Raw genomic sequence first — 72,089 nt, forward strand, 5'->3', positions numbered from 1 at the left:
AGAAAACAACCAGTGATTATCCCTTAACCACTTGCAACAGCTGACAGTAATTTATATGTAATTCATAAAGAGAAATTTAATTTAAAAATCATGATTCACTACAGAATTATCTTTTATCTTGGTACCATTATCTGAATGATACCAAGTCACAGGTAAAAGTAGCTCTTTAAATTCCTACCTTCCCTTTGGTATTGGTCAACCATTAAACAGGTAATGTCACTGGGTAACCATTAGACAGGTGTAAGTACTGTGTAATCATTAATCAGATAACAGCACTGTTTAGACAGTAGAGGAGGGTGTGCCTTTGGTTATCCATTAGCCAGGAAGCTGATTGACTGTTCCACAAAGGGTGCAGGAGCAGCAGAACCTGCTTAATCAGAAAAGTGATAAGCAATGAGTTCCAAACAGCAATGTGTGAAACTGAATGATGGCAACTTCATCCCTGCGCTGGGCTTTGGCACCTACAAACCAGAAGAGGTAAGAACAATGGTGCTGTGGTGAATGGGTCAAAAGAAAATGAACTGAGGGTGGGTGGAGGAGATGAAGCCATCAAGTCACTCACTTGCTATGTGACTCAGCGGGACTCAACTGGTTCTGTTTCTCTAGACTACTGTAAAGGATAGAAGATAGTTTGACTTTGCTCTGTATCAAGGTCTAATTACATCATCACTTTCCAATAATTTCAATAACTGGTCTTGGCTTGCTAGAAGAATCAGTTACCAGTCCACAATACCATCAGCTTCCTTGATTCTATGCTAATGGCAGAGGAGAAAAGAGAGGTTCTTCTGTTTAGCTATGTATTTCAGGTATTTTCCCCCTATTAAATAATACAAGACTTAGAAAAATCAGCATGTTGAATGTTTGTATAAATGTCTTAGGACTATCACAGTTCTATGTAGAGAAGCTGTCAGTAAACTTCACAGTAAATGCTGCACTTGAGTTAAGTAAAGCCTCCACTTACAACTCTCAATTGTGGGGACTGAGGGGACACTGCAATGTGATGCTGGTGTAAATGGTAATGGTGACATGCTAGCTGGTCTTTACTACTGTACCTTAGGAGTGGAACACCATTGTCCAGAAGGTTCTCTGAAGTGAGGTGACCAAATAGGGCAATTTGCAAACCTTGAAGGAATTTCATATTTTAAAATCTTCCTTAAAGTCTCACAATTTTAAAATAAGTGAATTATTCCTTTAACTTTGAATTTGTAAATTTTTTCTCTAAGATTTACAAAGATATTTGTGGAGTAACAATGGCCAAACTGCCCTGAATGCAATTTACCTTCTTGTAAATATCCAAAGATCAAGAGTGAAGAAATATGGTGAGACTTGGATACTTTATAGGATAAAGTGGCATGCAAAAGGGAAAGCAGCAGCACTAGAGAGCTGGTCCAGTGGTTACGAGCATTTATTGCTCTTGCAGGGACCAGGGTTTGATTCCCAGCAGTCCCATGGTGGTTTATAACCATCAATAATTCCAATTCTAGTAATCCAACATGGGACTCCACGGACACTGCCTGCACATGATACGCAGACTTACATGAGAGCAAAACATTCGTACATGAAATTAATCCAAAATATTGTTTAGAAAAAGAAAAACAAGACAAGTGTCGAGAAGTCTCAGCCTGAGTAGGCCTGCAGCAAGGCAACCTGGGCAGGTTTCTGGGCTCAGTGCTGAGAATCACCATTTCACTTTTCATTGAGAAAGGAAATTCTTTTTTCTCTTCCTCTCTCGCTTTCTCTCCCTTCATCTATTCCTTCCTTCCTTTCTTTTTTATTTGTTTTGAGATAGGGTGGCTTGGAATTTGCTATGTAGAGCAGGCAGACTTTGAACTCAAAGAGATCTGCTTTCCTCTGCTTCTGGAACAGTGGTATTAATGGTAGGGCATCATATCCCACTCTGAAGTTTTTAATATAATTGGGAATCCTCTATTTTTTAACATATGAATTTTCATATATTGTTATACTTTGATGCAGAAAATAACTCAGTATTTCCTAGGAGTCTTTGCTAGAGAGAGATGCATAATTCAAAAGCAAATTTGTATTTCTTCTCTGTTTTGATCAAAGCACCCTTCTCCTGTTGTTGTAGCTGTGACCCCACTACATAAATTAAATTATAACAAGACTATTCCTATATACTCAGACCTGTAAACTTTTCCAGAATACTGGCTGAATGTGAGGTCTATTTCAGGTGCTCTGATGCAACTGATGGGCCATTGCTGTGTGGGTAAAGGTCATGGATATGAACTTCTGGTGATTGATTACCCAGTAAACACCCAGTGAAAATAACTTGACACTTACTGCCCCAAATGCTCACCTGAGATCTCATAACCTGCAATATAGGAAAAGGATGACTCTCCTGAAATCACACTTGTGTATTTGATCTCCACAATTTCTGCTGTAGGTTCTGCTGGTTTACAGGTGACAAGATTAAGCACTAAAGCTGTATGAGAATGACCTGGAAATCTATAATTCCTTCAACTTCAAGAAACTGATAATCAGATCCATTTATGCCACTTTCTTCTGTGTCTTTAACTACTTCCCTTTGTTATTTCTCCAGGTTACTGAAAATAAGCCACTGGAGGCTACCCATTTAGCTCTAGAGGCTGGGTTCCGCCATATTGATACTGCTTATGTGTACCAAACTGAAAATCATGTAGGGCAGGCTATTCGAAGCAAGATTGCAGCTGGCCTTGTGAAAAGAGAAGACATATTCCTCACTACAAAGGTATTGTGTGTATGGTGCTTAGGTGTACAGATTAGTTGAAATGTAATATAAGCAAGCAAACACTCACTTAATTGGATCATTAGGTGGTAAAATATACATTCAGGTTCAACCCTTAGTTGCATATAATTCATAGATGAGTTCCAGCACGAAAAGCCAAAATGATTATGACTTCCTACTGTCTACAAATGCATAGTTCAAAGTTCTTTATTTTTCTAAGCCTCGATTATATTGTATCATGGGCAGTGAGTTCAGGTAAACTATGAAATTGTAGCTTCTATATCTCCTAGATAGCTTTCTAATCTGTTATATTCCAAAAACTAATTTTTACCTTTAAGTATCATATAGCAGTAAAAAGCAACCTTCATATTAAAGATCGGTTAAAGTGAATGTACTTGTGTCCATCACAGATTAGAATATTCACATGGTGTTCAATGATGTAAGCTTCCAATTCTTCTTTAATTGAAGAAATGATTGAATAATTAGAATAATAATTAGTTTCTGATCTCTTTACAATATAATCCAGGGGCTGAATATTATTACTAGTTGATGAGAGTTTTATCTTTTGAGAAAATTTCTTTCAGTTTTAAAAGATTGAAAGCATTTTATAATGATGTTCATGTGTATGCCACATTAATGGAAGCCACAAATGAAATAAAGACAATTTTATTTATTAGTACTTTCTAAATAGTACAAAATGTGCCAGTACTATGTAACGTAAAGCCTCCATATGTGAATGATTTACTAATCCAGGATTTTTTCCATTCTTTCATGTAAGTAGCTTTGGTGCACTTTCCATAGGCCAGAGCTGGTTCGCTCTAACTTGGAGAAATCATTGAAAAACCTGCAGCTGGATTATGCTGACCTCTATATTATACATTATCCAATGCAAATGAAGGTAATCAATTTAATGACCAGACTTAATCAACTTTGACAAGGGTGGGGCTATTATTTTCCACAATGATCAAGATAAGTTTATATTATATTTTCCTGTAAACTCAATTGCTATGTTCTGTATTCTATACAAAGTAATTATACACAAAATAGTAAAATGGGAAGGCCAAGTAATTGCTAGAATTTTAGATTTAAAACTAATCTTGCATTAGTACATATTTGGATTTAATTCAGCTTTTCTTTGTGGCATTGAGGCAGCTCAAGTTTCTGGGTTATTACCTCCTTATAGCATCTTTGAGTTTACTATCATCAAAATTAGTCTCGAATATACCCCTAATTTACCATCCTTAGTGGATATAGTTGCCTTTTGCCCAAATAAACTCAGATAGAAAAAGACAACTGATTGGCATAGGTCATGACTCAATTTCATTATTGCTGGAGATCAAGTTTGTATGACTACTGAGTTTCTCAGTGATAGAAAAATATCACAGCAGAAAGTTACTGGTCCATCTGGTACAAAGTTGAGAAGTCCTCTGAGCTGGGAGTGAGGATTATACAAATGCCAGAAAAAGAGACTCAGAGGCAAAGGTTAGAAATTGGGAGGACTGTTTAGTCAGCACTGTAGCAGTCCCAAGTTTAATTCTCTTAGGTTTTATATACTTTATAGTATTGTGGGATACAATGTCATAAGCCGACAAATACAATGGCTGGTGTAATTTGATATCTGTTCTCATCTGGAGGCCTCCCTATTCCTCCATGCTCCTTCCTCCAAGATTAACAGAACATTCAGCCCCTAGCCTTGGATATCAAATGTATGTCCTCTTATCGTTCCATGTGTCAGCAGTCAAGGAAATCTGCAAGTAGACCTTGGCCTGACTTGACTCTGCCTGACAGGAAGAATTTCACAGATGCAGGCAAAATGGCTCCCAACACAGAAGTATCAATAAGACATGACAAAATAATAAATATCAGCTAGGAAGCCAAAGGTAGATCTGTGAGAACCCTGAATAATAATAATTAATAATAATAATAGATATGTAAAATTACATGATATATACAAGAGACTAGCTCAAGTACCCAAGAGTACTGCTTAAAATTTCACATGAAAATTGCTCTGTAAATATAAATACATAGCATGATGCTCCACTTAATGAATATTTAGTGTTCCAATTCTAGCTATTCCTATGAGACACTGTATTTACTCAGACCATCATGCAGACTATTTCTATTACAGCCAGGGGAAGATCTGTTTCCAGAAGATGAGCATGGAAAAACGTTATTTGACACAGTGGATATATGTGCCACATGGGAGGTGAGCAGTTGGAAGAGGGACAACAGAGGAGGTAAGGAAGGGAGCCTCTGGGGTACAGAAGGACATGGGAATGTGCCTCTGGGTGTAGGCATTCTTTATGTTTACAGAGTGTGTCATTGGAGTTCCTATGATATGACAGAGGGAAATGGAGTGAGTATTCAGGACAACAGGAATGACTGGATTCTGCTGTGATACCCACTGTGAACATCACTGCTTCTTAGCAAGGACCCAGGGATACTGTGTGGTTGTCACTTTCTTCCTCTGTTATCTTCAGTCTTTTGGTTTTGTCATGTTCAGCGTCAGGGATCATTCAGACAGTGTCTCCCTAGGATAACTTTTTCAATGTTAGTGTGAAGATGATCAAGTTCAGGGTCTTTCACACTGTGGCAAGGGCTCTGCCAATGAGCTATATGTGCAGAGTGGACACTGATCATTTAATGGCTCCATCTTGCATTTATTTTGATATAAATATGACTCTTTGCAACTCCTTCATTCCTAGGCCATGGAGAAGTGTAAGGATGCAGGATTGGTCAAGTCCATTGGTGTGTCCAACTTTAATAGCAGGCAGCTGGAGAAAATTCTGAATAAGCCTGGGCTCAAATACAAGCCTGTTTGCAACCAGGTGAGATCACTCATGTGCCTCTTTACCTCACATCCATTTCCTTATTTCTGTTTTGATGCCTCCAGTCTGGTTGCCCCTTCTTTAATTCCTCTTATTTTCATGGAAAGAAGATTATAAAATAAGTGACACTGTATCAAAACATTCTTAGAGATTCTAAAATAAAATATTGGATTATTAAAATGTGGAGATTTAAAGTATTCCTGGAAGCAGATGTCAGTAGGTGTATTTAAAGATCAAAGTAGACGTATCCTTAAGTTGGAAAACATATCTCCATATATATATGTATATATATATATATATATATATACACTATATATAGTACATATATATATATTGTATTTTTCATTACTTTTTTGTGGGACCCACATGAAGACCAAGCTTCATATCCATTATGTATCTGCAGGGGACCTAGTTCCAGGCCTTGTATGCTCTTTGGTTGATGGTTCAGTCTCTGGTAGGCACCAAGAGTCCAGCTTAGGTGCCATTTTTGGTCATTCTGTAGAGTCCCTATCCCTTCAGTGTCCCTCAATACTTCATTCAACTCTTTGACAAGACTTCGAAGATCTGTCTAATGTTTGGCTGAGGTTTTCTGCATCTGTTTTGGTTAGCTGCTTGGTGACCTCATTATGTAACATCTTAACACTTCGGGGAAGTAGTATGAGGAACATAGGAAACACTGAACACTGTTTTTAAAACTGCATCCAATATAAAAACAAAATACAAAATTTAAACCAATGAATAGTTGAATGTCATGGAGAATGTTCCTATAACACTTGTTTGAATTCTTAATTGATAATCTAAATGGCCTGAGAAACAAAAGTGTCTTTGTCTGTCACCAACTGTGGCAAAGTTACATGCATGTTCCTTTTTATCCATGGTGAAGTAGCTTCTTCATCCAGACAAGAATCAATTGTTCTTATACATACATGTGCTTTACATAAAGTATCAGTCTAATGTTAACAGATGGATTATGGTTGCTTTTAAGCCTAGGACCAGCAGGGTTTAGTGCAGAATTCTATCAGACATTCAAAGAAGACCTAACACCAATACTCTTCAAACTATTCCACAAAATAGAAACAGAAGGAACACTACCCAATTCATTCTATGAAGCCACAATTACACTTATACCTAAACCATACAAGGACCCAAAAAAGGAAAAGAATTTCAGACCAATTTCTCTTACGAATATCAATGCAAAAATACTCAATAAAATTCTTGCTAACCAAATCCAAGAATACATCAAAACAATCATCCATCATGATCAAGTAGGCTTTATTCCAGGGATGCAGGAATTGCTCAATATAGGGAAATCCATCAACATAATCCACTATATAAACAAACTCAAAAAAAAAAAAAAAAAACACATGATCATCTCACTAGATGCTGAGAAAGCATTTGACAAAATTCAACATCCCTTCATGGTAAAAGTTTTAGAAAGATCAGGAATTCAAGGCCCATACCTAAACATAATAAAAGCAATATGAAGCAAGCCAGTAGCCAACATCAAACTAAATGGAGAGAAACTTGAAGCACTCTAGCTAAAATCAGGGACTAGACAAGGCTGCCCACTCTCTCCCTACCTATTAAATGTAGTACTCAAAGTCCTAGTCAGAGCAATTAGACAACAAAAGGAGGTCAAACGGATACAAATTGGAAAGGAAGAAGTCAAAATATCACTATTTGCAGATGATATGATAGTATACTTAAATGACCCCAAAAATTCCACCAGAGAACTTGTAAACCTGCTAAACAACTTCAGCAAAGTGGCAGGACATAAAATTAATTAAAAAAAATCAGTAGCCTTCTACATAAAGGATAAACAGGCTGAGAAAGAAATAAGGAAATGACACTCTTCACAATAGTCACAAATACTATAAAATACCTTGGTGTGACTCTAACTAAGCAAGTGAAAGATTTGTATGATAACAACTCCAAGTCTCTCAAGAAAGAAATCAAAGAAGATCTCAGAAGATGGAAAGATCTGATATGGTCATGGATTGGCAGGATTAATATAGTAAAAATGGAATCTTGCCAAAAGCAACCTACAAATTCAATGCAATCCCCATCAAAATTCCAAGTCAATTCTTCATAGAGTTAGAAAGAGCAATTTGCAAGTTCATTTGGAATAACAAAAAACCCAAGTTAGTAAAAACTATTCTCAACAATAAAAGAACTTCTGGGGGAATCACCATCCTTGATATCAAGCTATATTAAAGAGCAATAGTGATAAATACTGTATGGTATTGGTACAGAGACAAAGAGGAAGATCAATGGAATAGAATTGAAGACCCAGAAATAAACCCAAACACCTATGTTCACTTGATATTTGACAAAGGAGCTAAAACCATACAGTGGAAAAAAGACAGCATTTTTAACAAATGGTGCTGGTTCAACTGGTGGTAAGCATGTAGAAAAACACAAATCGACCAATTCATATCTCCTTGTTCAAAGCTCAAGTCCTAGTGATTTAAGGACCTCCTCATAAAGCCAGATGGACTGAAACTTATAGAGGAGAAAGTGGAGAAAAGCCTCAAACACATGGGTACAGGGGAAATTTTCCTGAACAGAACACCAATGGCTTATGCTCTAAGTTCAAGAATAGATAAATGAGATCTCATAAAATTGCAAAGCTTCGTAAGGCAAAGGACACTGTCAATAGGACAAAATGGCAACCAACAGATTGGGAAAAGATCATTTCCAATCCTACATTCTATAGAGAGCTAATATCCAAAGGGCTTGAGTTCCAACAAAGAACTCAAGAAGTTAGACTCCAGAGAACCAAATAACCCTATATAAAATGGGGTACAGGGCTAAACAAAGAATTTTCAACTGAGGAATATCGAATAGCCAAGAAGCACCTAAAGAAATGTTCAACATCCTTAGTCATCATGAAAATGCAAATCAAAACAACCCTAAGATTCTGACTCACACCAGTAAGAATGGCTAAGATCAAAAACTTAGGTGACAGCAGAAGCTGGTGAGGATGTGGAGAAAGAAGAACACTCCTCAATTGCTAGTGGGATTGCAAACTAGTACAACCACTCCAGAAATCAGTCTGGTGGTTCCTCAGAAAATTTTCATTACTTTTTAATTAAGTAAAATGAGAATAAATTTATTTTTGTAATATATATCAAATATACATTTTATATTTATTATGTATGTTATTTTAATTATAGTTATAATAATATAAAATATTTAATTCTAATTATAAAAATAAGACATGCACTATATAAGATATATAATGATGTAGTAAATAAAAATTAAATGTAAAACATAGAAATATAAGTATTTTCCTTAATTTTTAAAGTAACATTTGTGTGTATGTGCTCATGATTGTATGTATGTATGTGTGTGTGTGTGTGTGTGTGTGTACATATGTTATGGTGCATATGTGGAAAACAGAAGATAATATGTGTGTCTCATGGAGCAAACTCAGTTCTAGCTTAGCAGCAAAGATCTTAAGCTACTGCACAATGTCCCTGACCCTATTATTGCAATATTCTTATGAACTTGTTCAAAGCAGGTTCTTTGATTTTTCTCACCTTCAGAGAGCTTAGAAAGATCCCCCAAGAATGAAGATGTTCTCAGACGTTGTTAGATTTGTGGTTAGAGACGTTGCAATAGTTCTCTTACATAATCTGAATCTCCTATATTTAAATTTCTCAATTTCTGGAGACATCTTCAAGCCAACACTAGACTTTCTGTTTGTAATTTGCAAAACAGAATTAATCTCCAAGGTGTGGTTCATAGAACTGGATTATCACAGGAAAATTATTTTGTGTCATATTAGTAATATAGACAAGAAATTAAGTTTTAAAGACACAGATTACACTATATTGATAATCTAAATAGGTTACATTTCCTTTTTCAGGTACTTGTCTTTAATGTTTCTCTGTTACATTAACATTAGCATCTCATATAATCATATATCTTTGCCCATCTACAGGTGGAATGCCATCTCTACTTGAACCAGAGGAAGCTGTTGAACTACTGCAAGTCAAAGGACATTGTTCTAGTTGCCTACTGTGCTCTTGGATCTCAACGACCTAAGCGATGGTAAGCAAGGCAATAGGGAGTTTACTTCAAACACCAGTGCTGGTGCAGTCTTTCCGGTACTATCAACTCAGTTTCCAGAAGCTCAGTCTGAACTGGCTTAGAGAGAGGGCAGAATTTGCATTTTTAGGAGACTTCAACGATTGAAATGTTGCTGGTCCAAGGACTCCTTTGAAGACCCCTAGTTTTGAGTAGGTACCCTATGAGTTCAGAAGCCTCCTAAAGATTCCCAACCTTTGAAGCTAAATATTTCTGCCTTTTCTTCCAGGGTAGACCCAAGCTCTCCAGTTCTCTTGAATGATCCAGTTCTTTGTGACATAGCAAAAAAGCACAAGCGAAGTCCAGCTCAGATTGCCCTTCGCTATCATCTCCAACGTGGAATTGTGGTTCTTGCCCAAAGTTACAAAGAGAATGAGATAAAAGAGAACATACAGGTGACCAGAGAGGCTGCAGACATTGGCCTCCTACATGCTATCTCACTATCTTGCCTCTATTTCTCTGAAATCTCTCAGGGCATTTTTTTTTTGAGTCAATCTCTTAGCATTGCTTAACCATGTGAGACTTCATTTGCATTCAGAAGTGCTCTGTACTAAACACAAATGTCAAGTTAACTTGATAGAATTAGTTTTAGAGAGAGCACAGAGATTTAGGATTCAGCATGAAGTCAGCCATGCACTTGTGAACAGCTCCTTTGCAAGGATCTCTTTATTGCCTGCTGAAATGAGAGTGTAAGTTTGGATAGATATTTTGATATGACACTCTTTGATGCTTTATTTTGTACTTGACCTGCATAGTCACATATTTTGTTTGATTTTGTTTATTCATTTTTAAGTTTATGTGTATAAATGTTTTGGCTGAATATATGTACATGTACCATACACATTCCTGGTACCTACAGAGGCCAGAAAAATGGTATCATATGCCCCAGAACTGGAGGTGTGGATGGTGGTGAGCGGCCCTATGGATACTAGGGATCAAACTTGCCCAAAAAGAGCAGCTAGTGCTCTAAGTTACCAAGCCATCTCTCCAGGCCTGTGCTCACACATTTTAATATGGTTGTATTTCTTTCTTTTGAGTTACTTCCCTAGCTAAGTGCATATGATTTTCTTGAAGACTTACCTATGCAGATGATCTTTTATTTTCAACTACAAGAACTATGTTGTACTATTACCTAAAGTAGTTGCAAAGTGAACAAGTTCCAACATAGAGCTTTAATATAAAGAGTCTTATTTAGTTCATTTGTCTATGATCTTAAATTCTTTTTTAGTTTGGCCTGAATACAGAGGCATATCTCTAGCTGGAATTCACTCAGATATGTTCATGAAACTGTTGTATATCTTTGCAAGATGATGAGGTCCATCTACCTCAGGATTCAGTTTGTCTCTTAACTGATGTTCTTTAACTTCAAATAATTTTCATTCAGTAGCCAAATGGCATAGGCTTCACCTCTCCACATGTTCTCCTTCAAGTCACTGAGTAGATATTTGCAAAGATTTTAAACTTAGGCAAATAATTATTATTATATCATTTTCTCCTACTAGTTTGTAGAGGTTAATGCAAGCTATAAAGCATTAAGAGCTGGGAGATAGCTCAGTGCTAAAACACTTGCCTAGCAACCATGGGACTGATTCTCCAGAACTTTCATAAGATTCCAAGTGGGTGTGGTGCTCTCCTCTATCTCCAGCCTTGTAGGCAGACAGGGGATCCCCAGAATAATCCAGCTAGTGAAAATAGCCATATTGGTGAGCTCTGATCTGATGGAGAGACCCTCCCCTAGGTAATGAAGTACAATTGCTAAGAGGATGAAGCCTGATATAAACCTCAGGTTTGCACACATACACACACACACACACACACACACACACACACACACACACACACACACACACATATGCAAACAATAATAAACATATACATTCATACATATGTCCATTCATTCACTCAATATATATATTCATGAGCTAAAGCTCTTCTTTTTATTGTGATTATTCCTTTACTTTGTGGTTAAATATCATGTTCTTTCTTCATTAAGAATAGAATGCTATATGCCTTTTTTTGTTGTTTACAAATGTGTTCCAAACTCTTCTTTAATGGAAGTACAATTTATGAAGTCATGTAAAGTAAAAATTCAAAAAACACTTAAATAATTTTCTAAGTGTCTATGTGGTGTTGCCTGCAAGAATACTTATATCCATGGATTTTCTCTGTCTTATTTATACTCACCCTTTCTCAAATTATGTTGGAATATCAGTCTTGCTGAACAAAGTGACAATCATTTTGATCTACCTTCTTGTATTTAAAAATAGGACAAATTACTTCAACAGTATGGATGTTTAAACAAGACCTAGATAAGAACAGTACCAAAAGTCACTCCTACATGTGGGCAGAGCTCTCATGAAGGGGCATCCTTAGAGAGCTGCAGGCAATTAAAGTTTTCTAAGAGTCTAAGAGCAAAAGAATGTCTTGCTTAAGATAAGCTCCTTAATTGCTCATTCAGTACCAACTAGTTAGACATTGAATCACATATATACAAGCAACACTAAGTGTTGCAGCCCACCAGCGGCTCACATGTCTGGGTTTCTAACCTGGGAGGCATCCTGGAATCTGGAAGAGAAGAGGGAGCTAGGCAGCGCCAGAGAGACGGAACCAAGACAACCATCTGATCAAGGTTCAATTTTACTATTCCAGACACTGGGTTATGAAGCAGGGGAAGGGGCCCATTCCCGCCAAATCATCCTGGGAGTCCAGTTGCAGGTGACCACGTGTTTGGCTCCGAAACAGCTAGGCAGCAGGCAGCAGCAGTGGGAGTGGCAGAACAATAGGATGGCAGGCTCCACCCCCATGCTCTCTTCCTGCCAACAGTGAAACCTGAGCAGCTAGGTTTCAGGCTGGGGGGGGGGGGGGGGAGAGAAGGTTACAACTAAGTAGATTCAGCAGGCTGTGTTTGTGAGTGTGAGTATTGGTGTGTGTGTGTGTAGTGATAATTGAACAAAAGAGAACATGAATATGAGAGAGATCTAGAGAGGACGAGAAAGGGGGTGGCAAAATGACATAATTATATTTTAAATTAAGAATAAAAATATGATTCTCTGAGCAGATAATTCATACTGATGTATATATGATTTCCATAATTTACTATTGTTTACCTTGATTATATCTTTCAGTGTTTAGATAGACCTTTCAGTCTTTAGGTATGCACTAAATTTGTCCATCAGTTGAGAAAACCTGATGTTTTGAATTAGTGAGAAATTTAATATTTAACTATTGTTGGAGTTTTCAATTTTAGGTGGCTTTCTAAATATATTTTAAATAACTTTTATACTGTTTTTCTATTAGGGAATTTGTGGGTATTGTTAAGTTTATTGATAGAAAAGTGGTTCTATTTATCATCTCTTAATAATTTATTCTCAGTTCTTTTGATGTTTTTTTAAATCTAAAGAAAAGTTGACTCACTGATTTTTACTAGATGGATCAGTTGTTAGACTGTTCACATTTTAAGCTCTTTCCCCTCCCTTCTTCCCTCCTTTCTTCCCTCTTTTTCTCTCTCTCTACCTTCATCCTTCTCCCTTCCCCCTTCCATTTTCCTTCCCTCTCTTCCTACCTTCCTCTGTTCTATTTACATATCCCTATTTTTAGAGAAAAAAATACTAAAGTATATTTTATTTTTATGGAAAGTATCCTCTACAAGTCAAATCCTTTGTTCTTTGGAATTGATAAAATTAATACTTTCCTAATTCTTGGATTAAATTGTGTTGTAAAGAAAATTGTTACTATTTTGACAGTTCATTATGTGGGATATAGAAAGCTACTTATATTCACATAAATATTTGAATTATATGGTTGGAAATTTATTTTGGCTTGCTTGGAAACAATCTCTATGGTCTTTGAATAAAATCAAACTTGTATCTGCTGCAGGTCATTTTATCTATATTGTTCTGCTTCAACATATATGAAAAATTATTTCCTTGAACTTTTATCTGACATCCATTGACCACTTGAGTATCTTTATATCTTCCATATTTTTAGACCTTTTGTATATTAAAAATTGCCTTTCAGAATAAAATGTGATTCACTTGGGTTTTAAGATTTGCAAGTGTGCAGTGTCCTAAAGTGTTTCTATTTTTTCAATAGGTATTTGAATTTGAGCTGCCTTCAGAGGATATGAAAATCCTAGATAGCCTGGACAGAAATTTAAGATATGCACCTGCTCCATTGTAAGTCACTCTGAAAAATAGGCTACAATTTATTTTAATTTATGTCTTTTCCTTTTCATGAATGCTAGTTCTGAAACAAAAAACTTCCTTAGTTTCTTGAAAGCTGCCATTAGGACAGTTATTTTAACAATTGCTTTTCCCATTTCTGAATTACAAATATGTTAATACTGAAGATAAAGTTTATGAAGAAAGAGATATAAAACCTAGGGAAAAATATTTAGTTGGAAAAAACCTCTCTCATTGATTAAGTTGATAGTCACTAAATGTGTTTCTTGGCAGGTTTAGGCACATCTTTTCCCACTGAGGCCATGGTTATATAATCTGATAGTTCTTACTTATTTCAAATAAAGACAAACATGGGATATGTAATCACTTTTTACTCATGGAGATTTTAATTCAAAAGAGAAATGAGTATAATAATGTTTAAAAGTGGTAAATAGTTTGCAAAGATGAGTATGTCCGGTATCATTGCTAAAAGAGTTTTTTTAATTAATAAAACAAAATATGATGAGATACAACACAAGTCAGAGAGTGGCAAGTCAGAGAGTGGCAAGCACTCGGGAATTCTGGCCACCTATTAAATAGTTTAGTAAGTAATTATTTTTGTCAATTTATGTTTTGTAATGGTGATAAAGCATAAAGATCTGCAAATTATATGATAGCCTTGCTCTTTTGACATTGATATCTATCTTATCAATGGCATTCTTTATCTGAATGTAACAGAATGTGTTGTATTTAACAGGTAGTGGATAAAAACAAATGAGTTAGTTAAATGAAAAGAGATTAGTACCTAAAAGCTGCATTATCCACTTATCTTGTAATGATTAATGTTCAGACTCACACTGAACAGGATATTCCCTTTATGTTTTTCCTGACTGACTGAAATGTGACCCAATCTTGCCTTCTGTGCTTTGGCAGACTGACTGTAGAAGCCAAACGAAAGGAGTATTTTGTGAATGTCTAGCTCTCTAGATCATTCTGATCTTGGCAAGGAAAATAATATGAAAAATTCAGTTATAATATTCTTAAAAGATTTCCTTCATAGTCAAGTTTATGAAAATAAAAATAGCATATTCCACAATTGGGCAAGAAAATGAAGTGGTCAAGTCTAATGATAACATCATAGATTTCTGCTTTTGTTAGCATAGAAATAAATCCAAGAATTAATGTTTTACATTTTTCTTTTCTTTTTTAGTGGAGAGGGTCACCCAGAATACCCCTTTTCTGATGAATTTTAGTGTAGAGACCTGTGTCATGACTTCTACACACAGCTCAAAGTCTCTTTATAAGGATTGTGGTGTGTGTGACATACCAGATGATGCAGATTCAACATGTGTCACTTCTGCTCACTCTGAGCTGCCTGAAAACCCTCCTTCAGCCAGAGCTGTGTCCACCAGTCCGGAACATAAGTCACTACATTTTCATCATTCTTTGACATTGTTGTAATACTTGTTATAAAGGTCTTTCAGGATTGTCAGTGTTCCTTGTGTTGTTTGTTTCCTTTTCAATGATTGAGACCAAAAAGTAACTTCTGTGGAACTCTGGGGAGAGAGTTTAGGAAATGATAACCTAAGGGGAATTAGTGGGGGGGAGACTCTTGGCTCTAGGGAGGTTGCAGTTATAGCAGGTATTTATGAGAGGGATCATCTGGCCTGTGACACATTGCATGTAGTCCATGGTTCTTAGTATGGAAGGTGAAGAGTTCTTGACTGACCAGTAGTGCCTGGCTTCCCTTACAGCATCTGCATAACAGAGTTCTGGATTGGGGAGTGAGACATTACTGAAACAGTATGGGCCAAAGAGGTGACAGGAGGGTTGAACAAGGCCCTGATCTTTGGGTATAGTGATATGTCGTTAAATTGAGTGGCCTGTCCTTCAAGAGAAATCGGAAGGAGGGTGGGGGTGATTCCTCAGCCTCCTCACCAACAGAGGAAGAGGAGGAGCAGAGGGAAATCAGTACCTGCAGCGATGAGGGCACTGCCCAAGAAAGGAAGACTGCTGCCACCCCTGACAGCCAGGAGCCCCAGGCCAAAGGTAGTGCTGCCTCTAAGGAAGGAGACACAGAAGAAGAGGCAGGGCCCCGGGCTGCAGAGCCATCCACTCCCTCGGGCCCAGAGCCACACCTGCCAGTGCTGAGCAAAATGAGTAGCTGGGTAGGGCAGGTGGGTGATCTCTAAACTGCAAAACTGTGCTGTCCTTGTGAGGTCACTGCCTGCACCTTGTGCCCTGGCTGCCTTCCTATGCCCAGAAAGGAAGGGGCTTGTTGCCCCCTCCCAGCCACGCTCCCTTTTCGCCCTCCTGTGGTCTCACTCTTAAGGCCATTTGGTCTCACTCTTAAGGCCAGTTGAAGATGGTCCCTTACGGTTTCTCAAGTTAGGTTAGTGATGTGAAATGCTCATGTCCCTACCTCCTTCTGGAACCCCATCCCTGGAGAAGGCAATTGCTGGGTTTCCAATTCTTTTCCAAGTTCGTTTTGTTTATCCTGCTTCACAACCCCCTGAGCCAGAAGTGGAGGCTTATACTCCCAAACCCTGAGTGTCCAGCCTTTTCCCTGTTGGATTCTTAGTCTCTTGTGCTGTGCCTAGTGGCACCCCAGGCTGGGGAGGACATTGCCCCTGTCTGGGTTTTTATAAATGTCTTACTCAAGCTCAAACCTCCAGCTGGTGAAATCAACCATGTCTCTGACCTGATTAGCAAGTGTTAGGCTTCAGGCAGGAGGGAGGTCTGTAATGTGAAACAACTTCTTGCTGTTCATTTTTTCCTCTCCCATTGTTGTAAATAACTTTAAATGCCCTAACCCCAGATTTGTACCTTTTTTTTTTCTAACTGCTAAAACCATTCTTCTACCCGAATTGACTGTAACATTTGGAACGAGTAAATGTCCCTTTTTAAAGGGACGTCGCTTTAGCAGAGTAAGAGTAGTTCAGTTTTCCCTGGTTCCCATGAACTATCTAGTCTCAGGTTCTAGGCTTCGTTAACCACCCAGGTTAATGGACGCTGTTTGTCTTCGTATGAGGTTGCTATCCCCTTCAGCTCATTCGGTCCTTCCCCTAACTCTTCTATAGGAGTCCCTGACCTCAGCCCAATGGTTGGCTATGAGTATCTACATCTGTTTCAGTATAGGTAGGAAAGGGTGGGGCAAGGGAAGGGGGCAGAATCAAGTATGGGAGGAGACAAGAGAGAAGCCCAGAGGGCTAGGAGAATGAATGGAAATATGCAACTTCAAGGGGGTGGGGGTGAACCTCTCAAAAGTCCCAGAGAACTGGGGTATGAAAGGCTTCCAGGACTCAATGGGTATGACCTTAGCTGAAATGCCCAAATGTAGAAACAAAATGTCTATCCAGTAAACAGACAGGGCTCTCAGTGGAGTAATGGGGTCACCAAGCTAGCTTCAAAATTTTTGACCCATAATTCTTCCTGACTAAAAGAAATACTGAGATAAAAATAGAGCAAAGATTAAAGGAAAGGCCATCCAGTGACACCTTCACCTTGGGATCCATCCCCTTGGTGGACACCAAACCCTGACATTATTACTGATGCCCAGCCTAGCATAGCTGTCTGTTCCAATTTTTATCCCCTTGATCTTTTGTTGTTTTTTTGCTTTAGCTAGAGCTTCACAGACTGTATTGAGTAGACAGGGAGTAGGTAGCCTTGTCTTGTCCCTGATTTTAGTGGGATTGCTCTACATTTCCATTCAATTTGATGTTGGCTATTAGCTTGCTGTTTTGGCTTTTCTTCTGTTTAAGTATGTGCCTTGTATCTTTGATCTCTCCAAGACTTTTAACCTGATAAGGTGTTAGATTTCACCATCTAATGAGATGATTGTATGATATTTTTTATCTGTATTTTTTGTTTGTTTGTTTGTTTGTTTGTTTGTTTATATAGTGGATTACGTTGATAGATTTAGAACCATCACTACTTGAAGACTACATGATCAAGGGTAAATCATTTTGATGTGATGTTTTTTTTTTAATTTTAATATTTTTTATTACATATTTTCCTCAATTACATTTCCAATGCTATCCCAAAAGTCCCCCATAGCGCCCCCCACTTCCCTACCCACCCATTCCCATTCTTTTGGCCCTGGCATTCCCCTATATTGAGGCATATAAAGTTTGCAAGTCCAATGGGCCTCTCTTTCCATTGATGGCCAACTAAGCCATCTTTCGATACATATGCAGCTAGAGACAAGAGCTCCAGGGTACTGGTTAGTTCATCATGTTGTTCCAACTATAGGGTTGCAGATCCCTTTAGCTCCTTGGGTACTTTCTCTAGCTTCTCCATTGGGAGCTCTGTGATACATCCAATAGCTGACTGTGAGCATCCACGCCTGTGTTTGCTAGGCCCCTGCATAGTCTCACAAGAGACAGCTATATTTGGGTCCTTTCAGCAAAATCTTGCTACTGTATGCAATGGTGTCCGCGTTTAGAAGCTGATTATGGGATGGATCCGTGGATACTGCAGTCTCTAGATGGTCCATCCTTTCATCACAGCTCCAAACTTTTCTCTGTAACTCCTTCCATGGGTGTTTTGTTCCCAATTCTAAGAAGAGGCACAGTGTCCACATTTTGGTCTTCATTCTTCTTGAGTTTCATGCGTTTAGCAAATTGTATCTTATATCTTGGGTATCCTAAGTTTTGGGGTAATATGCACTTATCAGTTAATACATATTGTGTGAGTTCCTTTGTGATTGTGTTACCTCACTCAAGATGATGCCCTCCAGGTCCATCCATTTGGCTAGGAATTTCAAAATTCATTCTTTTTAATAGCTGAGTAGTACTCCATTGTGTAAATGTACCATAATTTCTGTATCCATTCCTCTGTTGAGGGACATCTGGGTTCTTTCCAGCTTCTGGCTATTATAAATAGGGCTGCTATGAACATAGTGGAGCATGTGTCCTTCTTACCGGTTGGGACATATTCTGGATATATGCCCAGGAGAGGTATTGCTGGATCCTCCGGTAGTACTATGTCCAATTTTCTGAAGAACCACCAGACTGATTTACAGACTGGTTGTAAAAGCTTGCAATCCCACCAACAATGGAGGAGTGTTGCTCTTTCTCTATTCAAGAATTTTTCCCCTGTGTGCTTATCTTCAAGGCTTTTCCCCACTTTCTCCTCTATAAGTTTCAGTGTCTCTGGTTTTATGTGAAGTTCCTTGATCTACTTAGATTTGACCTTAGTACAAAGAGATAGGGATGGATCGATTAGCATTCTTCTACATGATAACAACCAGTTGTGCCAGCACTATTTGTTGAAAATACTGTCTTTCTTCCACTGGATGGTTTTAGCTCCCTTGTCGAAGATCAAGTGACCATAGGTGTGTGGGTTCATTTCTGGGTCTTCAATTCTATTCCATTGGTCTATTTGTCTGTCACTATACCAGTACCACGCAGTTTTTATCACAATTGCTCTGTAGTAAAGCTTTAGGTCTGGCATGGTGATTCCACCAGAGGTTCTTTTATCCTTGAGAAGAGTTTTTGCTATCCTAGGTTTTTTGTTATTCCAGATGAATTTGCAGATTGCACTTTCTAATTTGTTGAAGAATTGATTTGGAATTTTGATGGGGATTGCATTGAATCTGTAGATTGCTTTTGACAAGATAGCCATTTTTACAATGTTGATCCTGCCAATCCATGAGCATGGGAGATCTTTCCATCTTCTGAGATCTTCTATAATTTCTTTCTTCAGGGACTTGAAGTTTTTATTATACAGATCTTTCACTTCCTTAGTTAGAGTCATGCCAAGATATTTAATATTATTTGTGACTATTGAGAAGGGTGTTGTTTCCCTAATTTCTTTCTCAGCCTGTTTATTCTTTGTGTAGAGAAAGGCCATTGATTTGTTTGAGTTAATTTTATATCCAGCTACTTCACCGAAGCTGTTTATCAGGTTTAGGAGTTCTTTGGTGGAATTTTTAGGGTCACTTATATATACTATCATATCATCTGCAAAAAGTGATATTTTGACTTCATCTTTTCCAATTTGTATCCCTTTGATCTCCTTTTGTTGTCGAATTGCTCTGGCTAGGACTTCAAGTACAATGTTGAATAGGTATGGAGAAAGTGGACAGCCTTGTCTAGTCCCTGATTTTAGAGGGAATGCTTCAAGCTTCTCACCATTTACTTTGATGTTGGCTACTGGTTTGCTGTAGATTGCTTTTATCATGTTTAGGTATGGGCCTTGAATTCCTGATCTTTCCAAGACTTTTATCATGAAAGGGTGTTAGATCTTGTCAAATGCTTTTTCTGCATCTAAAGAGATGACCATGTGGTTTTTGTCTTTGAGTTTGTTTATATACTGGATTACGTTGATGGATTTCCGTATATTGAACCATCCCTGCATCCCTGGGATGAAACCTACTTGGTCAGGATGGATGATTGTTTTGATGTGTTCTTGGATTCGGTTAGCAAGAACTTTATTGAGGATTTTTGCATCAATATTCATAAGGGATATTGGTCTGAAGTTTTCTATCTTTGTTGGGTCTTTTTGTGGTTTAGGTATCAGAGTAATTGTGGCTTCATAGAATGAGTTGGGTAGAGTACCTTCTGTTTCTATTTTGTGCAATAGTTTGTGAAGAACTGGGATTAGATCTTCTTTGAAGGTCTGATAGAACTCTGCACTAAACCCATCTGGTCCTGGGCTTTTTTTGGTTGGGAGACTATTAATGACTGCTTCTATTTCTTTGGGGGATATAGGGCTGTTTAGATCATTAACCTGATCTTGATTCAACTTTGGTACCTGGTATCTGTCTAGGAACTTCTCCATTTCATCCAGGTTCTCCAGTTTTATTGAGTATAGCCTTTGGTAGAAGGTTCTGATGGTGTTTTGGATGTTTTCAGGATCTGTTGTTATGTCTCCTTTTTCATTTCTGATTTTGTTAATTAGGATGCTTTCCCTGTGCCCTCTAGTGAGTCTGGCGAAGGATTTATCTATCTTGTTGATTTTCTCAAAGAACGAGCTCCTTGATTGGTTGATTCTTTGAATAGTTCTTCTTGTTTCCACTTGGTTGATTTCGCCCCTGAGTTTGATTATTTCCTGCCGTCTACTCCTCTTGGGTGAGTTTGCTTCCTTTTGTTCTAGTGCTTTTAGGTGTGTTGTCAAGTTGCTAATGTGTGCTCTCTCTAGTTTCTTTTTGGAGGCACTCAGAGCTCTGAGTTTTCCTCTTAGAAATGCTTTCATTGCGTCCCATACGTTTGGGTATGTTGTGGCTTCATTTTCATTGAACTCTAAAAAGTCCTTAATTTCTTTCTTTATTCCTTCCTTGACCAAGGTATCATTGAGAAGAGTGTTGTTCAGTTTCCACGTGAATGTTGGCTTTCTATTATTTATTTTGTTATTGAAGATCAGCCTTAGTCCATGGTGATCTGATAGGATGCATGGGACAATTTCAATATTATTGTATCTGTTGAGGCCTGTTTTGTGACCAGTTATGTGGTCAATTTTGGAGAAGGTACCATGAGGTGCTGAGAAGAAGGTATATCCTTTTGTTTTAGGATAGAATGTTCTGTAGATATCTGCCAGATCCATTTGATTCATAACTTCTGTTAGTTTCACTGTGTCCCTGTTTAGTTTCTGTTTCCATGATCTGTCCATTGGTGAAAGTGGTGTGTTGAAGTCTCCCACTATTATTGTATGAGGTGCAATGTGTGCTTTGAGATTTACTAAAGTTTCTTTAATGAATGTGGCTGCCTTTGTATTTGGAGCATAGATATTCAGGATTGATAGTTCCTCTTGGAGGATTTTACCTTTGATGAGTATGAAGTGCCCCTCCCTGTCTTTTTTGATGACTTTGGGTTGGAAGTCAATCTTATCAGATATTAGAATGGCTACTCCAGCTTGTTTCTTCATACCATTTGCTTGGAAAATTGTTTTCCAGCCTTTCATTCTGAGGTAGTGTCTATCTTTTTCTCTGAGATGAGTTTCTTGTAAGCAGCAAAATGTTGGGTCTTGTTTGTGTAGCCAGTTTGTTAGTCTATGTCTTTTTATCGGGGAGTTGAGTCCATTGATATTAAGAGATATTAAGGAAAAGTATTTGTTGTTTCCTGTTATTTTTGTTGTTAAAGTTGGCATTCTGTTCTTGAGGCTGTCTTCTTTTAGGTTTGTTGAGGGATTACCTTCTTGTTGTTTCTAGGGCGTGGTTCCTCTCCTTGTATTGGTTTTTTCCTGTTATTATCCTTTGAAGGGCTGGATTCGTGGAGAGATAATGTGTGAATTTGGTTTTGTCATGGAATACTTTGGTTTCTCCATCTATGTTAATTGAGAGTTTGGCTGGGTATAGTAGCCTGGGCTGGAATTTGTGTTCTTTTAGTGTCTGTATAACATCTGTCCAGGATCTTCTGGCTTTCATAGTCTCTGGTGAAAAATCTGGTGTAATTCTGATAGACTTGCCTTTATATGTTACTTGGCCTTTTTCTCTTACTGCTTTTAGTATTCTATCTTTATTTAGTGCATTTGTTGTTCTGATTATTATGTGTTGGGAGGTATTTCTTTTCTGGTCCAGTCTATTTGGAGTTCTGTAGGCTTCTTGTATGTTCATGGGCATCTCTTTCTTTAGGTTTGGGAAGTTTTCTTCTATAATTTTGTTGAAGTGTTTGCTGGTCCTTTGAGTTGAAAATCTTCATTCTCATCCACTCCTATTATCTGTAGGTTTGGTCTTCTCATTGTGTCCTGTATTTCTTGGATGTTTTGAGTTAGGATCTTTTTGCGTTTTACATTTTCCTTGATTGTTGTGCCGATGTTCTCTATGGAATCTTCTGCACCTGAGATTCTCTCTTCCATCTCTTGTATTCTGTTGCTGATGCTCGTATCTATGGTTCCAGATTTCTTTCTTAGGGTTTCTATCTCCAGTGTTGCCTCATTTTGGGTTTTCTTTATTGTGTCTACTTCCCTTTTTAGGTCTAGTATGGTTTTGTTCATTTCCATCATCTGTTTGGATGTGTTTTCCTGTTTTTCTTTAAGGACTTCTACCTGTTTGATTGTGTTATCCTGTTTTTCTTTAAGGACTTCTACCTGTTTGATTGTGTTATCCTGTTTTTCTTTAAGGACTTGTAACTCTTTAGCCATGTTCTCCTGTAATTCTTTAAGTGAGTTATTAAAGTCCTTCTTGATGTCCTCTACCATCATCATGAGATATGCTTTTAGATCCGTGTCTAGCTTTTCCGGTGTGTTGGGGTGCCTTGGACTGGGCGAAGTGGGAGTGCTGTGTTCTGATGTTGGTGAGTGGTCTTGGTTTCTGTTAGTAAGATTATTACGTTTACCTTTCGCCATCTGGTAATCTCTGGGGTTAGTTGTTATTGTTGTCACTGTTTAAAGATTGGAGCAGACTCTGTGTTCCACTCACCCGGTCTCAAAATCCTGTGGCGGGTGTCGTGGGTAGCTGGCGGGTGTCAGCCGACCCTGTGGTCTAGCTACCCTGGTGCTGGTCCGGCCGGAAGAGGCCTGTGGCCCTACTCAGGCCGGTTTTCTGCTTCCCTAACTAATGCAGTCTCAGGTCCCGAGCGCAATTGGATTGGAGCAGAAGCTGTGTTCCACTCACCAGAAGTCTTAAGATCCTGTGGCGGGTGTTGTGGGTAGCTGGCGAGTGTCAGCCGACCCTGCGCCCTAGCTACCCCGGTGCTTTTCTGACCAGAAGAGGCTTGTGATGATGTGATGTTTTTAATGAGATGTTAGATTTGGTTTGCAAAAATTTTATTGAATACTGTTGTGTCAATGTTTCTAAAGGAAACTGGTCTGAAGTTTTCTTTCTTTCTTTCTTTCTTTCTTGAGTCTTCCTCCCTCCACTAGAAGTCCTACCTGGCTACTGGAACTGTCCTTTTCACTCTTTGCATTTCCCGCTGCTTGAAGTCTCAGCTAGGGTCACCCCTATAAACTAGAGGGAGGCTTCTCAGTCACAGATCTCCAGCTAGCCCCATAAATGCCCCCCATCAATTTCCATTTTTAATCCCAGCCCCCTGTCCACACCTGATCCCCATTTATCATTTCTATATAGGAGTGCTATTTGATTTTTGTGAGTTAATTTTGTATCCAGCTACTTTGCAGAAAGTGTTTATCAGGTGTAGGAATTCCCTGATAGATGTTTAGGGTCACTTATGTATGCTGTTTTATCATCTTCAAATAATAATACTCTGATTTCTTTCTCTTCCATTTGTAGCCTTTGGTTTTCTTCAGTTGTCATACTGCTCTAGTTCAAACTTCAAATATTATAGTGAATAGAGAGAGTGGACAGCCTTGTCTTATTACTGCTTTTACTGGAAATGCTTTGAATTTTTCTCCATTTAACTTGATGTTGGCTATATCTTGCTGTTAATTCCCTTCATTATGCTTAGATATGTCCCTTGAATTCCTTGTATCCCTTGTATCCCTAATCTCTTCAGGACCTTTATCGTGAAGGAAGGTTGGATTTTGTCAAAGGATGTGGGAAGCCACATGTGCCATTGCAGAGTGGCGCAGGCTACTGCTGGCCACCATGCATAAGTTTGGGCAAACGACCAATGCTTACTTATGCAGTAAAGTTTTTCGCCAAAACACTGCCTGGCCCGGGCATGATAATGAGGCTCTGCAAAGTACTAAGAGAGTTAACCAATCAGATGTGAGACATGCAAATGAGGTATGATAATGAGGTACTGTGAGGTACTGAGAGAGAGTAGCCAATCAGATGAGGAACATGCAAATGAGGCATAGTGCATAATCAATCCGGGTGTGAGACATGCCTCTCCTAGACCTATATAAGCAGCACCAGTTCTGGGCTCGGGGTCTCTTCGCCTCTACAATCAAACTCTCCCAATAAATGTGTGCAGAAGGATCCTGTTGCAGCGTAGTTCTTGCTGGTCGAGTAGGATGCGTGCAAGAAAAGGCGTTTTCTGCATCTATTGGGATAATTAAATATTTTTTTTCAGTTTGTATTGTGGATTACATATGTCGATATTTGCATGTTGAAGCATCACCACATCTCTGGGAAAAAAAGCCACTTTGATTGTGGTGGATGATCTTTCTGATGTGTTCTTGGATTCCATTGCAAGTATTTTATGGAGTAGTTTTGCATCTATGTTCATAAGAGAAATTGTTCATAAAGGCAGTTCCTTTTCTTTGTTGGGTCTTTATGAGGTTTTGGTATTAACTATACAATAGCTTCATAAAATGAATTGGATAATGTTCCTTTGCAGTCTATTCCATGCAATAATTGGAGGAGTAGTGGCATTAACTCTTTATTGACTGTCTGCTAGAATATTGCACTAAAACCTTCAGAACCTGAACATGTTGGTGACTTTTATTAACTGCTTCTAATTCACGAGGGGGTATAGGCTTCTTTAAATTACTTATTTGATCTTGATTTAAGTTTGGTAAGTGGTACATATCAAGGAAATTATCCATTTCTTTTACATTTTCCAATTTAGTGGAGTACAGGTTTTTAAAGTATGCCCTTATGTTTTCTGGACTTCCTTGGTTTCTGTTGTTATGTACCCTTTTTTGTTTCTGCTTTTGTTGATTTGCATTTTCTTACTCTACCTTTCAGTAAATTTGGATTAAGATTAGTTTGTTTTGTTTGTTTGTTTGTTTGTTTTAATTTTTTTTTAATTAGGTAGTTTCCTCAATTACATTTCCAATGCTATCCCAAAAGCCCCCATACATATGCAGCTAGAGTCAAGAGCTCCAGGGTACTGGTTAGTTCATAATGTTGTTGCACCTACAGGGTTGCAGATCCCTTTAGCTCCTTGGATACTTTCTCTAGCTCCTCCATTGGGGGCCTTGTGATCCATCCAATAGCTGACTGTGAGCATCCACTTATATGTTTGCTAGGTCCCGGCCTAGTCTCACAAGAGACAGCTATATCAGGGTCCTTTCTGCAAACGCTTGCTAGTGTATACAATGGTGTCATCGTTTGGAGGATAATTATGGGATGGATCCCTGGATATGGCAGTCTCTAGATGGTCCATCCTTTTGTCTCAGCTCCAAACTTTGTCTCTGTAACTCCTTCCATGGGTGTTTTGTTCCCAATTCTATGAAGCGGCAAAGTGTCCACACTTTGGTCTTCCTTCTTCTTGAGTTTCATGTGTTTTGCAAATTGTATCTTGGATATTCTAAGTTTCTGGGCTAATATCCACTTATCAGTGAGTACATATCATTTGAGTTCTTTTGTGATTGGGTTAACTCACTCAGGATGATGCCCGCCAGGTCCAACCATTTGTCTAGGAATTTCATAAATTCATTCTTTTTAATAGCTGAGTAGTACTCCATTGTGTAAATGTACCATAATTTCTGTATCCATTCCTCTGTTGAGGGACATCTGGGTTTTTTCCAGCTTCTGGCTATTATAAATAGGGCTGCTATGAACATAGTGGAGCATGTGTCCTTCTTATCGGTTGGGACATCTTCTGGATATATGCCCAGGAGAGGTATTGCTGGATCCTCCGGTAGTACTATGTCCAATTTTCTGAAGAACCACCAGACTGATTTACAGACTGGTTGTAAAAGCTTGCAATCCCACCAACAATGGAGGAGTGTTGCTCTTTCTCCACATCCTCGCCAGCATCTGCTGTCACCTGAATTTTTGATCTTAGCCATTCTGACTGGTGTGAGATGGAATCTCAAGGTTGTTTTATTTACATTTCTCTGATGATTAAGGATGTTGAACATTTTTTCAGGTGTTTCTCAGCCATTCAGTAGAACATTTTTTCAGGTGTTTCTCAGCCATTTGGTATTCCTCAGGTGAGAATTCTTTGTTTAGCTCTGAGCCCCATTTTTTTAATGGGGTTATTTGATTTTCTGGAGTCCACCCTCTTGAGTTCTTTATATATATTGGATATTAGTCCCCTATCTGATTTAAGATAGGTAAAGATCCTTTCCCAATTTGTTGGTGGCCTTTTTGTCTTATTGATGGTGTCTTTTGCCTTGCAGAAGCTTTGCAGTTTCATGAGGTTCCATTTATCAACTCTCGATCTTACAGCACAAGCCATTGCTGTTCTATTCAGGAATTTTTCCCCTGTGCCCATATCTTCGAGGCTTTTCCCCACTTTCTCCTCTATAAGTTTCAGTGTCTCGGGTTTAAGGTGAAGTTCCTTGATCCACTTAGATTTGACCTTAGTACAAAGAGATAGGGATGGATCGATCAGCATTCTTCTACATGATAACAACCAGTTGTGCCAGCACTATTTGTTGAAAATACTGTCTTTCTTCCACTGGATGGTTTTAGCTCCCTTGTCGAAGATCAAGTGACCATAGGTGTGTGGGTTCATTTCTGGGTCTTCAATTCTATTCCATTGGTCTACTTGTCTGTCACTATACCAGTACCATGCAGTTTTTATCACAATTGCTCTGTAGTAAAGCTTTAGGTCCGGCATGGTGATTCCACCAGAGGTTCTTTTATCCTTGAGAAGAGTTTTTGCTATCCTAGGTTTTTTGTTAATCCAGATGAATTTGCAGATTGCTCTTTCTAATTCGTTGAAGAATTGAGTTGGAATTTTGATGGGGATTGCATTGAATCTGTAGATTGCTTTTGGCAAGATAGCCATTTTTCCAATGTTGATCCTGCTAATCCATGAGTATGGGAGATCTTTCCATCTTCTGAGATCTTCTTTAATTTCTTTCTTCAGAGACTTGAAGTTCTTATCATACAGATCTTTCACTTCCTTAGTTAGAGTGACACCGATGTATTTTATACTATTTGTGACTATTGAGAAGGGTGTTGTTTCCCTAATTTCTTTCTCAGCCTGTTTATTCTTTGTGTAGAGAAAGGCCATTGATTTGTTTGAGTAAATTTTATACACAGCTACTTCACCGAAACAGTTTATCAGGTTTAGGAGTTCTGTGGTAGAATTTTTAGGGTCACTTATATATACTATCATATCATCTGCAAAAAGTGATATTTTGACTTCTTCCTTTCCAATTTCTATCCCCTTGATCTCCTTTTGTTGTCGAATTGCTTTAGCTAGGACTTCAAGTACTATGTTGAATAGGTAGGGAGAAAGTGGGCAGGCTTGTCTAGTCCCTGAATGTAGTGGGATTGCTTCTAGCTTCTCACCATTTATTTTGATATTGTCTACTGGTTTGCTGTAGATTGCTATTATCATTTTTAGGTATGGGCCTTGAATTCCTGATCTTTCCAAGACTTTTATCAAGAATGGGTGTTGGATTTTGTCAAATGCTTTCTCCAAATCTAACGAGATGATCATGTGGTTTTTGTCTTTGAGCTTGTTTATATAATGGATTACGTTGATGGATTTTCGTATGGTTTTTTTTTTTTATATATTTTTATTACATATTTTCCTCAATTACATTTCCAATACTATCCCAAAAGTCCCCCATAGACTATCCCTGCATCCCTGGAATAAAACCTACTTCGTCAGGGTGGATGATTGTTTTGATGTGTTCTTGGATTCGGTTAGCAAGAATTTTGTTGAGTATTTTTGCATCAATATTCATAAGGGAAATTGGTCTGAAGTTCTCTATCTTTGTTGAATCTTTCTGTGGTTTAGGTATCAGAGTAATTGTGGCTTCATAGAATGAGTTGGGTAGAGTTCCCTCTACTTCTATTTTGTGGAATAGCTTGTGCAGAACTGGAATTAGATCTTCTTTGAAGGTCTGGTAGAACTCTGCACTAAACCCATCTGGTCTTGGGCTTTTTTTGGCTGTGAGACTATTAATGACTGCTTCTATTTCTATTGGGGATATGGGACTGTTTAGATCGTTAACTTGATCCTGATTTAACTTTGGTACCTGTTATCTGTCTAGAAATTTTTCTATTTCGTCCAGGTTTTCCAGTTTTGTTTAGTATAGCCTTTTGTAGAAGGATCTGATGGTGTTTTGGATTTCTTCAGGATCTGTTGTTATGTCTCCCTTTTCATTTCTGATTTTGTTAATTAGGATGTTGTCCCTGTGCCCTCTAGTGAGTCTAGCTAAGGGTTTATCTATATTGTTGATTTTCTCAAAGAACCAACTCCTCGTTTGGTTAATTCTTTGAATAGTTCTTCTTATTTCCACTTGGTTGATTTCAGCCCTGACTTTGATTATTTCCTTCCGTCTACTCCTCTTGGGTGAATTTGCTTCCTTTTGTTCTAGTGCTTTTAGGTGTGTTGTCAAGCTGCTAGTGTGTGCTCTCTCCAGTTTCTTTTTGGAGGCACTCAGAGCTATGAGTTTCCCTCTTAGAAATGCTTTCATTGTGTCCCATAGGTTTGGGTATGTTGTGGCTCCATTTTCATTAAACTCTAAAAAGTCTTTAATTTCTTTCTTTAATCCTTCCTTGACCAAGGTATCATTGAGAAGAGTGTTTTTCAGTTTCCACGTGAATGTTGGCTTTCCATTATTTATGTTGTTATTGAAGATCAGCCTTATTCCATGGTTTTCTGATAGGATGCATTGGACAATTTCAATATTTTTGCATCTGTTGAGGACTGTTTTGTGACCAATTATATGGTCAATTTTGGAGAAGGTCCCGTGAGGTGCTGAGAAGAAGGTATATCCTTTTGTTTTAGGATAAAATGTTCTGTAGATATCTGTTAAGTCCATTTGTTTCATCACTTCTGTTAGTTTCACTGTGTCCCTGTTTAGTTTCTGTTTCCATGATCTGTCCATTGATGAAAGTGGTGTGTTGAAGTCTCCCACTATTATTGTGTGAGGTGCAATGTGTGCTTTGAGCTTTACTAACGTGTCTTTAATGAATGTGGCTGCCCTTGCATTTGGAGCATAGATATTCAGAATTGAGAGTTCCTCTTGGAGGATTTTACCTTTGATGAGTATGCAGTGTCCCTCCTTGTCTTTTTTGATAACTTTGTGTTGGAAGTCGATTTTATTCAATATTAGAATGGCTACTCCAGGTTGTTTCTGCAGACCATTTGCTTGGAAAATTGTTTTCCAGCCTTTCACTCTGAGGTAGTGTCTATCTTTTTCCCTGAGATGGGTTTCCTGTAAGCAGCAGAATGTTGAGTCCTGTTTGTGTAGCCAGTCTGTTAGTCTATGTCTTTTTATTGGGGAATTGAGTCCATTGATATTAAGAGATATTAAAGAAAAGTAATTGTTGCTTCCTATTATTTTTGTTGTTAGAGTTGGCATTCTGTTCTTGTGGCTGTCTTCCTTTTGGTTTGTTGAGAGATTACTTTCTTGCTTTTTTTAGGGTGTAATTTCTGTCCTTGTATTAGGATTTGTTGATCTTATTGATTTTCTCAAAGAACCAAATCTTTGCTTCATTAATTATTTGTAAAATTTTCTTTGTTTCTATTTTATTGTTTTTGGCACTCAGTTTTTTGCCATCTACTGATTTGGGGTGTTTTTTCTTCTTTTTCTTAAGCTTCCAGGTATGCTATTAAGTTCTTTCTATAAGATATTTTCTTTTTTTTTTAATGTAGACTTAGCACTATGCACTTGCCTCTTAAAACACCTTTTACTGTTTCCCATAAGTTCAAATTCAATGTGTATTAGTTTTCAGTCAATTTTAGAAAATCTTAATTTCTTTCTTAATTTCTGTCTCTACCTATTTTTGTTCAGTGGAGAGTTCTTCAGTTTCTATAAGTTTGTAAAATTTATGTGTTTATTTCTTGTTGTCAATATCTGTTTTTAATCCATGGTGATCTCATTGGAATTATTTCAAATTTTTTGTATCTCTTGAGACTTGCTTTGTGTTTGAGCATATAGTGAATTTTGGAGAAAGTTCTATGAGGTGCAGAGAGGAATTCATATTCATTCTTGTTTGGTGAAATGTTTTATAAATATTTGTTAGTTCTATTTGGTTTATAATGTTTGTTAGTTCCAGCATTTCTCTATTTAGTTTTGTCTGGATGACCTATCTGATGGTGAGAGTGTCTATAGATGTCCCCACTCTCAGGAGGATCAATATTTGTGAGGGTCAATATGTGATTTAAGCTGTGGTGGTGTTTATTTTACAAACTTGGGTTCCCTTGTGTTGGGGGCAAAGTTGTTAAGAATTGAAATGTCATATTGGTAATTTTTTTCTTTGCTGAGTACATTGGAATAATCAAGGCCTGATGTGGTAGGAATTGTTGGATCTAGTGGAATCATACTGCCCTGGATGTTAGAAGAATATAGTAGTTGTGTGTTTCCTGACAGAAAATTTTCTGTGGACATAGTGGTTGTGGCCATTGAGGTTCCAAATAAAATGTGTTTCTAGAAACTGGTAGCTGACACTTAGAAAAGGCTAGGCTTCTGAAGTGGTTCACAGAAACAAGGAAATCAGAGTGTTCCAATCAGATCCATTTACTTCAGTTGGGAGTAGAGAGTGAAAAAAGCTCACCAAAGAAAATCAGAGAAAGAGTTGAGGTTGAGACTGGGAATTGCATCTGGAAGAAGAGAAGGAGATGGGAAAAATCTACAGTCAGCCTACTTGCTTCCCTGGCAGAAGTAGCCTGTGGGTTAGCAGTAGGTGTCTGTCAGAATTGTGAACTAGGATAAAGAAATGAGTGAGGGCAGGGAGAGTTTAAGAAAGAAAGATCTGTGAGATCCACAGTAGATGTGGGGAGCTTAAAGGTGGGGAAGAAGGCTGTAGCATGTGTTCTGTGTTGAAGCTAGGGAAGGGATTACATGATTGCGTTTGGAGGAGAGGAAGAAGTGGTGAAGGTCTTCGGTTAAATTACTTATTTTCTCTGGCATGCCCAGCTTGTGTGTTCCAAGGAATACCTTCTAGTGTTGGAGGCTGAGATAATGGGAAGAGTTGGGAGAAGGAAGGTTGGAGGAGACATTTCTGATCCGTTTGGAATAGATCCACTGGGGTCAGAGAAGGATTGCAGGTATTGCATATGGAGGAACAGAAGGCAGGTGAAGATCTTCAGTCAGCCTACCTGCTCTCCTTGCAAGAGTGGTCTTTGAGTTAACAGGGGGTCCCATCTGGTGTCCAGTGCTGGGACAAAGCAGTGAGTCAAGTACGGGAACAAAGACTAGGAGAAGACCTGTGAGATCCACAGGAGATGGGGTGTTGGGCAGCAGTAGGACGCTGAAGCATATGTGTAGTTGTAAAGCTGGTCCTGAAACATGGAGATTGGGTCTGGAGGAATAGAGGAGAGGTGAAAATCTGAAGTCAGCCCTCCTGCTTCCCTGGCAGGGGTGACCTGTAGGCTCACTTTTTGGATTTGGGGGCTGGGATAAAGTAACAAGTTGAGGGAGGAGATTAGGAGGGGAGATCTTTGGGATCTACTAGAGACAGGGTTGAAGAAAGTCTGCCACCGGTTTTCTACTGAAGAGCTGTGAATATATTGGGGGATTGGATCTGGGGAACAGAGGGAGAAGTGAAGATCTGTAGTCAGACTACCTGGTTCTCTAGCAGAAGTGGCCTGTGTGTTAATAGTGGGTGCCTTCTGGATTTGCAGAATAGATAAATTGGGAGAGGGAAGTTAGGAGGGGAAAAACTGTGGGATTCACATGAGATGTGGACAGAGAGAGAAAAAAAGGCTACATACAGCAGGTGTTCTGTTTCAGAGCTAAAGATGAAACTGGGGGATTGGATTTGGAGAAGAAAAGTGAATAGTGAAGATCTTCAGTTAGTTTAACTGTTTCCCTGGCCTACTCAGCTGGCTTGTTCCCCGGAATGCTTAATGTTATTGAAGACTGGGATACTGGGATGAGTTCTGGAAAGAAAAATTCGAGGAAAAGATCTTTCTGACCCATGTGAATGGGTCAGACAGGGAGGGAAACCTTAACAGGTACTCTGCTCCAGACCTACGGATGAGACTAAGAAATTGCATCTAGAGAAAAAGGAGAGATTAGGATCTGCAGTCAGATCTGCTTCCCTGACAGGCGTGTCTTCCTCATTGTTTTAATTTTTCTTTTATCTCTTGAGATTATGATGTAATTTATCATATTCCATTCCCTCTCTACCCTCAAACACTCCCTTGATCTTCTACAAATTCGCAGCCTCTTTTTCATTATTGTTATATGTTATATATTATATGTTATATGCTTTATGTTTTATGTATTATGTTATATGTTATGTTTATGTGTTATGTTTTATATGGTATGTGGCATATGATATATTATGCTATGTTATGTATTATATTATACATTATACATATTATATATATATGTATTAATGTTATATTGTATATACAGTATACACATATATTTCTAAATAAACAACTATAATGTGCTCTTTATGTGTTATGTTACTTGTATATCTGCTTTCAGAGCAGACCATACAATATTGGACAATCAGGTGATGTATTCTTCCTTGTGGAAGACTCTTTCTCCCACTCTCAGCATTTCTTAGCTCTACATTATTACTGTGGCATTGATCAATCTTTCAACAGCATTTAGATTCAAAGAGGTTCATGCTCTCAGAAGAGTTAAGAGTTTTCAAATATTTTGAATGCTTTGAGAAATATGAAAATTCTGGTAAAGTGGGGAGTAGGTGGCAGAAAATTATTTTCTTCTTTAGCTTCAACTAAGGTATAGCCCTGTGTATGATTGGCTTAATCCTTTCAGAAATATTAATTCCATAACAAGACCCTGAGAAAGAGTGAGTCCTGCATATTGTCCACTGAAAGTCCAAGTCTTCCTCCCTCATTTCCTGGCCCTCCCTTGACTTGTATGCTGAGATCATGTTGTGGCCGGCAAAGCAGAATGCAGTAAAACAGGAAATTACACAGTAAATGAAGAAAAGTCACATTTCCAAACATTCCTCTTAGAAAAGTTCTGTCCTGTGATTTGTCAATTATTTGCTTGATTTTATATATATTGCTGCACAAAAGTTTTAAACTCTGGTGACTTCTTAGCTTTTTTCTCTTTGTTTCCCATAACTTCCAGGTATCACAGTCTAATCTAGCATCAAAGCCCTTAGTTTTACTGTCTTATCATCTAAATTGAAATCTTGAATCAATTTTAAGATGATTATCACATATTATGTGAGATAAAGGACTGAATTCTTTGTTTTGCCTTTTAGATTTCTGTTTTACTCAATTCCATCAGTTAAAGTCTGTCTTTGTCTCAATGTAAAGTTTTGACATCTTGCCAAACATCAGTGGCCAACATGCAGTGATAATCATTTCTGGGTTCTTAAACATACTATATGTTTCTCTTTATTTCAAAGATATTCTTCTAAATGTGACATATTATTCAATTCTACATAAACATAAACATTTACATAGTTATATGGTATCATCTGATCTTTTGATAATATTTAAATCAGAAAAAAATAACATTCAGTAATATATGTTTAACATATACATAAAAATGTATATAATACATTCTGTGTCTTCAAAAATCGATTACTTTTTATAGAATAAACATTCAAACTATAATATAGAGGTTTAAAGACTATATTTTAAAACTATACTCATCCTCCTATACAATAGCACATTAGACTTTCTTTGCTACACCAACTATTCCTTGGTGTGCATTATTAGTCCTTCTCTGTCTCCTCCCCTCCCACCCCCATACTCTCTCAGCTTCTATAATGGCCATTATACTCTAAATTTCTTCCAAAGCATCATTTTTACAAATTTGTGAATGGCTGCTGCCATATAATGCTTACCAGTTTTGTTTTGACACGTAGTTCTAGTAATATAATTATTCCTAGGTTCATTTATGTGGTAGCAAATGGTAAACAAAGCCATTTTAGATGAATAGCTTTCTTTTGGATGCATATCCAATGCTTTATTTACTTATTTCTCAGTTAATGGATGATGGATACCTAGATTCTTTTGTCAGACATCAGAATGGTGACACCTTCTTGCTTGCTTCCCATTTTCGTGGAATATATTTAGCCATTCCTTCACTCTAAGGTGGCACTTATCTGTGATGGTGAAGATTGTGTCCTGGAATCAATCCTGTGTTCTGATACAATCTCCTATTCTGTTTTCAGTGGCAAGAACCTAAAAGTGTGGGGGAAAAGATCAGAAAGTAAAAATAATACAAAGGTTGCATAAGCTGTATCTTGTGCTAAGTAAGCGAATTAAGAAGTACAGTTTTCACTATATACAGTTTTCACTATATACAGTTTTCGGCAGGGAGATATGACAGAATCAGCAGGAAACTGTTATATAATAGAATAAAGTCATGAGAAAACTGATCAAGCAGGATATCTCAAGCACACAGAGAGAGTCCTTGGAATTGATAACCACCTCCCCTGTGGGTGGAAAGAGCTGAGCTCTCAGAATGAAGTTAGAGTTCATAGAGTCCTTGGAATTGATAACCATCTCTCCTTCAGGTGGGAAGAGTTAAGTTCCCAGAATGCAGTAGGAGCTCCCCTAAGACCATGGCTCCAGATTATTACTGGCTTTGCCAAGCCTCTTTCTTGCTTTAGACAAGGAATTATGTTTCTTCTCCATGCAACAGGTACTCAAGAGAAGCCCTTGGATGAGCCTGGCTGTCGGACTGTGAAAGGCAGCCTGTTTTCTGGTCGAGCTAGGTTTAAACCCCAGAAATCCAGCAGATAACTCTGCAAGGGATGAAATGCCTGTTTGCCATGCTCCCAAACACTAGGCTCCTGACACAAGGCCCCAGCTCCATAATTCTGTGGCCATCAGTCACACAGGGAAACGCCCCAAGCTCCTCGTATTCTGTATGGACTCCACCCCCACAGTTACCTGGCATCAACCAAGTAGGCCCAGCCCACTATAAAAGGAGCTGCTTGCCCCCTCCTCCCTCTCTCTCTTACTCTCTTACTTACTCTTTTTTTCCCATTTGCTTCTCTCTTGCCCTCTTGCTCCCCATCTTTCCACATTCCCTTCCCCCTTCTCTCCACGTGGCCATGGCCAGCCTCTACTTCTCTGCTCTCTCCCTCTTTCTGCCTTTCTCTACCTCTACTCCATGACAATAAATGCCCTAAAACAATGGACTGTCTCTTCTCATTGAGATCCACAGTGCTGGAGCAATGGAACAGGTCTTCAGCTAAAAAGCCTCCAGTGTAATCTCCTGACGGAGGCCTCTCTGCATTCTCAGATATGGCTTCCACTAAACCAAACCACCTCGAGAACCATCCGCAGTCCTCCTCCTGAACATTCAGCGGCATCTGTGGTGTCTGAGAATCTGAGAACCTACCAGTCTCAGCCTCTATGCGGGCCTGGACCCCCAAGTCCACGCAGACCTCAGACTGTGCTTCCCCACCTCCACAGCAGGATCCTGCAGCTTCTCACAGCCAGACACGTGGCCTGAGGCAGCATCGTGGGGTACTTGCAGTCAAAGTTCCTGAGCAGCCCTAGCTCTGTGGCAGACTGGACACAGGACACCATTCTAATCCACACCTGGTTCCCAACATCTTCAGTGGAAGAATAACATCTAATACCCGCTGTAGGAGTGGCTTAGTGACCATAGATTCCTTCAGTCTTTTTTATCATTAAATATTTTTTCCTCCCTCAATCTAGATGTGAAATTTTGCAGGGTATATTGCTCTAGGTTTAAAGCTGTGATCCTTCAGAATTTGAAATACATATCTAAGCCCTGATTACCTTTAAAGTTTTTCTTAAATAATTGCCTGTTGTCTTTATTGTCCTGATTTTATATGTTACTTGGTGTTTTACTCTTGCACCTTTTAAAACAATTTCTTTTTCTGTATATTTAATTTTTCAACTCTGATTTACCATGAAGTATTTGTTCCTGAACTTGCCTATTTTATGTTCCATTAGATTTGATTCTGGTTAGGACTCTTTATTGATTTGGGAAATATTCTATTATGATTATATTGAAATTTTATTCTAAGTCTTTGTCATGCAGTTTCCTACTTGTATGCACTTTATAAAAAATATCTCATAGAGCTTACATAATTCATTCATATTTTCTTTAAAATCTCTCATTTTCTTTAATTAAATGAGCAATTCATGTACCTTGTTGTCCTTGCGATGTTCCGTTCTATTTGTGAAGTCTTCCACTGAGCTTTTTATTTGATTAAATTATTTTTACTTTTCCAACTAAAATTTCATAAACATCTTTCTCATTTGGGGATCATTATTCTGGGATTGCTAATTTTGGAGGTGACAGGTCATCTTGGATATTCATGTTACCTGTGTTTTGTACTGGGACTTGTAAAATTAGAAATTCAATCTTTGGCTTAAATTTCTCAGTATTTTAAGAAAGTCTTCTTTAACAATGTGGCCCCATTGTAAAAGACAATATCCACACATCATTGAATAGAGAGGTTCATCTGGCCCCTGCAAGTAGCCTTCACTCCTAAGTTCTAGTTTCTTTAGAGCAAAAACGTACTCTACGGGCTACTGGAAAGAGAAACTTGTACACTAATCGAGCCACAAAACCCATGACCTACAATCTGTCCTGCCTGAAAGACTTGCTAGGTAGGGCACTGGTGGCACCGAAGTTGTGGAAATGGCCAACCAATGCCTGGTTTAACTGGAGGTCCATGCCACAAGAGGAAGCCCGTGCTCTACCCTGCTTGGATGGCCACAAACCAGAAACTGAGTGCCTAGAGTACTAGGGTACAACCAAACACTACTGTCCCTCCTAAAAATTCAATGAAATGATTCTTAATGATATTCTGCTACAACCATAAATCAGTACTTTATGCAGTCATCATCAGAGAGGCTTCCTCCAACCACAGATGGCAGTGGCTACAGAGACCCATAGCCAAACATATGGAGAGAGAGAATCTAAATTAGAGGTCCCATCTGGTCCCTCTCCTTGGAGGTGGGGGGATCCTGTGGAAGAGGGGAAAGAAAGATTGTAGGAATCAGAGGGGATGGAGAACATGGTCCACAATGGAACAAAAAATAGAAACTGACATCACAAGTGCAGGGCCTGTAGGGGTCTGCACCGGGTTCCCTGAATATATGTTACACATGTTAGCTTCATGGGACTTTTTTTGAGGGGGCGGGGATTCCTGAAAGACCCACAACGTGAGGACTCACCCACGTTCTGACTCAGGAGAGGTGACACTCCAAATCACCCACAAGAAACGGTCTTGCTGCAAACTGCAAGAGGATTTTTATACAAGAGCGCTCTTGGGCCCACGTCATACACCACGCAGGGGTAGAGGACCGTGGCGCCCCGAGTAGCTGGTTAAGGGGGTATTTAAAGGAAGAAACCACAACTCAAGGAAGTGGGGAGGGCTTTGTTGGAAAATACCAAAGATACCAGTTAAGAGTCCCAAGGAAGTGCAAAGTCACAAGAGTCGCAAGGAATACCTGGTAATTGTGTAGGTTATCTCTCAAGACAGTTTCTAAGAGCCCCTAACAATAGTACATTTGCATAGCAGGTTCCAGCAATGGTCAGGGTGACTTTCAATGAACAGGGTGACTTTCTCTGAATGAACACTCTTTGAACCCAAGAAGCGGGTGAGTGGAGGAATGTCACTATCTGTTTTATGATTAGCATACCTTGGAGAAATGAGTCGCAGAGGTCACATTCCCAAGCCGGGGCCTAAAGGCCTAGAATTTTGTTTTGACTTTGTTATACTTTCACTCCTAACCATGGAAGTGGGGATGGGGTGTTATACTGACTCTTTTGCCTGTTTTTGGGACCCTTATCTTCCTCTTATTGGGTTGCTTTGTCCAGCCCTCTTATGAGAGTTTTTGCCTTGTCTCATTATAACTTGTTTGGTTCCCTTTGGCTGTTGTCTTCTGGGCCTTCTGTTTTGTAAAGAGGAAATTAAAGGGAGTGGATCTGGGGAAGAAGGAAGTGGTGTGGGCTGAGAGGAGTGGAGAGAGGGAAAATTGTGGTTAGGATTTATTGTATGTGAGAAGAATCTATTTTTAAATATCTATTTAAGTGTCTCTCTGTCTCTCATCTCTATCTCTATCTATCCATATGTATATAATAAAAGTCTTGCCAAACAATGAGATGGAAAGTGTCTTCTTTCAATGAGAATGTTTAAAATATTGTGGCAGGAATAAACTGTATTAAGGTTAATGTCATTTGGTTTTGTTAGTTTGGTGTTACAAATTGTGGGCCTAGGTACCAGAAGTTTTCTACAGAGACTCTATCCAGGCTGGGTGAGAAGGCCCCAGAGAGGGAAGTGAGTGTACGCAGGGAGACAGACCTCTGCCAAGCCTTCTGGGCCTCTAGGTAACTCTGAGCCTGGAGTTGTTGGCAAAAAGCCAACAATCCAGTGCACTCAGGCATGGCTTATCGGGAGAGATCTCTTCCCAAGTGTTACAGCTCTTGGAACAAAAGGGTCAGACAAAGGAATAGTTCTCACATTCCTTTAATTCCCTGCATGGCTCTCCTATATACAGTTCTGGCAGTGATTTAGAGTTTGACAGCAAGCCCCTCTCACTGACTTGGGCTGAGAGTTTGGGGAAAACCTTATTTGCATGTGAGAGGGCTTGGTGAGGTTCCTAAGTGGCTGCTAGCCACGCCTCTCCTGTGGGGCTTGTGGGGATGAGAACTCCAACAGGAGCCAAGGTCCAGGAGACTTGAGAGAACTCCTTCCATCCCATGTAAGTGAATTATCACTACCCGTCTGGAGGTTCAAGATCTAGCCTCGACTGGAAACCAGGCTGTAACATTAGACACTATCCAGCTGTATGCTAATGATTCCTGGGCATCTTTTGTGTATTGTTACCTTCTTATCCTAGCTCCAAGGCTGTCTTACTGCTGAGATTTTCCCCTGTGATGGGCACTCACTTTGTTTCAGCTCTGTTTCTGAAGACTGTTTGAAACCTGTGTGTGGCTCTGGCTTTAGATTGAAGCATTGCTTTGGCTCTGGCTCCAGACCAGGCCGTGGTTTGGACTCTAGAGATTTGAAGTCTGGAGACAGCTATACAAGTGGATTCTACATTTTAGAGCAAGCACGTGACATAGAGCTAGGTGAGTTCTTGGCTTGGTCTAGACTGTATCCTCAGCTTAGCTGGCCTCTGTAAGACACATGGAGATTTTGCTGGTAGAGTAGGCCAGGTGATCTCAGCTTGGCAAGTGGATTTGCATATAGAATTCATGGAGATGAATTCCTAGAGGCTGGGAAGGGACTGTGTGCTGGAGTTGCAGTTCTCTGGCCTCACATAGACCTGCCTGATTTGGTGCACATCATAAAAGAGCTGTAGCTGTGGGTCTCAGACGTTAGTTAAAAGTCCAAGTTTGTGGTAAGAGAAAACCAAGGTTGTGGTGAGAGACTGAGAATTGGCTGGGGTTGGGATACAGGTCTCTGAGCTCACACAGGACTGATTTGAGTTCACACAGGCTCAGGTTGTAGTGAACTGCTGAGGTGTTGCAAAATTCTATTTATTTTCCTAGCTGTTACTTTCATTGCTCTGGACATAGCTGTTTAAAAGAGCCTGAAATGTGTTAATTAGCAAAAGTCAATTGGATTTTTGATGTTTCTGAGGTTGAATTTGTAATTTTGTAAGTCAATATTTGGTAACATCATTATGTGACCTCAATTTATAGTAGATACACAAGGTTCTATTCAGTCATGGCCACAGGAGTGTTACAAGTTTTCTCAAACATAAATGTTCCACTTCTCATTTTTAGGAGAGGGAGGAGGAGGAATAATGTATTTATATTTTAACTAATTTTAAATCAATGCTTATGAATAACTTGCTTGCTCTCATTTGTAGCAATTAAGTCAGCGCAATGCCCTAAAGTAGAGAATGAAATAAGCAAAACATTTTGAAAATGACAAATTCTCTTCAGGGACTGAACTTCTGCATAAATACCCTTTCCATTATTTTAAATCCCTCATCAGAACTTGCTTTAGCATCTTCATTGAAACCCCCGCATCTCCAAAACTCAAAGCCAAGATTTCATTTTGGGCTTCTGAACATATGTGAGCCAATGGAAAGGAGAGATTCAACATTAGACAAATTGATACAACATGTTTGATGCATAATCTTCTATCATTTATTGAACTTACTTACCCAGGAAAATATCTGAAGTTTCTGTTCAGGCCATCTAGGACTTCCACATCATCTGAAGGGAACTGGAATTCAAATACTACCACACCAAAAAAAACCCCATGAAAACAGTCTAATCGGATTTGTACAGATGCAATACTCAAAATATCTGATAAATTTGTAAAAGAAATGAAAGGCATCGAACAAAATACACAGGTTATCAGGGACTATCAGGAAAAATAAAAACATCATTTTTTTCTTTTGTGCGTTCTTTTGATTAATACTTTCAGAATTTCACATGATGTATTTCAACAGATTTATTCCCCAGCCCCTTCCTTTGCCAGTTTATTCATTATCTCATTCTTTCTCATCCAACTGGGAGATTATTTTTTCTTTTTCACCCTTTTTCATTGAACCCATTTTGTATTGTCAATTTATTTTGGTATCATGACAGCCCTATTATGTGGTCAGCCATCAGTAGTTACATTACTAAAGGAAAGTAGCTCTCTATTCAGTAGCCATCAAATAGACCAATAGGTGCCCTGTTAGTAATTTTATTACATGGACACCTTAGCCCTGTTGCTGTAATTTTGTCTAGCTGGAACTTGTAAATGTCCTGTGTGTGCTGTTAAAATCCCTGTGACGTTAAATGCACATCTGCCCTGTTGTGTCTGGGAAACATTGTTTCCTACATGTTATCACCCGCCCACCTTTTGTAATCTTCCTGGCTCCTCTTGTGCAAAGATCCCTGAGCCTTTGGGCCAGATGTGTTGAAACTACATGAGGAGACTCAAACCTGGCTGAAAAAAAAAAACAAAACCAGACATGGTATCACTCACTGACTACATAGCTGTGAACTTAGAAGTTCTGAAGAAGCAAGTGGCACACGCCTTTAATTCCAGCACTTGGGAGGCAGAAGCAGGAGGATTTCTGAGTTCAAGGCCAGCCTGGTCTACAGAGTGAGTTCCAGGATAGCTAGAGCTATACAGAGAAACCCTGTCTCAAAAACAAAACAAAAAGTTCTGAAGAATCATGATCAATATTTTTAAATATAGAAGTTAGTCTATTAATATTTCTGAGTATTTGAACAGTGTGTCTTCAAATACACTTTTGGTCAGGAGTTGTCCAAAAACAAATTATATATTAGGAAAAAATGACTGACTCAAAGAACACCTCATTCTCTAAATATATGGCATTTTTACCTCAAAATGACATTCAAGCAAAAAAAAAAAAAAAACCAAAAAGGTCTTATGTAGAAAATATAAGATCATCAGTTAAACTGAGAAAGCACTAACTGACATTTGTTCAAAACACATGAGAACTAAAGTGTGTGAAAATTTAGGGGAATTCAAAGATAACAATAGTAATTTATAAAATAAAATCACTCAGTAGAGATCTCTATTTCTGAAAACAAAGATGACATTTATACAAACCAGACGTAGTGATGGAATCTAAGTCTCTATTTTTTCTTTCAGATGACGCTTCCTCCATTATCTGCGAGAATCGGGGGAGAGAAGAGTTTAAATAAAAATAATTTTAAAAAATAAGAAGGAATTTTTTTGTTCTTTTTTTTCTTTCCAAGACACAAGAATAACTGAAATCATTACATCTAAAACTTGTTCCATTTTCAAGAAACAGAATGAACCCTTGTGTTTTATCTTTGTATGTAGAAGTATGGTGTACATGGTAAGTGCATGAACATGTGTGTGAGTGCGGGTATACACATGTATACACATGCCTCAGCACGGAGATCAGAGGACAACCTCAGCAGCCAGTCCTTGCTCCTTAACTGCCATCTTGTTTCAAACACTGATCTTGATGTTCACTGCTGAGCATGCCAGTCTAGCTTATCCAAAAGCATCCGGGGTTCTCCAATCTCTATCTCCTACCTCACTATGGAGAGACTGGGATTACAAACACATGCTAATACACATGCTTTTAACATGGATTCTAGTGATCTTAAGCCAGATCCTTATACCTACATATCAAGCACTAGAGTGAGAATTTTGTTTGCTTAAAAACCCCAGTTATGTTATGTGAGTATGGTCTATGTTTTAGTCTCAGGTGTGAGATGTGGTGTTGCTTCAGTTTATCCACAGCTGTTGACTATGACTGTCTCATGCTCTAAAAGGGCATAACTTTTGGCAGCTGCATATAGTTTAATTCTAGGGACTGTGGAGAAGGAATAAATGCCATAACTCTGAAAGGGTCACTAGGTGCTCTGAAGAAGATTAAGAAGAAGACAAGGAGGAGGAGGAGCAAGAGGAAGAAGAAAGATGAAGAAGAGAAGAGGAAGAAAAGAAAGAAGAGGAAGGAGGAGAAAGAGAAAATGAGTAGGGGAGAGAGGAGGAGGAGAATAAGGGGAGGAAGAGAAAAAGAAGAGGAAGAAGGAAGAGGAAGAGAAAAGGGAGAAGACAAAGGAGGAGAAGGAAGAAATGAAATGAAGAACAGGAAAAGCAGAAAAGAAGAGGAAAGGAGGACAAAGAGGAGGAGGAGGAGGAGAAAGCAGTGGCTGCTGCTTCTGCTACTCCACCTGCTGCTGCCTCTGCTGCTCCTCAGCTGCTCCTGGTTGCTGTTGTTGCAGTTTGACAAGAAGAACTTAGGAGACAAATATTGGACTGGCCCCAAGAAACATGAAGTCTCTAATCAACAGAAAGTAGCCTATAGAGGTCTATGCCCCTTGGCTCCTCTAACCTTCTTTCTCTCCTACCTAGTGTTCAGGGATTGGAAGGGATTAGGGTGGAGTAAATGTTGGAAAGGAGGTTAGAGGTATAAAAACCCAATAAAGTAATTTAAAAGTAAGCCAGTAAAAAGGCTTCTTTTATTCACAGAGCCATCTCCTCAACCTACAAAGCCTCTTCCTAGTCAGATATGCATTGAAATAGTCAGATGTCTTACACTACATGCTCACAGTAATACATATAGGGCATTAAAAATGATGATTGTTTCTGAATTTTTGACTCTCAAGAACCTAAATTGAAAATTAAAAAGAAAAATAAGCCTTTCAACTTCCCATACTTGGCAAGCCCATTTTTGCTTTGTAATTATTGTGCTTAGTCATGACAGTGCAGTAAGAACATCGCAGTAACAAGAGCAATAAGGTCATGATTAGATGTAGAATAATTAACCACTGTTGTAAACTGCATGCCAAGATAAAAACCAAACCTTAGCACCCATTATGACTTTCACCTGTTATATAACTATTGGTATCTATCAGTGCAGTCAAATCAAGTCTGAGAGCAGAAGAAACAGTCTTTCCTAGGGAAGAGAATACTAAATGGTTATGCTATACCAAATGTTAAGTCCCAAAAATGTGTATACACATAACATTATATAGACTCAGGAAGGGTTATTTATGTATTTAGAAATATATATGTTTGTATTAATATATGTATATAACGACAATTAATTTTAAAACACCATGAATTTGAAAGAGAGCAGGGACAGAGGTAAGGCTTGGATGAAGGAAAGGGTGGTATTAATTATATCTGAAACCCACACATGGCCTTCAGAAGCAGCATGGGCCTGGACATCACCATGGCCTCAGGTGGCAGAGCAGGCTATTCACATAAGCTGTGTCTCACTACTCTCATGTCTCCAGTTGTGCCTTTCTTCATTTCGCACAAAAAACTCCACTTCTCTTCTCTCTCATCTTTCTCCCATATACTTGCTTATCATAGGGACACTGAATGGGCCTCTGGCAGTCTTCTGCTAGCCTACACCTACAAGTGGTCTCTCAAATTTTTTAAAATAAAAAGCTATATCTTTAATTATGGGAATAAATGGAATTTCCGAAGAAGAAAATGGCAACTTAACTCTATGTCAACTGCATTTACTCAATACCACAAACTCAGTGTCCTTCTGTCTCCTCTGTTACTTCCTTGATCATTATTACAGTCCTCCAATATGCTCTCATAAAGGCAAATATGGATATTTTGATAACTCCGGAGTTCCCTTTGTCTGAACTCCAGAACATTTCCACCATTGTCCATATCTGTGGAGATCTGAATATTTGCCTTTTTAATCCTGGTACACTGTTCATCTACTTAGACATCATACTATATACCAGCATCTCAGTTCTAATGTACTGGACCCAAGAAAAGAACTGGAACATTTTCCTCCATGTACAGCACCTTCAAATTTGCTACACCCTGCCCACAATCTACACTGGCAAATTCTCCTTTTAATAGAACCTTGAGGATATGTTGAGAATTTGATAGCAAATTTTTAAAAACTTTAAGTGCAATTGCAACAAAAAATGTGTTATCTCATAAGTAAAGCTCTTTATTATATAAAGAGATTATATAAAGTTTTTAAATTCCCATAATCTTATATGATAAAGTCTTAGGTCTTTTGTGCTTAAAACTGTGTCTTTATCCAACGATGCCTCCATTAAGGATAATTTCACCATATACCCAGCAATAAGTTACTGTTCTATTAGCTCCAATATAAAAAAAATCATCACTATATTATATAGCTAAAAATCTACCAATAAATTAAGATATGAGCACAGTTCTCTATATATTATGACGGATCATATTTCTATTATTTCAAAGTTGATCTGTCTTGACAAGTATCAAGTAATAAACCTAATTCCTCAAAGATCAGGACTGCAGTCTTGGTACTCATCTGGTCACTAAACATTTCTGGTGTTTTGGCAGGTTCTTGTTTTTTTTTTTTTTTTTTATGATTTAGAACTAGGTTCAACTCAATTTTAAATTCTAAAACTCAACTGATCAGACTCAAACAGATCAGTTCCCATACAATTCTAAATATTCAAGCTAGGCTGAATGATGAACTCAGGAAAGGATAATTGGATTCTAATTCTTCTCTCTATAATTTGTTATTCAGTTTTTTTTTTTTTTTTTTTTTTTTTTTTTTTTTTTTTTTGGCTAATGGGTACAGCCTTTGTTTTCAGCTATTAACCTGTTTTTATAGAAACTTTATGGTGGAGATGTGTCTATAATGGAAAGATCTCTGCTCTTACTTACATGGGTCCATGTATTTAAACCTGAGTTCCTGTCTTATACATTGGTACTCATTTGGACTATAGTAAATCAGGCATGACTACCCTTCAACACTTGCCAAACAGTTGTAAGTCAGGATAAGATGAGAAACCTCTCTCAATAAAATCATCATGGTCTCCCCATAATTTAACAATCAAGGCTTTTCCCCCCATATTAATTGTTTCAGGCACTCAGGCTAATTTCATTGACTTTTTTCATAGGAACTGTAGACAAAGCAAGCTGCAATCAATTTCTAAACAATACGGCATGAGTGAGGACCATGCTCAGGCAGTATCCAATTCTATTTTGTAAATGATGTTTTTAAAAGATGGATCCTCTTGTATTGGACATTATGGCACCTCTCCATAGGGTCTGAAATTACAGTATCTTCATTCACCTAACCTAAACATGAGGTCACCACACAGAAGTGCATCACAGGGCATGAAGAGATGGCTCAGAAGTTAGGTGCAGTTACTTCTTTTCCAGAGGACCCAGATTTAATTCCTGGCATGATGGCAAACAACCAGTTCTAGAAGATTAATGTTCTCTTCTGGCCTCCATAAGTACAAGACATGCACGTGGTATGCAGTCATGTATACAGACAAACACATATACACATACAATGAAAATAAAATATTTTTAGATTATATTGATAAAAAGTTAATAAGAATTAATACAAGAAAGTTAATGGTATGCAAGAGGTACTTAATGCTCTCATAAATATTAAAATTTGGCCAATTTTCTAAGCATTGAGAAAGACTGTTGGTTATCATTTTAATCACTTTTTCAAATGCAAAGAAAATAAAATTTATTTTCTCGTATTTTCTATGGTACATAAAGATTCTGTAGGAAATAATTTGTAAAATTACTAAAGAAAGCACCATAAACATAGACTTGCTATCTGATGCTAACTGATATTTATGAGGTTAGCATGTACATAGGAAGTACTCAGAAAATAATGACTCAAAAAAACAAAAACAAGAACAAAAACAAAACCAAACCAACCAAATAAAAACCCAGAGAAATATATTTAAAGAGAAAATTTTATATTTATTTCAAAGCATAATCAAAATTATATTCCTTTTTCTTGAAATCATGAACTAAAGCTTCCGCTGAATGTAAGTTGCTAAGCAACCAAGACTGATCAGAAATGATGTTTCCATCCAACAGCATCTTGGTCATATCACCAGCATCACTGTCCACACACGGGGACATCAGGCAGAAGTCATGATTAGGTCCCCATGTTATTATTCCTCCAAAAATGGATACTCTGGGTGGTCAGCAAGGCTAAATAGGAAATGAAAACAAACATGAGCAGAATGGTTTATATCTGCATCTAGAGCCACCATTGAGGTGAGAGCTAATTGTTTCATTCTCTGATTAGTTGAAGAATAAGATATTATTGAAGTATTTTACAAGGTTTTATCAGAAATGTTTTTTTAAATATTATCTATAGTTGTTTAAAATTATGTTCCTTCACCTAGAACAGAAAACACAAAGACCAGTGTTCACAAATACTCATCTCCCTTAGCATCCTTCATGCATCAGTCAAAGAAAGAAATGCCAAAATCCTTTCCAACTTTAGTCTTCGATATAAGGAGAAAAGCATTATGTGATGTTAGTTCAACACACACACACAAAAATCTTAACATCTGCCATTTATGCCTACTACTTTCACTTCCATTTAACTCTTAGTAATCTATTAATTATTCACTCACTTCCATTAACTATAATGTACTGTTTTAGACTGAATTAGAGAAAGAATGTCAGTTTAAAAAAATGAAAAAAAAATAAAAAAATGAGTTTCCATGTCCAAGGAAATAACAGTAAAATTTATAAATCTCTATATATGAATAACAATCCAAAAATGCAGTGATAAACTTTTAATTGATAAAATGTGGCAAGAAATGTTTATTATTTATACCAGTGACTCAATCACTGAGCTATATCCCTTTCTGAGCCTTCATTCTGCTCTATACTATCAAAAATAATAATGATAATAATATATTCACCAATTTTATATTGTAGATTTTCTAATCTTCCTTCAAATGTTATCCTATTTTCTTCTCCTGAGAATGAAAATTTTTTCAAGCAGAAAATAGATAGATCATTAGTTAGATAGATAGATAGATAGATAGATAGATAGATAGATAGATAGATAGGATGATATAATATGATATGATATGATATATTTGCACATATATGTGCATATGTGCATTCTATGCTTGTCATCATTTATAACCTATGTTGCAGGATATTTGGTCACACTGTGAACCCCAAGATTTTGTTGTTTACTGGAAAAAACCTGTTTCTAGCTCAGCCCTAGCACACATGTTTAATCCAAAAGCTTTCTGCTTGTTGTAAACAGGATTAAATAAAGCCAACCATAGGACAAAAGGGTGAGCAAACCAGTTGACAGGAAGCGAACATGGAAAAAATAGAATAAGAGGAAATCGGGAGGACAGATAGAGAGATGCACAGGAAGTAGAAAGAAAGGACATTCAGATTGAGGGATTTTTTTTTTCTTTTTGAGACAACGTGGAAGAGAGCATCCTTTGGAGACATTAGCTGAGGAGGAAGGACATCTGGATGCTTTCCCTGTCTCTCTAGCCTAGCAAGCTGGCACACCAGCATCTGCCTCCTGAGTTTTCATTGGTAAAAATGAATGATTGAAATATTGTTAAGAAAAAGTAAGTACCCAAAGTGGGCGTGACCAGTGGACTCTCAGATTGACTCCCTGTAAACTGGTTGCTTGTTCTATCCCGAGACCTATGGTTGAGTTTATTTAATCCTGTTTACAAAAAGCAGAAAGCTTTTGGATTAAGTTCACAGCATGATCAAATATTCTGCAACAAACCTATGTCCAGTATCAAACTTGTAACCCTAAGAGCATAAAGGGTAATTAAGATCTTTGGGTAGCTATTAAAGCTCTGAAACTTTTTCTCAAAGGTTCTCTTGTTATTTTTGAATATGACTTTCAAAACTTTCTCTGTGTTTAGTGCTGATATGTTCACATTTCAGAAATTTGGAAACAAATATTATATTAACTATCTCCATGGAAAATGTGCTGCAGCCAAATAGGCATTTAGTTTCTGAACCAACATGAATGGAAGAGGGAAGAAACCACTTGAATTGAAACACATTGAGCCAAGGTGTTCCTCAACATTACTTACAACTCTGCTGGAAGGTATCGAAAGTTTTTGTTCAGGCTATCTAGTGTTTTCATGCCCTCAGGGGACAACTGAAATCCAAAAACCTGTCAGAAAAGCACAAAGGTTTTAACATTTGAATGACTCACATATTAAGTCTCAAAGGCAATGTAATTAGTCCATTCCTAAAAATGATGACCATTGTTTATCAAAACATTCATGGTTAATCAATACCAAGTAAAAATGAAAGAAATTGCTTTTGAGATATATTAAAATTGCATAATACCACAGACAATGGGTAATCTCAAGGATAGCTTGTGAAGAAAAAATGCTGACTTCATAAACACGCTATGGTACAGTTTCCAAGAAATCTAGAATAAAGTTTTGAAATACCTCAAACAAATCATTATCTTGTATGGGGAGTTTGATTTCTGGGACCCATCAATAAATAATTAAAATGTAAACAGTGAATATTCGATGTTATGGAAGTTAAGACTTATCCAAATTAATGTAGAATTTAAAAGCTGGTTTTAAAAGATGTTCTTATTTAAATTTGAGAGGTTTTAACTTTAAAATGATTTTCTATATATGCTCGCATCTGAAAATATACACAGGGTTAGGTCCTTTGGTGCTTTAAAAATATGGAGACAGAGAAAGATGGAGAGAGGGACAAGGAAATTTGTCAACAGTTTAACAACTGATAAATCTACTACAAAGTACAATCTGGGTGGTGAGCAAGAGTAAATAAAATAGGGAAACAGGGAAAAGAACTCATAAATGTAACTGCTATACATAAGTTATTAAAATTAAATTCATATGTGGATTTATATTTCACGACCCATAACAGCTGCATTCTAGAGAACAGTTTAGGGGGAAATAACACAAACCCTTGGTAAAATAGGGAAGTAGACTCTTGTCTAACAAGCAAAAGGCTGTGAGCTCAAACATAAAGTGAAAACATGAAGACAGTAGTATGTCCCCTTTGTTCAGGAAATAATGAAAAGCGAATGAAAACAAGAAAAAATGGGAAGAAGGTCATTCAGCAAACATTTCTAAATTATATAAGTACTATTGAGACAATGAAGTTCAGCAGACTACTTATGATCCACAGTTCTGGGTCTGAATACTGTTCAAGTGTTTTATCTCCTTCAGGCACAGAAGTGTTGTCTATTTCCTTCCCCTCGAATCTTGGCTGCAGTGTACTTGTACTGGACATTTGAACTTTATACACCCAATGATGGATCAACTCTCTGTCATAAAAGGCTTCTCATTGCCTTGGTTTAGAGATAAATGCAGGAGCAAAACCTGGAAAAATGTCAGTACAAAGCCTATATGGAATTGAGGAAAAGCTCAATCAGTCGTCTGAGCTTGAGAGGCCTCATCATCCTGAAAATATGTATAATGGTTCCTTGACGATATGTGAAGGGACTCAGTGTAGACATGAAATTTTCACTAAGTTCAGGCTAAAGTAAGGCAAGGTTTTATATCAACAAACACTAAGGTAAATGAAAGTTCTTTATATTAAACATCTACTTAAAATAGTTCCTATAGTAACTGCTAATATTTTATACTAAAATAAAATATACTTAATTGATATTTTAAAAAAATTAACTTAGGTAAATGTGTATGACTGGCACACACAATTATCTGGTATATGTGTGCAAGTGTATGTATGTATATATGTATGTGTGTATGTATATTAATGTTAGGATACTTGAGCATGCATGGAAATAATAGTAAACCAAAAGAAATTTCTAAAATCAAAATTAATGAGTAGAGATCCCTCATTTCAGAAAATAAAGAATAAGTCCATGGGAAAAGGTTATATAGTACTTGGCTGAAAATGAAAACAAAATTCTATGACTTTTCCAACACTAAACCTGTCATGTCATGGTGGGTTTATGTCATAGACAAAACATTTCTCAATGCACTTGAAAACTCACATGCCTAGGAAATCCTAGGGATATGAGCTTGATCTCAAATGTATTCTGATAGCTTTGAAGGAAGCAAGCATATGGAAGATGCTGTATAAGAACCCTTAGGACCAGAGCTCATCACCTGCAAATTCTCTCTCATCTCATTCTCTTTGAAACTCTGGGCCAGGGGCACAATCCCACGTTGAAACAGGTATCGAAGTGCAATTAGGGCAGGGCTTCGCTTGTTCTTTTTGGCCACATCACAAAGAACTGGATCATTCAAGAGAACTGGGGAGTTCTGGTCCACCCTAGAAGGAAAGTAGGAATGAGCTCATGAGGCCAAGCTTTTGGTTATATTACAGTAATTCAAAACACATTATATGGCCCACTCTAGCCCAGATGTGATGGCTATGCATATGGTTATGCCCAGCTTTGTCAACTGGACAAAATCCAGAATCACCTAGAAGATGAGCCTCTAGGATTCCTCTGTAAGATTATCTTATTATGGAAACTGATAAGGAGAAGACCCATTTTAGTTTTGGCTGAGACCCCAACCTGTATAAAGGGAGAAAGTAATCAGAATCTTAGTGTTCATCATACTCTGCTTCTTGAATGTAAGAAGTGGCCACCCAGCTCAAGCTCCTGACACCTTGACTTGCTCCTTTTCTAGTCTGTGCCCTTGAATTGTGACCTATAATAAGCACTTTCACCCTTAATTAGCTTCTGTCAGAATGTTTTATCAGACTAACAGGAAAAGAAACTAAGATACTGCTTCACCAGGTTCTTCTAAAGAAAGATTCCCCCCTCTCCCTGAGAACTGAGTGTTGGGGTGCTAGTTAACATTCTTCCTTCAGGTTTACACTCTGTAACTTATTACCATTCTTTATATCGCTGGGTTCCCAGAGCACCGTAAGCAACAAGAACAATGTCTTTTGATTTGCAGTAATCTAATAGTTTACTCTGGTTCAAATAGAGATGACATTCAACCTACCATAGAAAATGATAGAAAGATATTAGATTTTATCAAATGTTTATGTTATGATGAATATAAATGCTTAAAGTCAATAAAGTAGAAAAAGAAAATTATGCAATATTGCCTTTGAATTAAAAAGAACAAACTCCTTTAATTTTTTGAAGGACAAAAGAACTGATTTGGGAGCATTCTTCTGATAACATTTGACTGGGCAAGTTTTTGTGTCAAAAAATATATATTTGAATGACAGCTAGATAGTTGATTGGGTAAAGATTCTAGCTGCTAAGTTTAATAAAATTTTTAGGATAGACCATAATTAGATGGAGAGAAACATAAAATCTATGCAAGTCCTGGCCACTGACTAATTTTTATCTTCACCCATTTTTTCAATGAACTATCTCATGTCTACTCTGTGTATTTATTTCAGGAAGAAGTTCACTTTCTCCAGGCCTCAACTTCTGTCTGATGGACCAACACCAAGTGTCCACATTGCCTTTGGGTACCATAGCATGTCTCCGTTCTCACCAGTTCTCTAAGAGTTCAAGGTTAAATTTATAATACCCCATGTCTTTGAAACAATGATGCTGCTCTTAGAAACTTTTTTCCACAAGATGAAAGCCACTTGGACAGAGGGCAACTAAATGGGCATCAGTTGTACAGAAGTGAGGAAAATACTGACAGATGGAGAGGGAATGCAGATCCTCACCTGGTTGCAGACAGGTTTGTACTTCAGTCCTGGCTTGTTGAGGATTCACTCTAGCTGCCTGTGGTTAAAGTTGGACACCCCAATGGACTTGACCAATCCTGCATCCTTACACTCCTTCAACCTCTGGTAATGAGAAAGAGGCAATAAAGGGTCATACTTAAAAGAGACTCCATGGATAGAGAGTATATGTACCAGTTACAGGAAAAATTTCCCAGAGCTAAACATATTGTTCACTGGTAGAACACTTGCCAGTGTGTACAGGACCCTACGTTGACCACAGGCACTAAAGGTGGGAGGAGTTTTTGCCCAGGTGATCAGTGGATTTAAATCCAAAGAAGTCAAGATAAAAATGATAATAAAGCAGAAGAAATTGGCCAAAGAGGATTTCTGTAACATCACTAGAAAATCAAGGATATTACTATATAAGGTGGCAAAATACCCATGTGCCTCCTGTCCTGTGCCCTTCTTCATTTCACACATTTACATTTTAGTGATATTTCCCTCCCCTTCCACTCCAGCAAATATCTATGAGTAAAATGAGTTTCTATAACCAAGGGAAAATGAGCTGATTATCCCTCTCTCTTCTTGCTTTACTGTCATTTTGAAAAGTACTCACCTCCCATGTGTCACAGAAATCCACAGTGTCCAATAGAAATTCCCCTTTCTCATCTTATGGAGATTCATTATCCCCTGGCTGGAAGAGAAGCAACTTTAAAACAATCTCACAACATATGTATCTTGTTTACAGCAATGTGTTTAAGACTATCTTGGAGGAGCTGGAGAGATAGTTCAGTGATTAAGTGGGTCCTGGGTTCAATTTCCAGGACATACATAGTTGGTCATAACTATCTGTCATTCCAGTCCTATGGGACCCAATGCCCTCTTCTGACTTTCACATGCACCAGGTATGCACATGGTGAGCAGCCATACACACAAGAAAAACATTCACAATAAACAAAAATATACCTTTTAAAAATTTTAAAAGATTATCTTGGAAATAAGACAGTAAGCAGCCATAAGTGAGTGAGGCATCATTCTATATACTGTGTTTAAAAACTGATATGCATGTGGAGTTGCACTATCTTTGGAAGCCTAGTCTGCTGAATTCACTTGAATTAATTTTATGAATAATTAAATATTTTCTTTCTTATAATAATTTTAATTTTGAAATTATAATATAGTTAAATCATGTCCCCCTTTCCCTTTTCTCCCTCCAATCCCTGGCTACATATTTTATTTGCCTACATGTGTCCTTGCTTCCTCTCAAATCCATTGCCTGTCTTTCTTTAATTGTTGTTATACACACACACACAAAACACACACAAATACACTCACTTATATGTTACTGAACTTCTGAGTATGTGTGTGTGTGTGGATATATATTCAATACACATAAATAATGAAATGAGACATCCTAGTTGAGTTGTATTCTTTCTTTTGGGAAAAAAAAAACTTCATAATCACTGGGAAACCAAATCATTTCATGATTATCTACAGCAAGAATTTATATCAATCCTGTTCAAAAATAAGTAATGAATATGACCACATGTGGGCCTAGATAGAGACATGTGAGCTAAGCATGTCCAATCAGAACTGTACACAGGATTGATGTTAGTAAGAAAAGATGCAAAGAAGCTATAAAGCGTTAAAGAACTTGAAGCTAAACTCTTAAGGCACCATTCGCCACCAAGAGAGAAAAAGGGGATAAATCCTAAGCAAACATCTAGTAATACAGATTGAGAAGATGTGTAATCCAAGTTTTCCTGGAAGTCACTTCTAGTCAGTGATTCTGGAAATTGCTTGGTTATGTAAAGCCATAATCCAATAAACCCTTTGTGGAACAATCTCAGAAATTTATTAACATATAAGTCAACTTTTATGAAGTTATAATAGTAACTTATCTCAACCATCCATAAAAATGATACCCATGCTCCTATGTAAAGATATGTACATTTGACAATACCTTCCCTGCCTTCATTGGCACTGGGCAATGTATGAGGTAAAGATCAACATAATCCAGCTGAAGGTTTTTCAGTGATTTTTCCAAAGCAGACTTGACCAGATCTGGTCAAAAGCAACCGCACCAAAGCTAGAGATGTTGAAGAATAGAAGTTAAGCTGAATTAATAGATGACCCAAATATGCATATTAATTTATCCTAATGCTGAAATATTGTTTATACTTGAAGGAAAAGTATAAGCATTCCTTTCAACTCAGTGTTTACTCTTACTTAACAATGAGAACTCAAATATGTTTGGGGGTTAATATTAGCTAATTTAATAAACAATAAAAAATTATTCAAGAAATAAAATACACACTAATAAAATAATGTCCAATAACTAAATTATTTTCATATAGAGATAAATCTGTTTTTACTCTTCCTTACCCATTTATGCAATTGACATCTTTAACCAATTTCTCATGCAGTAGTATAATTTTTACTGCCTTACTATATTTCAATTATTTGCATACTATACCTTTGTAGTGATGAACAGGTCTTCTCTCTTTACAACCCCAGCTTTAATCTTGCTTTGAATTGCCTGTCCTATCTCCTCTTCTACTTGGTATGCATAAGCAGTATCAATATGGCAGTACCCAACATCTAGAGCTAGGCATGCAGCCTCCAGTGACTTACTCTTGGGAACCTAGGGAAGGAACCAAAGAAGGCATTTAGAGATGCCTGTTCTGAGAACTAGCTCAAAGTGAGCCTAGATGGGAGATTACTATACCACAAAGAATTTTGTCTTTCAAAGTCATCCTAAGACCAGTTGTTAGGAAAGAGCCTAGTACCCCAATCCTTGCATTCCCACTTTCTATTGTATAAAACCCAATGAAATCTCCAGAGATATTGTAATTGTCACAGAAAAGTATCTTCACAGAATCAATGTTTGCCTATATTTTGTCCCATGTTCGAGCTAATGAGGCAAAATTGCTGTCTTGTGGTCTTTTTAAAATTAACAGCAAGACATTTGCACCCAAGAGCCTGTCTATACCCATGCAATCCTGGTTACTTACTGGCACTGATGGATGCTCACCCTGGCTTCAGTGGCCTGCTAGAAGGTCACACTAAATGTATGTAGTAGGATGACTAAGCAAACTGAACACAAGGAAGTCTGCTTGGGACAGAACAATTACACAGACACTCCTTCTACTCCCAGCTAAGACACTGTTACAAAAGGATGCAAATGCAAAGATCACGGATACGAAGCAAGGCCAGGTTAATAATAGATAGGGACTTGGAGAGAAAGTACTGTCCTATTTTAGTCTTTCTACATATTCATTCTCTTTTTCTGAGAGACCTAAATACAGACAGAAAAAACACCTAAAGTAAGAGTATATCCTTATTTAAAGTACCTTAACTACATCATGTTAGAGGTTATTTATTTCGGGTATCAGCCTCTTCAATCAAAGATTATTTGTTTTAAAAAGACATGGCTAGAATTAAATCTAAAATTATTGCCCTGGCTGCCAGATTTGAATAACGATATGACTGGGGTTTTGTTAAAGGATTAGGGTGTGGGCTAGGGAGATGTCTCACTCAGTAACACCCTTGCAGACAACTTTGGTATCTTAGTTTGGAACCCAGCTCTCTTGTAAAGCAGAGTATGGCATGCAGACCCAGTGCATGAGGAGGCAGCATCAAGGTGAGCCCTGGAGCTCACCCCTGAGCACTACAGACTCGGTGAGACACTGGGTTCACACAGATGAAGCATGAGCATTGGAGGGCGGCTTTGACCTCTTACTTCCTCAGACATTGTTCACAACACACAAAGACACATACAATCATACAACACTTACAAAGGGTTGAAAAAGTAAATAAGAGTAGCTTTTTCATTGTCCTAAGAATCTCTACAGTTATCTTTTCACGATAAAAGACAGTGACTAAAATTCTGGCTTCTACCACCTTTTCTGGAAACCTGCCCTGACTTATCCAAGAGTAAGGACTCTGTGAGTTATCAAAGCTGAGGCTCCAGTAGTGGCCTTGACCTATTCCTGATATTGTGCAACTTTGCAAAAGTAACAAATCCTGTGTATATCTCCGGATTTCTCTGGAGTCTAACAGGAAGAAGATGGACATATTTGACGTCAAGGGAAGAGGTCCTTTGCCATACATTTAAAAGGTATCAGGAGGAATAGAAAACAGGAAAGGCCCTCCAGGTTCACAAACAGTCCACTTGATGTTTTTTGTTCTGAGCACAACCATGTTCTAAATCCAATATACACTAATGAACACCAATAACGCACATTTATCTTTACTAGGTCCTCCTTCTCCCCATCATAATGGTGCACTGTAAAATTCCAGAAAGTTTTCCACAGTTGAGAGTTATACATGGGAGACCTCACTAAGTTCTGGTAAACATTCACTGTGAGATATTGATGGCTACCCTGAAACAAAACCAAAGTGTATGCAAATATTTGTTTCAGGCATTAGTCTCCGACATTGGTTCCCAACCTTCCTAATGCTGCAACTCTTTAATTCATTGCCTCATGTTGTGGTGATCCCCAGACATAAAATGAGTTTGGGGTTCCAACTCACAGATTGAAAACATACAGGAAGCCACCCTGAATGTTCATTTCCGGCATTTTGCCCTTTTGCAATGAAAAAGTATGTTGTAGGTTATGGACATAAAGAGAACTCCCCTCCCCCACTGCAACCAAGAAAGCAGATAGGTAATCTGGTGACTTTCTTCTCTTCTATCAATCTGTGAAGCATGGATACAAGAAAAGCATAGTGCCCAGAATTGTTAGGTAATGGGTCTGTCCCTTTAAGTGTGGAGCTCACAGCCAAGTTCTCTCTTAGAGCTGGAAGGTCCCAAATGGGAACAGTAGATTCACAGGCATGCCTAGGCCAGAAAAGTAAATCCAAAGGGAAATACCAAAACAAAACAAAACAAAACAAAAACAAAAACAAAAAGAGTCACATCCCTCAGAGACCAGATTCCCTGTCAGATAGCAAAAATAACAAGGAAGAAAAACTTTCTCCCTGTCCCTGAATTTGCTTACTGAGTTATAATAAATGTTCTAGTGCTGCTGAGGCATGTACCCTATAGCTTCATTATATGCTGCACTAACACCCGCCACAAGAGAAAATGTCTTTAGAGTTTGTCCCCCTTTGTTTCCCTTAAGCATGCCTCCCTACTGATTCACCAGGAGCAGGGGTCTTTCCTCAGAGAAAAGCAAGCATGAATATAGCTAGGTCTCCCAACTACAGCCACCAATTTCAACTACTGCTGTAACCTCTATTTATCAAAAACAATCAGCAAGCAGGGGATACACAATCAGACCCTGATGCAGGGCAAACCTAACTTTCTTCTGCTCTCTTGTACATGAATTAGCTCTAGCCTGAGATACTGACAATCCTGTATTCTTACCTCCTTGGGTTTATAGGTGCCAAAGCCCAGGGCAGGAATGAAGTGGCCATTGTTTAGTTTGACACAATGCTGTTTGGAGCTCATTGTCTCTCACTCCCCTGGCTAAGCACTTCCTGAGTTTTCTGTTGCCCTGAAGTGGAAGTGGGTAAACATCGTATATCAATTTCCTGTTTAATGGTTAACAAGGGACACTCCCTTTCTGGAAGTTAGCCATGCTTACTCACTGGCTAATGTTTAACTATCTGCTATCCAGCTAATGATTAATCAGTGCTACTGTCTGGCTAATGGTTAACAGTACTGTTGTGTGCCTACTGTTTAAATACTACTATTGTCTGTCTAATGGACACCAACACAAAGGAGGAGTCAGAAATTTAAAGAAGTATTCCACAAATAAGAAGAGAGACCACTCATTTTCATATAAAGGATAAATTTCAAATAAAGTACTATAAAATGATAAAGTACGTTTTCACTGTGGTTTTTCTCTTCTTTATCTCACATATTAAATACTATTAGAGAAGAGATTGGTTGAACAAATATAATACTGAAGATACTTATTTTCATTTGTCCATTATGAAGCCTCTACTTGAACATGCATCACTGAAAATCATGAGTTACTTCGTGCCCTGTAAACATAAAGAAAAAAGAAGCCACACTTGAGCACTTAAAGTGATAGGGGCATCAAACCACCCAAAATTTTTTTGACTCAAAATTTTTCCTGTGTACAAGAAATGCAAAGATAAGATGGTGCAGAAACTGAGGGAATGGCCAAGGAATATCCAGCTCAACTTGATTCCCATCCCATGGGCAAGTATCAGTCCCTGAAAGATGTTATGTTATGGTTGGAGACAGGAAGGAAGCTAGCAAAACTGTCCTCTGAAAATCTCCATCCAGCATCAGACTAAAACAGGTGCAGAGGCCCACAACCAAACTTTGGATGGAGCTCAGGGACTCTTATGGAAGAGTTGAGGGAAGGATTGAGAGTCCTGAAGAGGGTAGAAACCCTATAAAAAGACCAAGAGTCAGCTAAACTAGATACTTGGGGGCTCTCAGAGACTGAATTATCAACTAAAAAGCATACTCAGACTCAACCTAGCACAAACACACACACACATAGTAGAAGTACAGCTTGTGTCTCATATGGGTCCCAATAACTGGAACAGGAACGTTCCTTAAAACTGTTGCTTGTGTAGTCTGTTTCCCTAACTGGGCTACCTTGTCTGGCCTCCTGGGAGAGAATACATCTAGCAATGCAGAAACTTGATGTGCCAGGGGTAGGGGTATACCCAGGATACCTCCACCCTCTCAGAAGAGAATGGGAGAGGGTAGAGACAGTATAAAAGGGGGAGCAGGCGGGTAGTGATCAGGATGTAAAGTGAATAAATAAATTAATTAATGGGAAAAATAGTTCATGAACTGAATTTAGTCTTCTCAGAATTTTTTAAAAACAAAGAGATCATCAACTAAAACTGAATTTTTTTTATTTATCATTCCATTCATTGACATCTCAAATGATATCTCACTTCCTGGTTACCCCTCCACAAAACCCCCCATCCCACATCAACCCTCTCCTCCATCCCCTTTGCCTCCATGAGGGTGCTCCCCACCCACCCTCTCCCGCCCTACAGATTCAGCATCTCTCTATGCTGGGCCATCAAACCTCCATGGGACCAAGGTCCTCCCCTCCCATTGATGTCAGGCAAGTCCATCCTCTACTACATATGTATCTGGAGTCATGGATCCCTCCCTGTACACTCCTTGGTTGGTGGTCTAGCCTCTGGGAACACTGGATAGTCCAGCCAGCCTATGTTGTTTTTCCTATGGGGTTGCAATCCCCCTCTGCTCCTCCAGTCCTTCTGTCACTTTCCCCACGGAGTCCCTGAACTGTCTGATGATTGGCTCCAAGCATCTACATCTGCACTGGTCAGTTGTAGGCCAGACCTCCCAAGGAGCAGTCATACCAGGTTCCTGTCAGCAAGTGACTGCAGCAACAGTGTAGAGTTTAGTGTCTTCTTTTTGAAATTACTCACTGTAAATTTTTTCATTTTTTTTCTATTATCATTTTCACAAGTGTTACACTGAAATATAGTAAAGGAGACAGCACGGAATAGTGCTTAGTGGTTGATAAAGAACTGGCAGCTACTGGATTTTTGTTTTTTGCAACATGTAACATGACTTAAACACTACTATAACATTCACTTCTTAAGTCAGTTTGCAACATTTGTTTCAAATAAGTACTTGTGTATATATGCTGGGTGTACCAGAAGAATGTGTCTAATCACTTGGGGGTGTGATGACCAACATTCATGTGAGACCCAGCTTTATATGGGTGCTGGGATACAAACCCTGCTCCCATGACTTCGTAGCAACCACTCTTAACCACTGGACCATTTCTCCAGTCCCTGATTTTAGAACTATAAATAATATGTTAAAATGCAGATCAATAGCTTATGTCCTTGTTCAACATTCATAAAAGAACTAAATTGAAAATAATCAGACTATTATGAGATTTAGAGTAGGAGAATAATTTTAGTAAAGTATTGATGAGATAGATATTTTTATTCCATTAAACCTAAAATATATAGATTTCCACTAAAGCAAAACATATGGGACTAGAATACATGATAATTTTAAATGTCATGTGGCCATATCATGTGCATTACATACAAGTCAGGTTGAAATTTATAAATTTTCATTGTTTTCAAAAAAACAGTTATTGTGATTAATAACTTTTCTGTATGCTTTCTAATATTCTACAATTAATGTCTATCAACTTGGAGTCTGAAGAAGGTGTTTACTAGGAAGTATATAAGAGGACAGAAGAGATTGCTTGGTTTTTAAGAGCATCAGCTCCTTTTCCATTGGACCAAGCCTTGCTTCCAGAAACTTCTTGGTGGGTGACAACATTCTGTTATTCAGGGGTCTGATGCCCTCTTCTGGCTTCATGAGAACTACATCCATGTGGCTAACAGACACAAGCAGGCAAAATAACTATGCCATAAAAATACAAAAACTCACCCATAAAACCTTCCACTCACAATTTATCATGCCTATAAGAAGTTCAGGGACAGAAAGGGAGCAGAGACTGAGGAAACAGCCAAGCTGTAACAGGGCCAGCTTGAGACCCAATCCAGCAAGAGCCAGTCCTTGAAACTATTCATGATACTCTGTTATACTTGCAGACAGAAGCCTAGCATAACTGTCCTCTGAGAGACTCCACCCAGCTTGGAGCTCAGGGTGTCTTGTTGGTGGAAGGATTAAGGGACCTAGAGGGTACCAGAACTCCACAAGAAGACCAACAGAGTCAACTAACTTGGGGCTCCCAGAGGCTGAACCCCCAACCAAAGAGCAAGCCTGGCCCAGACCTAGACACCAGCACATATATAACAGATATGCAGCTTGGTCTTCATGCAGGTTCCCAACAACTGGACTGGGGGCTGATCCTAACTCTGTTGCCTGCCTTTGGATCCGGTTCCCCATGTCTGACCTCACTGGGAGAGGATGTGTTTAGTCTTGCAGTGACTTTATGTGACAGGGTGAGTTGATACCCAAGGTGGGGGACTCCCACTTTCTCAAGGGAGAAGGGAAGGAAGGATATGAGGAGGGCCTCTATGAGGGGAGACTGGTAGAAGAAGGGAGCAGGTTGTGATCAGGGTGTAAAGTGAATAAATAAATTAATGAAAATAAAGAAACTATAGTATTTTAAAAGAAATATAAAAGAGTATCAGTTATATTTCATCTGTTCCTAGCTTCTGTTGTATAGCATATCTATCTGTGAAATCCATTAATGTGGCTAAAGAAGCCTGCAGTGCATTCTGTTGATTGCATAGTAATGTTGCATTTGTTTATGTGTATGTCACATATCATTTAGACCTTCCCCTGATAATGGAAATTTAAGCTATTCCACTTGTCACATATATGAAAACTAATGGTATCATGATATATCTTTGGGCAGATGAATAAGAATAGATAGATAGATAGATAGATAGATAGATAGATAGATAGATAGATAGATAGATTGATAGATAGATAGATAGATAGATAGATAGATAGATAGATAGATAGATAGATAGATAGATAATAGATAGGTAGAGAGAGATGAGAGATAGATAGTTGGTTGATTGATACATATATACATACATAGATGATAAGTAGGTAGAGTATGCTTTACTATGGAAGTTGATGCAGATATTTCATATTGCCTAGAGAAGTCAATCTTAAATGTCATTACCAAAATCCACAGGCTCCGGACCACATGACTCTGTACTACCAATTACAATGTGGTGAACATGAGGAGCCTCAATGAGTAAGGAATCAAATAGTGAAAACTGGAGCAGGTCTGTCCAGGAGAGACAAGACTTCAGTGGCAATCTCTCGCCTGTGGGAGCACATGTCATGTCTGATTCACAGTGATGCTTCTCTCCTCCAAGTGCTACCAGGGTGAGAAAGGAGAGTACTACAGTCAGGATCTGAGTTGAAGCTCTTGCAGGCTCTGGCCTTTCCACTTACACTGCTTGGTAACCCCCAGCTGATCCCAACCCCTTTTAGTTTGGGTGATTCCTTTACTTAGTTAAAAACCTTAAGGTTTCTGAGTCTTTCCTATACCTTCTCAATGATTACCTATGTGTTTTCCTATTTACACAAGAACAATTCTGGGTCAGAGTTTTTTACTTTAGTATGACAACCCCATCCACTTGATACCCCGTCTTTCTACTGGGAGTAGACTCTACAAGTTCCTTCTCCCCACTGTAGGGTGTTTCATCTAAGGTCCCTCCCTTCGTGTCCTGAGAATCTCTCATCTCTGAGGTTTCTGGTACATTCTAGAGCATCCCCCTACCTCCTATTTCCCTAGGTTGCCTGTTTCAATTCTTTCTGCTGGCCCTCAGAACTTCAGTCCTGTTCCCTCCCACCCCACCCAATACCTAATTATGTTCCCTTTTGCCCCTTCCTGTCCCGTCTCCCACCCAGTGCCCTTATTAGCCCCCCCATCCCCCTGAGTAATTGCTTTCTTCTCCCTCTCAAGCAGGATTGAGGCATCCTCACTTGAGGTGTAGAACTAAACAGAATTCACAACAGAGGAATCTTGAAGGACTGAGAAGCACTTAAAGAAATGTACAATGTCTTTAGTAATCAGGGAAATGCAATTCAAAACAACCCTGAGATTCCACCTTATATCAATCAGAATGACTAAGATCAAAAATTCAGGTGACAGCACATGTTGGCAAGGATGTGGAGAAAGAAAAACACTCCTTCATTGCTGATGGGATTGCAAACTGAAACAACCACACTGTAAATCAATCTGGAGGTTCCTCAGAAAATTAGAAATAGATCTGCCTGAAGACCCAGCTATACCACTCTTGGCCATATACCCAAAACATGGCCCAGCATCCCACAGCCACATGTGTTCTACTGTGTTCATAGCAGCCTTGTTTGTGATAGCCAGAATCTGGAAACAACCTAGATATCCCGCAAGGAAGAATGAATACAGAAAATGTGGTTCATCTACACAATGGAAACTTATTCAGCTATTAAGAAAAAGAACCTCATGAGGTTTGCAGGCAAATTGATAGAACTAGAAAATATCATCCTGATTGAGGTAACTCAGACGCAAAAGGACATGTGTGGTATGTACTCACTAATACGTGTATATTAGCCAAAAAAAGTACTGAATTCTCAGAATACAATCCACACAACTCAAGAAGGTTAACAAGCCGGGAGGTGTGTTTTCACAGGGCCATTTGCCTCGTTTTCTCAAGCTTCTCACAGTTAATAAAGTTCTCTGAGGTTTCTCTCAATTCTTATATAAAATAACACAGGTTTGGACCAGAATACCAGCAAGCAGAGAAGGTAGCCAATAGTTTTAGTAAAATGGGTCTTTTTCAAGACTAGAGTTAACAAGGCTTTCTAATATATCCCACGCATACCAAGGAGGGCAGCAGTGGACCTTGGGTTAACTCCCAAAATTTAGCGAGGTCAACAAATGAAGGATGACAAGATGAAAACAGTGCATATGTTTCCAGGACGATGATGAGTTGAATTTCACACACATTACATTTGAGTTTCCAAGTAGACAGTGTGTCGGGTGAGACTAGGGCTATATCAGTGAAACATATTTAGATTCTGTTGGAGTGTAATTTCCAGTTTAGACATCCTGAAACTAAATTCTGTGAAAAATGGACACTGATGAAATGAGACATGAGACAGTCTATGAGTGAGTTGTTGAAGGAAAATTTAAAAGTAGAAGAGACTGGAGTAGAAACTGAGAAATGTAGGTCCTGTGTTACAAACAATGTAGGAAGTGTTTGTTCCATATCCCCCATGTTTGCAATGTGCAGCAATGGGTCCTACCTTAACATAGCCCACATGCGCTGACAAAGTCCTCATTGTTTGCAGTTGTCCTTTATTGTGAGGTTTAGGCTCGCACCAGAGAATGAGAGGGTGGTAACAATCATAAACTTCAAATAGTATTTTATAAACTGGTGGCAAAGTACAGGTTATAGCTTCTGTCCTAGACCCTGGCTTATGTGACATATCCTCAGACTGATGATGGATGCTGAGCAAGCTACTCACCATGTGGCAATGAGTCCTCCTTCTGCCCCCATAAGCCAATACAGGAAACAAAGCCACAAGGCCTAAAAATACCATAGCAGTCACGGTCACCTCCTCCACTGCTTCTCTTTGAATATCACCAAGTGGTCAAGAAATCTAAACAAAATTCCTCATAGATTGGAAGTGTACATTCCATTAAAATGTACAACTTTACCTTTTAAATTTCATGAGTAGTGAGCCAAATGGTAGGATAAAAGCAGGTTTCCCTGACCTAGAACCAAATAACAGACACACACACGCAGAATTGGGAAACTGTGAATGAGAAATGGAATGCAAAAGCAGAACAGGGAAACCTCAAGATTCATAGACTACCCCAACACTTGTAGCAGAGAAATACTGCTAGAGGTGAGAGGAAGGGCATAAACCCAGTTAGAGAGGTGTGCAAGAAGAGGGCCCCAGGGACTCCCCAGGGTAGATCTTGCTTATACTTCTTCTAAATCAAATACTAGGCCTGGAATGTGCCTTTCTGTTATTGTTATTTTTTTACCTCTGGGGTTTGTTGTTTGTTTGTTTGTTCTGTAGCATCAGGCATCATTCCTACAACTTTGCAGCACATGGGTAAATGCTGTTCCACTTAACAACACTGTAGGTTAACAGAGGAGTGTACAGCAGCTCCAGCCATGAGCCACTCCTCAAACGTTGATGGATAATCCATTTTCAGTAAAGGTCTGGAACCAGCCAATGATCTATTTTAAAATGGTAGCTGCTAAAAGTTATCTGAGGTTCCACCCTAGGCAGATGCCATCAGCGGGAGAGCAGATGAGAACAAAATAATTATTGTGCACATTACATCTGTGAGTATACCCTGCACCAGTCAAAGTCACAGTCTGTCAGAATACATGTGGTTGATGTGAGTCCCACTGAAGGGAGCTGTGCTCCATACTCCTACCTTTTTCTATGAAACATGAGGGACTGTATCAGTGTATAAACAAAACCTTTACAAATTGGAACAATGCATGTAACGTGTTTTCTGTTGTTTTACTGCTTGCTTGCTTGCTTGCTTGCTTGCTTGCTTGCTTGCTTTGTCAGTTGTTGTTTTGTTGTTTTTGTTTGTGTCTGTGTTTGTTTTGAGACAGGGTCTCTTTGGGTATCTCTGGCTGTTCTGAAGCTTTCTATATAGACCTCAAACTCATGGAGCTCCCTGTGCCTCTGCCTACCTAGTGCTGCGATTGAAGGTGTAGGCCACAATGGTCACCTGTTAAATGGTTTTAAAGTAACAGAGACAAGAAGTACCTTCTTAAAGCCTCATTACCTCACAGAGCGTCTACTTCCACTGTATAGAAAGAAGCACAGAAGACACACCAGCCTGCTCTGTTTCTGTGCATGCTTACCTGTATTACCAGAAGGTCTTTCCACTTGTAAGACTTAAGAGCCAATGGATACCTTGGACTTGCTTATGGCATGAATTAGGTCCAAAATCAGCAATCACAAGGGAGCCAGAGGAAGTTAATATTATGGAGTACAATTGGAAATAAATGTATTACAGATAAACCTAAGACAGAGCATCAAGAGAGGTGATTACCAATAAGGCCATAATATTGCTTGAAAGAGATAGTCATCCCAACAGACAAGCAAATTGCCACATATAAATTTGCAAAATAAAGGTTATATAAAACTTCCTAAGATTCATGACTCTACAGAAACAGATTCTAAAGTGGCAGAAGTTAATAAAATGATAGACAATGGTGTCAGTGTTTGGGGGCTGATTATGGGATGGATCCCAGGGTATGGCAGTCTCTAGATGGTCCATCCTTTTGTCTCAGCTCCAATCTTAGTCTCTGTAACTCCTTCCATGGGTGTAAACGCTGACTCCATTGCACACACTAGTAAGATGTTGCTGAAAGAACCCTGATATAGCTGTCTCTATGCGAGGCTATGCCGGGGCCTAGCAAACACATAAGTGGAGGCTCACAGTCAGCTATTGGATGGATCACAGGGCCCCCAATGGAGGAGCTAGAGAAAGTACCCAAGGAGCTAAAGGGGTCTGCAACCCTATAGGTGGAACAACAATATGAACTAACCAGTACTCCCCCGGAGCTCGTGTCTCTAGCTGCATATGTATCAGAAGATGACCTACTCGGCCATCAGTGGAAAGAGAGGCCCATTGGTCTTTCAAACTTTATATGCCTCAGTACAGGGGAATGCCAGGGCCAAGAAGGGGGATGGGGGAAAGGATTTGGGGGACTTATGGGGTAGCATTGGAAATGTAAATGAAGAAAATACCTAATTAATAATAATAAAAAAGAAAAGAAATAAATAAAATGATAGACAAAAAATGAAATATTTTTAAATTCAAATTAAATTCAAGGGTATATTAAAATAAACTGAACAATGCCTTATTAACTTTAACTACGTATTTAGCTGTTAATTTTTAAATGCTAATAAAAGAGGAACAACAGTTGTTGAAATGTATTGAATTATTGTTTATAAACACTGCTGAGGTAGTTTAACCAGTGTATTATAAAGTTGTCTTGACATTAGAATGGAAAGGAAGGAAGGTATTAGAGTGGAGTCAAGGTTATATCTGTTCCTACAGGAAAAGACACACAATGGAGTCCATCAAAGCTAATTAAAGTTTGACGTGAGCAAGATAGGTCTCTTAGAAGCCTTGGCTGCTCACATGGCTAGCATGGTCTTATGAAGAAGGACAATCTTTATGAAAAAAAAAAGATTTTAAAGCAGATGGTTGATTCTCCTGCTGTCTGAAAAACCTCTAAACACTACCATCTGGTTTCTTGTCATGCTGTCTGTAGTAACTGTACAAGGAGTGGGAACAAATCTTACTTATTAAGTTTTTATTCCTAATCCTCCAATTAACATAGCAATAACTTGGGGAGACAATGATATTCTTGTGATGGACAATGAATCTTTTTGGCTACCTGGTCCTTATGACAATCATAGACCTGTTTAACCTGCAGAGGAGGATAAAGAAATTATAAATTATACTATGGGAATAAAAAACAATTTTCTTATTTGTATGAGTACTAGAATTTATTGTTTAAGTATGACTTCTCAACTTTGGTTATCTAAAATTGATTATAGTACTACCCAAAATTCTTATAAAGAACATTTAATGCTTTGTGCATTTGGATTTGAAGGACACAAAAATCAATGCTACTAGTTCCATAATTGTTTCATCCTGTAAATTATGGATTACTAATAAAATTCTGATTGGACACATTGGTAGCAATATATAGGTAAAAATTCTTGAGTGCTTGTTAACATCTCCCAAGAAAGAGTGATTGATTGGAGCCCTTATGCTTGAGGGTCCTCCAATCCTCAAGGACTATGCGCTAGTTCAAAACTGAAATGGCAATGGTCCAATTCATATAAAACCATGGAAACTGTCTCTGCTTCTAGGAACTCTATTAAAGAGCATGGAGGTGGGATGTCAGGTTTGCTACTTCAATTTGGTAATTCTATGCAGACTAATTTGTGAAAACTGGAAAGTGCTTTTCACCCCCTTGAAGCAGGGAAAGAAAAGTTAAACTTTCATAATAATAACAGATTTCATTTGCCCATTAATTTAGATTAAAGTCACACCTTTATGGCTTTTGTGCCATTACTTTATCTGTTACTAAAAGGACCTGTGCAATGCCACCCTAATAATGAGTTGCACATGCTTGCTGTACTCTTCACCTCTTGTCAATGTTAGTATGTTAAATGTTTATTTTGGAACATATGCTCAGAGCAAGGCCATCAGTCTGTATATCAATGAGGTCGCTCAGACCATGGCAGAATCCCCTGGGATGATACTAATATAGAAGCTCGCTGAACAAATATTAAGCAACCCTCCATGGATGGTGGGGATGACAATTGCTGTGGTTCCAGAAATCATCAAATCAGCTACTAAAGCTAGAGTTGCCTTTCATAAAAAAGTTCAAAACTCCTGAATTTGTTAAAGATTGGTATATGCATTCTCATGAGCATTGGACCCAACAAAATAAGATAGACAGAAAAAATAGTTGATAGAATAGCTAAATTGAGACAAGCTGTAATACTGCTCATTGAAGATCAATTAGAACTATTAAAGGAACCAATGAAATTAAAATGTGGTTGAAATGGTACTTCTTATTGAAGATGCCTTTAAGAGTCAATGACAACAAACAAGATTGGGAAAAGATTAAAAGGCATTTGTTGGGTCATCCAAACTCTTCTCAAGTGATTTATGATTTGCTTCAAAATATATAAAACCATTTTCAAGGAACTGCCTAAAATAACAGGGATGAATATTACAAAATGTCTTCTAGATGCTGTAACTTCATTTCATCCCATGAATCGTTTTAATAAGTTTCTTGCTCTTGGGATTTTTATAGTTCTCTTTGTGGTGATAATTTTACTGGCTTTAAAATGTATGCTGATATATTTGACTCTTACACAACTAGATAGACAAAACGTTGTATTTACTATCTAACTCTATACTTCTCCTACAATAATTGTTATCCCTAACAACTCTGAAACAAAAGATATTATGATATGTATAGTACAGCCTTTATATCTGGCTTTAAGTGAAATGAAGAGTAAAGCTTTGTGTCTGTTCTTGAATGAAATGTTTCAGCAAAGCCTTTTTCTATGTTTAGACCAACCAGTAGAGGCTGGGAATTGTTAAGAGTCTGTTTAAACCTTGAATAACTGTTGTCTCTCTGGAAGATCTACACTTGGTGCTACATGAGAGCTTGCAGCTGCACCAATCTTGGTCCAAAGTCACTCCTGGAAAACTTTATCTATGATTATGGCTAGGCATGGTTCAAAGGAACTGAGATTTGTGGGGGTTGTCAGCTCTAGGGACCATCAAAGGGCAAGATAACTTTAGTAGCTGGAACCTTTCCCAGCCTCAATTAAAGTACGATGTTTACATAAAGTAACTGGAGTGAGGTAGCTTGGTGTCAGTCTTCCCTGAGAGGCTATACTCCTCTGCTCCTTCAGAAAATGAAGGCTTAGCATCTTGGTAAACTCTCTCTATGGCAGTACCAACAGCCAACATCAATCAATATATAAATTATGAATTTATAAAAGAGAAATATTAAAGGGCAAACAAAAGAACTTTAGAAATAATGGAATTCATTAGTACAATAAAAATTCCAGTTTAGATCATCATCAATGGAACAATGAATATTAGATACTAAAGGTAATTCTTCAAAGCGTTACTTTCAAAACAAAACTTTCAGGAGTATATGTGTATATGTGTTTGTGTGCATGTATGCGTGTATATGTGCATGTGTGTATGTGTGTGTATGTGCATGTGTGTGTGTGTTTTAATTAGATAGATATCACAGAATGAATAAAGAGAGCATAAAAGTTCTCTAGGACATTATTAAAAGACTGTGCAGAGACTGGTGAAGTAACTTATTTGGTAAACTGCTTGCCTTGTGCTGCAGACGAACCTCTATTGGGTCTCCGATCTTCAGGGAACAGGGTTCTGGTTACAGGTGAGCAAGGGTCTGCGAGAAATGAATGACAAACAAATACGAACACAAGGGAGTGCTGTATCTGGATGTAATTTTTCACAAAGTGAACACCAGTCTTATATAATACAGAAAACAAAGGAGTAGGGTGTCACAGCAGGCAAGGTACATTGAAGTATCTGACACAAAACAGGGCCTTCAAAGGACTGTCACGAACTAGGTAATGTTTACAGTAAAGATAAAACAGCCCTGCCTAGAGTCAGCTAATGACAGGTAAGGATTTCACACCCTAGTCACAATTTGTGCTACTGCTTTGAGCCTTGTGAAAGCTAGCACCAGGCGGTTCTGCTCTAGCAGACCTGCTCATGAATAATATAATACCACAACCCCCCCTTTTCCTAGTCCTTGGTAAATGCTTGCATATGAGAGTAACTGTAGGGAATCTCCATTTGTCAGAAGAATTCACCAACTTTCTTCTAATATGCAATGTAGTCTGCTACACCTGGCTGTAATGAAGATTCTAAGTACCAGGGTGTGGTGGCGCATGCCTTTAATCCCAGCACTCGGGAGGCAGAGGCAGGCAGATTTCTGAGTTCGAGGCCAGCCGGGTCTACAAAGTGAGTTCCAGGACAGCCAGGACTATACAGAGAAACCCTGTCTCAACCCCCCCCCCCCAAAACAAAACAAAACAAAACAAAAAAAAGATTCTAAGTATACTTTGCTAAGCTTGCCCTGAGATTTCTATCCAGCAAAATGAGATGCCTGATTACTAAGTGTCAACACTGAGGCATTTTGTCTGGATAAATGACATTCCTATTGAATTCCAAGCCCAGAGTCAGCTCAAGGACTTTCTAGGACATTGATGAAGACCAGACCAGGGAGTAAAGTTTAACCTGATTAAGTAGTTGTAAAATCAATACATGGAAGCACCTATAATACAAGAAAGCCTACAGATCCATACACCCGACTAATGCAAAGACAGAATTTGAGTATATGTGCTATGAGGAATGCCACGGTTCCAGGAGGCTAAGTTTCCTAGAAACTTTTTGCCACAGGACTGCTTCCAGGTTTTCAGGCCTGTCATTTGTGTCACTACTGAAGTGGATGTAGTACCTTGCAAGCAAAAGAACCTAAATTTAATCTCTAGAACCCAGATTTAAAAGCTGGATGTCTCTGCCTTCTAGAGCTAGGGCAGCCTTCTGCTGCCTTCATACAACAGAGGTACATTTTCCCAGGAACCCAGACTCAGGATGAGTTATACCACCTGTTTTCCTGATTCAGCAACTTGTAGACTATCATTAGATATTCTGATGCCATAACTGAGTAACAAGAAATGAGGCTTATGAAACTAATCTCTAAGAATCCAGTGTTCCAGTTACTAAAAGAGCTGCCTCAGCTCCTGAACTCCTGACTTGTAAAAGCCTTTACCACAGCCACTCCAGATGAATAGCTGTGTAGATTTCTTGGGTATCCGCAAGAACACCACATCCAGTTTTGTGGATTCTGCATATTGCACAAAAGGCACATATAACGAAGCCAAAATATCCTGATTTCTTTAATCTCTCAGTGGTCAATTCTGTGGCCTCATCCAGTGGTGAACAGGACAACCAGACACTGAGTTCAAGGCAATCAACCCTATGGAGAATAGTGCTGAACAGAAGCACTCTCTTGTAGAGAACCTGGATCATACTGGGAGTCTGGAGGCCTAGAAGTCAGATATGATTTAACTATAGATGGTTTTCCCAGGTACTTGTGCGTATCTCTGAGGTTGCAGTACTACCTGATATGGTTCAGCAGCACCGCTGTGGTACCCTTTCTGTTGGATGATGCTATGAGTCTGGGATATGAGCAGTGTGCTGCCAGCCAACTCCTCAGCATCCTTTTCTTCTGTATGGGAATGTATACAAGGCTGGGGACATTTGGATGCAGGTTACACCGGTTTCAGTCTAGTGCTTTTGCATTTGGGGGCCATGCATGAGCTATCCTGTCTAGATGAGTGGAAATCGAATGCCTCTTCAGTTGCCAATGGAACCACAGAGCTATGTCACATGGATATGTGGTATCTTTACATCTGACAGATCCAGGAGGCTATCATCATGTACTCATTCGTAGAAGTGGCCATCCACCTTTTTAGCCTACCTGGGTCTCTGTTGAGGTACAGTTGTTGTTTAATAGTCTGAAGTACAGTCTCTATTGTGTAACTGTTTCTTCCAAGACAGAAACATTCCATCCTGAAGAGATGCTCTTTAAGCAGAAAAGCAAACAACTAAAAATAGCATCAGGAAGTCTTCCAAACTGGATTCACCAAGCCCCTCTCTGATATAGTAAGCAATAAGAGCTGATAGTCTCTCCAAGAAACTAGAGAAACAGAGCTGCTGAGAAGACTCTCAGAGGAGAAAAGCTGCAAAAAAGACCCTGAGACC

At 38.5% G+C, this 72,089-nt stretch overlaps 1 protein-coding gene and 2 pseudogenes across 4 annotated transcripts; 2 read left to right on the top strand and 1 right to left on the bottom strand.

The window, feature by feature from the left end:
- Positions 1-331: 331 nt before the first annotated feature.
- Positions 332-38,540, top strand: LOC110308618 (aldo-keto reductase family 1 member C1-like). 3 transcript variants are annotated; one of them, XM_085831309.1, is made up of 9 exons: positions 332-477; positions 2,558-2,725; positions 3,504-3,620; positions 4,851-4,928; positions 5,428-5,550; positions 9,497-9,606; positions 9,872-10,037; positions 13,735-13,817; positions 35,697-38,540. In XM_085831309.1, exons 1-9 carry the CDS (start codon positions 394-396, stop codon positions 35,710-35,712), a joined length of 945 nt encoding a protein of 314 aa, XP_085687435.1. In that variant the 5' UTR covers positions 332-393; the 3' UTR covers positions 35,713-38,540. The 3 variants fall into 3 exon arrangements, with proteins under 3 accessions (XP_085687435.1, XP_021036701.2, XP_029324107.2); XM_021181042.3 differs by lacking the exon at positions 35,697-38,540 and adding an exon at positions 15,013-15,294; XM_029468247.2 differs by lacking the exons at positions 332-477; positions 35,697-38,540 and adding exons at positions 622-806; positions 15,013-15,294.
- Positions 38,541-46,569: 8,029 nt separating this feature from the next.
- Positions 46,570-57,782, bottom strand: LOC110308619 (aldo-keto reductase family 1 member C13-like; annotated as a pseudogene). The gene is made up of 9 exons (XR_015045486.1): positions 57,656-57,782; positions 54,761-54,928; positions 54,257-54,373; positions 52,901-52,978; positions 52,285-52,407; positions 51,483-51,592; positions 50,748-50,913; positions 48,714-48,796; positions 46,570-46,827 (listed from the first exon to the last, which is right to left on the bottom strand). The product of XR_015045486.1 is annotated as an aldo-keto reductase family 1 member C13-like (transcript).
- A 13,326-nt stretch (positions 57,783-71,108) lies between these two features.
- Positions 71,109-71,846, top strand: LOC110308429 (solute carrier family 23 member 2 pseudogene; annotated as a pseudogene).
- Positions 71,847-72,089: the final 243 nt, after the last annotated feature.

The sequence above is a fragment of the Mus caroli genome, unplaced genomic scaffold (genome assembly GCF_978045245.1).
Source record: "Mus caroli unplaced genomic scaffold, Mus_caroli_1 scaffold_15, whole genome shotgun sequence".
Lineage (NCBI taxonomy): Eukaryota > Metazoa > Chordata > Mammalia > Rodentia > Muridae > Mus > Mus caroli.

Bases quoted from the DNA above. Each gene is read 5' to 3' on its own strand.
- LOC110308618 (XM_021181042.3), top strand. From the start codon at position 394: ATGAGTTCCAAACAGCAATGTGTGAAACTGAATGATGGCAACTTCATC. The intron at 2,726-3,503 runs GTATTGTGTGTA...TCATGTAAGTAG, and splicing joins ACATATTCCTCACTACAAAG to CTTTGGTGCACTTTCCATAG. The intron at 10,038-13,734 runs GTGACCAGAGAG...TTTTTTCAATAG, and splicing joins AGATAAAAGAGAACATACAG to GTATTTGAATTTGAGCTGCC.